The sequence below is a fragment of the Leptodactylus fuscus genome, chromosome 4, assembly GCF_031893055.1.
Source record: "Leptodactylus fuscus isolate aLepFus1 chromosome 4, aLepFus1.hap2, whole genome shotgun sequence".
Classification (NCBI taxonomy): domain Eukaryota; kingdom Metazoa; phylum Chordata; class Amphibia; order Anura; family Leptodactylidae; genus Leptodactylus; species Leptodactylus fuscus.
The window spans coordinates 101982249-102043196 of NC_134268.1; the positions used below are offsets into that span (position 1 = coordinate 101982249).

The 60948-nt window shown below is 42.6% G+C and overlaps 4 protein-coding genes across 8 annotated transcripts in view; 2 read left to right on the plus strand and 2 right to left on the minus strand.

Moving 5' to 3' along the window:
• LOC142201351 (glyoxylate/hydroxypyruvate reductase B-like) overlaps positions 1-12006 on the plus strand; it is a 12510-nt gene extending 504 nt beyond the window's left edge. Inside the window, exons 2-6 of the mRNA XM_075272193.1 lie at positions 1498-1876; positions 2767-2938; positions 4134-4312; positions 11480-11576; positions 11762-12006. Coding sequence (XP_075128294.1) covers positions 1498-1876; positions 2767-2938; positions 4134-4312; positions 11480-11576; positions 11762-11918 — 984 coding nt within the window. The 3' untranslated portion in view covers positions 11919-12006. The remainder of the gene's footprint in view (positions 1-1497; positions 1877-2766; positions 2939-4133; positions 4313-11479; positions 11577-11761) is intronic.
• Positions 12007-17979: 5973 nt separating this feature from the next.
• On the minus strand, positions 17980-43596 carry LOC142200527 (glyoxylate/hydroxypyruvate reductase B-like). 5 transcript variants are annotated; one of them, XM_075270955.1, is made up of 6 exons: positions 43562-43596; positions 38692-39087; positions 36777-36948; positions 31680-31855; positions 30923-31019; positions 17980-18380 (listed from the first exon to the last, which is right to left on the minus strand). In XM_075270955.1, the coding sequence occupies exons 2-6, from the start codon at positions 39074-39076 to the stop codon at positions 18224-18226; spliced, it is 987 nt and encodes a 328-aa protein (XP_075127056.1). In that variant the 5' UTR covers positions 39077-39087; positions 43562-43596; the 3' UTR covers positions 17980-18223. The 5 variants fall into 5 exon arrangements, with proteins under 5 accessions (XP_075127056.1, XP_075127054.1, XP_075127059.1 ...); XM_075270953.1 differs by lacking the exon at positions 43562-43596 and adding an exon at positions 40240-40316; XM_075270958.1 differs by lacking the exon at positions 43562-43596 and adding an exon at positions 40240-40262 and having other exon boundaries at positions 38692-39077.
• Positions 43597-44034: 438 nt separating this feature from the next.
• On the plus strand, positions 44035-51995 carry TXNL4A (thioredoxin like 4A). Its single transcript, XM_075272194.1, has 4 exons — positions 44035-44287; positions 46661-46833; positions 50428-50531; positions 51081-51995. The coding sequence occupies exons 2-4, from the start codon at positions 46681-46683 to the stop codon at positions 51250-51252; spliced, it is 429 nt and encodes a 142-aa protein (XP_075128295.1). The 5' UTR covers positions 44035-44287; positions 46661-46680; the 3' UTR covers positions 51253-51995.
• A 1241-nt stretch (positions 51996-53236) lies between these two features.
• HSBP1L1 (heat shock factor binding protein 1 like 1) lies at positions 53237-57789 on the minus strand. The gene is made up of 4 exons (XM_075272195.1): positions 57705-57789; positions 55389-55455; positions 54370-54461; positions 53237-53333 (listed from the first exon to the last, which is right to left on the minus strand). The coding sequence occupies exons 1-4, from the start codon at positions 57747-57749 to the stop codon at positions 53328-53330; spliced, it is 210 nt and encodes a 69-aa protein (XP_075128296.1). The 5' UTR covers positions 57750-57789; the 3' UTR covers positions 53237-53327.
• Positions 57790-60948: the final 3159 nt, after the last annotated feature.

The following is a 60948-nucleotide window of genomic DNA, read 5'->3' on the forward strand; positions in this document are numbered from 1 at the left end:
AGCATCTCAGCTTTGATATGACACCAGAACCAGAACATTTTCTAGTTAGTGTAAACCCAAAGATACAACTATCTTAGTTTACCATCTATATGACCAGAGAACCTTATCTAGATTGCTGTCATGTAATACTATATTTCTCAGGCAGGTATCAGCCTTATGTCTCCTATATGAAAGAGATGTATGTGACAAGACAACTATAATGCTATGAAACTATGGTAGCCATTCTAAATCTGATGGTTGAATAGTTAAAGGGGTTGTCCCAGGAGTATAGATAACATTACCTGATCTAGCAGACTCTTGATGATGGACCCGAGGGTTATGGCCTAGTTTCAATACCTGGGTCCCATGATCAGAACCAGCATTCTGACTCCAGGTCACTCCACTCCCTCCCCTGATCGTACAGTCCTAACTGCCTGTGCTGTAGGGGCTGGAATAGTCATATATCATCATCAGTATTATCCAGGATGAGGATGTCAATTGGGGCTGTAAAACAGAGCAGACAGCCACACTGAATTACAGGTCTTTTGAATGGGTTCATTCAATACTACATTTCCCTTGTAAGGGTACATTCACATGGAGTTTTGTGGCGCTATTTTTAGCACAAAACTCGTATCAAGAAGCAGCGCTGTAAAACAGAATCCAATTGAGTTCAATGTGTAGTGCGCGTAAGATGGAACCCATTGAACTCAATGGGATTCTGTTTTACAGCGCTGATACTTCACACGAGTTTTGTGGCAAAAACAGCACTACAAAACTCCATGTGAATGCACCCTAATAATGGTTGTAGAGCAGGCAATGAAGAAGTCGGACTGGCCACAGGTGAAGTCTCTGAGTTAAATTGGCCTCCTGTCAGTTGGCAGGCTACAGATTAAGGCTCCGTTCCCACCGAGTAACGCGACGCTCATTCTGACACGTAAACATGTGTCTGAGTGAGTGCAGTAAAATAGAATCCCATTGACTTTGTGCGTATCACATTGAAAGCAATAGGTAAAAAAGCCTCCCATTGAGTTCAATGGGTAGGGCGCATTAGCCGGCACCCATTGAAGTTAATGGGATCTGTTTTGAAGTGCCTCACTATGACACGTGTTTATGTGTCAAAATGAGCGGCGCATTACTCGGTGGAAACGGAGCCTTACATGACAGACGGGACTGAAGCAGTCTAAGGCAAAGACTAGGCAGGACAAAAAAATATATATATTTACATGTAGCTGTATAATGGGATCTCAGATTGGAGTTTACTGGTGGGTCTTAGGCACCCCAGTTTGAAACTGACTGGAGCCTCCTAGAATTTAAGAGCTAATTTTCGCTTATATGATATATTATAATTATAAAGTTTAATGTGTTTATATTTATAAAAAGGAAATTAAACCCTCGGTCTCTAGAACCTTCCACACTATCTTCATATATCCTGGATTCTGCAAAGATGAGAAGGTAGAAATTGACCTTGAATGGACTTTGTGTTTCATTGTGCCAACACTTTATTAAATTATTTTGTAGAAAATGGAGGAACTTCCTTGCGCTCTGATGTCATACAGTGGAGGGTCCAGGGGATTTCCAAAACAATATGAAACTATTGTTAATAAGCACTTCCAAATCCTCTACATGGAAGAATTCAAGAAGAATAAGAATATGTTTGCTCCAAAGATACAAGCTCTCTTGTTGTGGTGGCATCTGCCTGTAGTTGACAAGGAACTTCTTGATTCTCTTCCCAATCTTAAAGTCATAGCAAGCTCTGGAGCAGGGGTAGATCATCTGGACCTAAAGTTGATCACAAGTTATGGTATAATAGTCAGTAATACACCAGGTGTTGGAGATGATGCCACTGCAGATATGGGAATGGCGTTAATGTTCGCATCTGCCAAGAATGTAGTAGAAGGTAAGTTCTTGCACTTATGGCAGGATATATTTTGATCTTTTATCTAAAGGTGTCCAGGGTTAATGGGGTTGTCCAGTAGAATGATTTTGATGGACCTAAGGGTCATGTGATTGGAGGCAGGGTTCGGCTCCCTGGATTGCTCTGCTCACTCCTTCCTCATTCTTTAACTGTGCTATGGGGGCTGAGTTCAGCCATAGTCAGCTAGCCCCCATACCATAGATAATTAATTATCTGTGAGGTGGGGGAAGGAAGGGAAGACAGAATGACCCATGGAGCTGAACACTGCTTCTGATCACATTACCCAGAGTCCTGACATTGCTGGAACCCCCGAATAGTGAATAAATACTCCCTGGACAATCAGTCAGTGGAATCTATCAGCTCATAGTGATCCCCAATAACTCTCAGCATTAGGTATGGCATGATTAAATATTTTCACACACCTTTTATATTACTCTTGGCATCTAACTTACATACACTTTATCTCTGTATGTAAATGAGGCCACAAATGCCCCAAGCCTCAGCAATTGCACTGGGTTTCTGTTGCCAGACCCACTTACCCCATCTGCTTTGCCGATTATAAACATTAGCAGCACCAAGATACAAGTGAGGACAAAAATAGTAGCACTGTCAATAAAAGCAAAAGGCAAGGGGTGGAAGGGGTAAGCAAGTGAGATTCGATGCATTTGTCAGGCTTTGGGATATTTGCATACAGAAATATATTCTGTGTAATTAAGATATTTGATCAAAGGTATGGGTAAAAATATTGACCAGTGCCCCCCTATTCAGAGTCATTTGCTAAGGCAAAATGTATGATACTTTAAGTGAGTAGTGCGGATGATGTAAGACCCTAAATAAGCTATAGTTATTCTAAGTAAACCTTTTTCCTGCAGGGGACAAAATAACACATTCACCAGATACTAAAGAATTTGACTTCAACTGGGTGGGCAATGATATCACAGAGGCCACATTGGGCATCATTGGAATGGGAAGCATTGGCTACTGCATAGCTCAACGTGCTAAAGCTTTCAGGATGAGAATTCTATACCACAATAGAAACAGGAGGTAAGGTCACTGCGGCTACCTATTTAGTGTAATTTTCCATACAGTATAACTAAACAACCATTACGTTTATTAAACAGCATGTAAAAAAGCAGAAATAAAGAACTCAAACATTGATACTTAAAAGGAGTCTGTCTGGTCTAAAATGCCCAAACTAATAATAGTGATATGCAGGGGTCTTTAATAGCAGCAGTAGTCTTTTATGTCACAGTCACTGACCAGTCAACTGCAGGAGCAGAGCTTGTTGTACAATAGATCCCTGTATGGTAGATTCTGTGCAGGGCAGCCTGTAGGGGAAGAACACAAAGGTAGCAGAGCTGAGTGTAGGGTGAAGGGTGGGGGTAACAGAGCTGAGTGTGTTGGGGGGAAAAGTAGAAGTAGCAGAGCTGAATGTGTGAAGGAAAGGTGGCGGTGGTAGAATAGATTGTGTGTGGGGGAGAAGTATGAAGAATGCTGAGCTGAATATGTAGGGCATGGGTGAAGGTAGTACAGCTGAGTAAGGAGGAAAATGTAGAGGTAGTATGGCCATGTGGAGGACATCAAGGTAGCAGAATAGACCATGTAGAGGTGGAAGGCTGTATGTAGGAAGGAAACATTAAAATAGCAGGTGATTGCAGGTGTAGGGGGAAATTGTGGAAGCAACAGAACTATGTGTGTGAAGGAAGTAAGACATGGGCAGCGATGTTGCTTATGGAGGGGAAAAAGGTTGAAGTAGCAGAGGTGTGGGTGTATAGAACATGATAGTGTATCCAGCTGAATAGTAGAACAGGGGTTGAATATAGCTGAATTTTAGGACCAAGCATAGTGGTAGAGGGGTCCCGCTTTCAGAAAGTTTGGTAATCACTGAAGTAGAATATCAGCAATTTAAAAAATTCTGCTACGCAAAGGCAAATGCTACCATTTTGGGTTTTTTTTGTTTTTTTAGAACCTGGAGAACTAATTTTAGGAGACAAAACAATTAGACATAGCATTCATGTTACTAACACTACTCTTAAAGCTGATGTCCTTGAGATCTCAGTTTGGGAATTGAATTTAGGATTATGTTGTGTGCATGAAACTAAATGTTATGTCTATGTAGCTGATATAGGTATGTTCTCCGTTACCAATATGAAACTCCATGGTACTCAGGCGTTGAATTGCTTATTACTTACTGACATATTTTATCCATAACATAATGAACTATTATGACTTTCCACAGAACTCTGGAAGATGAAAGAGCAGTAGGTGCTGAATACTGTAGTAACATGGCGGATTTGCTTCACCAGTCTGATTATGTAATGGTAGTTGTCAAGCTGACACCCGACACACACGGTTTCATTGGAAAAGAGGAGCTTCAACTAATGAAGCCTACCGCAACTCTTATTAACATTAGCAGAGGTATGAACGTCTATTTTACAAATATGTATGCAAAATGCTATTTCAAAGCTAATGTCAAGCTCTGCCATGTGTTACAGATTTACCTAAACCATGAGGTGGATGCAACCTTTCAGCTATACAATAGTAAAGTAAAACAAGAAAAGTGAAGAATATGGTGTATATTCTCCTCTCAATCTCACTTCTGGTTGTAAGACAACTGGCTGCAGAAGGAGAATGTTCTGTCTGTAATAGGAGACCAACGCCAAACTTCCCAGCTATTTGCCAACCAAAACTGGAAGAGACCAGAAACAACTTAAAACCTGTTTAATTTGCAAGGTTTCTACAAGACTGTGTAAGCGGCCATTTTTTCTTGTGGCCACGGGCATGCGCAGTCGGCTCTGCTCGAGGCCTAGAAGTTTGACCCCCAGCGCCGGAAGAAGACGTGTGAAGAGACCTTTCCTGAAGAAGATGGAAGCGGCGCTGGAGAGTTCTCTCGCAGCATTGGGGACGCCCCAGTGCTGTTTGAGCGCTAGGGCCTGCTCCCAGTGCTGCGAGAGAACTCATTTACATACCGACAAAAACTGGGATTTCTACCGAACGGTGGCGCGGAGAAGACATCTAAAGGTAGGAGAAGAATAGCCTTTTTTAAGGCCATTCCAACGTGTTAGTCACAAAAAATTGCGCTTTAATGATAGAATACCTTTAAATAATGATCTTTATTTTTCCACTTATCAGGCTGTTTTTCTTATCCTTCACTTCATTCAGAGTCTTATCTCTGAAAGCAGCCATATTTGTATCCAAACTAACAGATAAGTCTATGATGGGGGAGAAGGACGCTGCTGCTGACAGTGCAGAGCATTATCTTACTAGATATAGCAGAGTCACTATTTATAGCAGAGCTTAGAAGCTGCAGTATGTGTGTCTTTTCTAGCATCCTCCTTCCCCTCCATTGACTTCTATGTTAGAAGTGAATAGTCCTGATAAAAGGAGAATGAAATATTTAAAAGGAAAAAAGACATATTTCAACATTTTCTGTATTCACCTGTGCAGTTTATTTATTTTTTAATAATCGGAAGTACCCTTGAAAGGAAAGAGTATATCACAAAGTAAAATTAGCTTCAGACTATTATCTAAAATATCCCTTTTTGTTTATTTTTTCTAATACCAATATTAATATCAAAATTAAAGGTGCTCTATCAGCAAAATTATGCTGATAGAGCCCCACATATGTGTAAATAGCCTTTAAAAAGGCTATTCAGGCACTGATAAAGTTACCGTATTTTTCGGACTATAAGATGCACTTTTTCCCCCAAAATTTGGGGGGAAAAGAAGGGTGCGTCTTATAGTCCGAATGTGGCATCCGCTCTAATAAAAGAGGCGGATGCAAGCAAGAGATAGACGTCGGGGCCTGAGACATCGCTGCGCTCCTCTGCCCTGCATGAAGCCAGCAGCGGGAGGAGTGATGCTATTCCGCTCCTCCGTCCCCCTGCCGCTGGCTTCATGCAGGGCAGAGGAGCGATGTCTCAGGCCCCGGCACCTGTGCCGGCGGCGTCTATCCCTCGCCCGGCATCCGCCTCTCTAGTACAGCGGATGCTGGGTCAGTATCGGTGGCCCCTTCTCCCCCGGGGCCGGTCCCCACCTACCCCCCATACCTGTGAAGTTGCAGGCCGGCTCCTGCGCGGCGATATCGCAGGAGCCGACCTGTTCGGGTGACAGCCGGGAGCCTAATGAGGCTCCCAGGCCTGTCACTGCTATATTAGTATTGCGGCTGGTCTCTATGACCAGCCGTAATACTAATAGACAGAATGTCCCATAGACGGCAATACAGTTGTATTGCCGTCTATGGGACTTGCAATCAAGTGACCGCAGGTTCAAGCCCCCGGGGGGGAATAAAATAGTAAAAAAAAAAAGCTTTAAAAATATGAAATAAATAAAAGTTCTAAATCACCTCCTGTCCCTAGAATATATTTATAAAAGTAGAAAATCATATATCATAAACCACCAGGTTTTTTTTCAATACAAGGTGATCTAAGCAATAGATATTCCCCAAAATGGTAAACTAAAAAGTACATCTGGCCCCGCAAAAAAAAAAAACACTCTATGCGTCCACGTACAGCTGCAGGGTCACCTGTCAATGTGGCCTTGCAGCTGTTGCAAAACTACAACTCCCATATATTAAATATTTTACCATTTTTTTGCTTCAAAATTTTTTTTTCCTATTTTCCTCCTCTAAAACCTAGGTGCGTCTTATAGTCCAGTGCGTCTTATAGTCCGAAAAATACGGTAAATAAAAAAAAATATTAAATAAATTTTTTTTTAAAAACAACTCTCAAAACACTATTTGCAACATTTGACACCAAAATTCTGGAATGCAGGAATTGAATTAATATTAAACTGCCCCCCGTTTTAACCTTTTCGCTGCCATGGGTCTCTGGAAATTTTGCACCTCCAGTAGCCAGAGCAATTTTCACAGTTTTGACATGTCTGAATAAAACGCATATTTCTAAATTAAATGTTTGTCAAAGACCCTCGTACCAATATATTTTCTGAAAGCAGGGAGCCAGGGGAATATAGTTTGAACAGTTCTATCTTAGAATGCTACATTATACTTGTGTACATTTGAGTTGAAGTTTTTTTTCTAAAAAAAATCCAAAATTCCAAATTTCTGACCTAAACTCTACCACATGCAGGGATATACTGACATAATTTCTTTAATATACTAAAGTCTAAGGTGCCTTTAATTCATTAATACTACATATATGTGACTAAACTCCCTTTAAGACCCTAAAAAAGTGCACCTCAAAATCTTGATTTTGGCCTTAAATGTGAAAAAAATAGTAGCAAGAATAAAACATATCATAGAGATTAGACTCAATGACTAAACCCCATAAATCTATATATTTCCAAACAGCAGATACCCTGGCGATCATAAAAATACCATCTAGCTTCTTATACTCACAGCCACCTTCATGCAACTATTTATCAAACATTGATTTTTTTGCAAAAATTACACAAAAGTTCAGGTTTGAGACTAAATCTCTGAGACAGTTTGAACTATATATACAGAAAACTTTCAAAGCTGAGTTCTTTGTGCACTAAGCAATACTAACTTTTAACAGTATATAATTGCTTAAATTAAAAGAAGAATCCCTTAACTTAAAGACGTTATAGGAAATAGGGGGTTTGGATAATAGAAGGGGAGTGGGGTCAGTATATCAGGGACACGGGTAAGGTGCTAAGAATTTTAAAGGGGCTCTATCTGCAAAATCATGCTGATAGAGCCCCACATATGCGTGAATAGCCTTTAAAAAGGCTATTCAGGCACCGTAAATGTTATATTAAACTACCCCCCGTTTTAAAATAAAACCCTAAAACAGAATGTGATAAACTTACCGAACATGCACGGGGGGGCGGGCATTCAGGGTGCGCCTTCTTCTTCATCCACGCCTCCTCTTCCTGCGATGTCTTCGGGTCCCGTCTTCCTCCGGCGCTCGCGAACTGACGTTTGCTAAAAAAAAATGGCCTGGGCGCATGCTGCTTCTACTACGGCTACTGTGCATTTTTTTTTTTAGCAAATGTCAGTAAAAAACGGGGGGGGGGGGGGGGGTAGTTTAATATAACATTTACGGTGCCTGAATAGCCTTCACGCATATTCACGCATATGTGGGGCTCTATCAGCATGATTTTGCTGATAGAGCCTTTATAAAAAGGGGTATGTACGTGTATAAATTTTATTCTGTTAGTGTAACTGAATGGATATGTACGTGTATAAATGTTATTCTGTTAGTGTAAGTGAATGTGGTGGAAGTGCTTAGTTCTTAGTGACACTGCTTCCTGGGCTTCTCACTTTAGACAGGTAAGGACAGTTTCTATGCAGATAGGAACGATCTGATGACCTCAGTGACCTTTTGGTCAGCTTATCACTGGCTTATCTGAAACCTAGGAACATGGACTATAAAATAAGCCAGTGATAAGCTGACATTCCAGTGAGCGCCCTCTATTGGTTTGCAATACTGAGGCAGCAAACTGTCTTCCTAATTACATCATGGAAGGCAGATTTGCATATTCTTCCCATAGTTCCTTGCAAAGTGGAGTGCTAAAGGCTTAACAAATCTCCACACACCTATATGGTGGTCTCTCCCTAAGGAGTGACAATATCCCCTTAACCCTGTCTAAGCCTCTCACCTCTACCAGGTTATAGTCCTCTCTACATCGGGCTGAAGAGATCCAAGTAGATCGAAACAGCTGTCCTCGATTGAGAGACTATACCTGGTAATAATCCCAGCGTCATTGCAAAACAAAGGCCTCTTGGAAGGTCGGGCATGATGCTAAAGGGAGCAGCCATTATTGGGTTATTTCACTGGAATCCTGTCATATGACAGGCTTGCAAATTCCAGTGAGCGCCCTCTATTGGTTTGCAATACTGAGGCAGCAAACTGTCTTCCTAATTACATCATGGAAGGCAGATTTGCATATTCTTCCCATAATTCCTTGCAAAGTGGAGTGCTAAAGGCTTAACAAGTCTCCACACACCTATATGGTGGTCTCTCCCTAAGGAGTGACAATATCCCCTTAACAAAAGGTCACTGATCACAGCTATCAGATAAAAAAGACGCAGTACACTCCCTCTGTCCCTTTTATCTATGGTGCTGAGATCGTGCAGCAATTGTATTCAGTGCAACTGTGATATGAATCTTGTGTCATAATTTTCACTTTATTTGGAAGCCATGAACATGGGCTATATAAAATAAGCCAGTGATCAGCTGTCCAAGGGGTTGCTGATCACAGCTGTCAACTAAAGAAGTCAGCAGTACCGCACAGTGTCGGCACTATTGAAGGGGATGAGGAAGAGCTCACCTAAAGTGTTACAGTTAGATGAAAACTGCAAGTAGATTTACAATTTTTAACTCATTTTATAGCCCATGTTCCTATCTGTCAGATGAGATGGAAACTGCGAATCTACTTGCAGTTTTCATCTAACTGTAACACTTTATGTGAGCTCTCCATCATCCCCTTCAATAGTGCCGACACTGTGCGGTACTGCTGACTTCTTTAGTTGACAGCTGCGATCAGCAAGCCCTTGGACAGCTGATCATTGGCTTATTTTATAGCCCATGTTCATAGCTTCCAAATGATATTAAAATTGTGACACTATTCACAATATTCATCTCACAGTATTAGTATGTACGAGCGCTGCCCGTTCTTCAGCAGTACAGACAAGCAAGGGACAGATGGAGCAATATCACCGTCTTTTTTATGTGATAGCTGCGATCAGCGACCTTTTGGACAGCTGATCGCTGGCTTATTTTGTAGCCCATGTTCCTAGCTTTCATAAAAGATGAAAATTGCAACGCTGCTTGCAATTTTCATCTCACTGTAAAGCTTTATGTGAGCGCTCCCCCTCCCCTTCTACTGTCGCGTCACGGAGCGGTACCGCCGTGTTTTTTAGTTGACAGCTGCGATCAGCGACCCCCTGGTCAACTGATCGCTAGCTTATTTTAAAGGGCAGACTCTTGGCTTTCATATAAGCTGAAAACGGCAGGGCTCGCTGCCATTTTCAGCTCACTGTACTACTTTTTATAGCGCCTCCCCTACATTTCTATAGAAAAAACAGGGAGCAGAATCTGCCTATATTAACAGTTTTGGGAGCGATCGGTGACCTCTAGGTCATCAGATCGTTATGCCATTTTAAAGTCAAGATTCTTGGCTTTAAAATTACACCAAAACTGTCAAGATAACCCAATTTTTCACAGAGTTATGGGCTTTAGTAGCAAGGACGAAGTAGCTACGTCCTCCGCTACTGAAGTGCCACCTTGGGAGCACGTATAGCTACGTGCTTGGCAGCAGAAAGGGTTAAGGAAGCAATAGGATAGGATAAATACTTTTCCAGTGGCAGATTAACACATTTGAGGTTATTCAATATAGAAAATGACAGCCAAGGGGAGATTTAATGTACAAGTACATTGAGGGACAGTACAAAGACATTACAGTACAATGATCTTTTTACTCATAGGCCGGTGACAGTGACAAGGGGGCACCTCTACACCTAGAGGAGATTGTACACCAGCAACAAAGACAGGGAGCAGTGAGGCTCTTGATGTTGTGATGGCGGATTCATTTTGCAAATTTAAGATGTACTTGGATGCCGTACTTGAATGAAAAAGTATTACAAGCTCCGGGTTTTAAACAAGTTGATGCAGGGTTTAATATTGATTGCCGCATTTGGAGTTGGGAATTATTTTTTTCCCCCCGACATGGGGCAATTGGCATCAGTCTCATGGGATTTTTGCTTTCCTCTGAATTAATGGACTATGTGATTATTGTGGTATCGTGTAGCTTTATAAAACAATTTAGTCTGCATTAGGTACATCATATGCATGTACATACATGAATAGGGTGTACTATCTCACTACTACTGTTAAATAATGCCTCCAACTATGAAACAACTTTGCATAAAAATGACACAGGTGAAACACTGTTTTTAAAGGGATTCTATCATTAAAACACAATTTTTTGTGGCTAACACGTAGGAATAGCCTTAAGAAAGGCTATTCTTCTCCTACCTTTAGATGTCTTCTCTGTGCCACCATTCGGTAGAAATCTCGGTTTTCGTCGGTATGTAAATGAGTTCTCCCGCAGCACTGGGGGCAGGCCCCAGCGCTCAAACAGCACTGGGGGTGACCCCAATGCTGCGAGAGAACTCTCTAGTGCCGCCTCCGTCTTCTTCAGGAACGGCCTCTTCACACGTTTTCTTCTGGCGCTGGGGGTCAAGCTTCTAGGCTTGACCCCCAGGGGGGGGGGCAGGCATTCAGGGTCCGACGTCATATTCAGCCACTGACGAATGTCAGTTTGCGAGTTAGACGGGACCCGAGGACATCGCTGGAAGAGGAGGCGTGGCTGAAGATGACGTCGGACCCTGAATGCCGCCCACCATGCACGATGGGTAAGATGAACATATTCTGTTTTAGGGTTTTATTTTAAAGGTGGGGGTAGTTTAATATAACTTTAGCAGTGCCTGAATAGCCTTTTTAAGGCTATTCACGCATATGTGGGGCTCTATCAGCATAATTCTGCTAATAGAGCCCCTTTAAACATTACTAATTTCATTTTTTCAGTTGTGAGCCAGATACATTTAGCTAACTCAATATCTATAGTAACCAGACCATATATTCTACAACTATTTTACAGGACAGGTAATTGACCAAGATGCCCTGGTAGATGCCTTGAACAAAGGAATAATTAGGTCTGCTGCTTTAGATGTCACACACCCAGAACCTCTGCCAAGGTAAGACTTAACCCATCCGAATATACATTGATCATGTGTACAATATTATTATACAATAATGAGGACTCTTTTTTGCCACTCTGTACATACATGGCTACTATTTTCTTTGTGCATTTACAGTTATATCAATGACACAGTTTGATACATGTCATAAATGATCACTATTTATTTTTTTTTTCCTCCAGAAATCATCCTTTGCTAACGGCAAAGAATATTATTATCACTCCACATATTGGAAATGCAACAGACAAGACAAGAAGGAGAGTTGCTGAAAGAATTGTGCAAAATGCATCTGGCATCCTTAATGGTCTATCAGTAACAGACATAGTAGCAGCTCCATAACATGTCATCAGTGTGCACAGTACCTGTAATGTATTGTGATTGTATGATTACAGCTGGACAATTACAACATGTGTATAATTTCTATTAAAAGTGGATCATCTAGTAGTTATGCTTCCTCAATTTGCACATTTGAATTAAAAGGATTTTCCCATCTTTGCCATAGGATATTTTATAACTTGCAGATTGGTGGGGGACCAACCACTCATTCCCCCAATCAGGAGCACGGATGTTTTTGCCCCCCATTCTGAATGAAGTGGTGGTTGAGCGATCTGCGCACCGCTCCATTAACTTCAGTGGGAATTGCAGAGATAGCCGAGAGTTGTACTTTGACTACATCCGGCACTTCCATTGACATGAATGGAGCACAGCTCACACTGCCCAACCACCATTCAATTTAGAAGGGGGACAAAACCTGTTTACTTCATTAGTGGGATTCTGAACAGTTGGACCACACCAATCTTCAAGGTACAATATTTTTTCCAAATTTTTCTTGTCTATACCTGGGGTACATCCTATAGTCAGACATACCTGTTTGTCTGAAAAATACCATAAATACCAGATGTGTTCAGCTCAGACCTTTACTTGATGGTGAACTAAAAGGTCCAAGTTTAACACATCCAGTATTTGTCAGGCACAAACGCACGTCAGTCTATAGGAAGCCCCTTAGACATAGATAAGAAATATTAGGAAAAGAGATTTCCTAGTGCAGCATAGAAATTGGAGGGGGCGGACTAACGTGGCATTATATTGAGGGTAGGGGCACTAAAGAGCATTATACTTCGGGGATACTAATGGAACATTAGTGCCCTCACACTGTATAATGTGCCATTAATGTGCCTCCTCACAGTAGCCTCCTTAGTAAACCCTACATATACAGAATAATTCCCCATTTGTGCCCACACACATATTTAACATTAACAGAGACCAGGAGATTTTCATCACCCTCCGCTTGTCCCCAAGTCCTCATATCTTACACTAAGTGGCCGCAGGGATAGGCAGTCATTCTTGATATATGTGCAATTCATGTGTGAATGCAGCAGGGAAGAGTACTAATCCCTGCTGTCACTAGTTCAAGGAATCAGGATTTCAGGACATCGGGTGGAAGATGAAGGTTTTTCCCGGCTATTGTCATAATGAAAGAAGGCAAGGGTCTGGGCACCAGGAGGCCCTCTGCTCAGGTACAGTAGTGAAGCTGGCAACCCTATAAATAGATGGACGAACCGATGTGGGTCACTGTTCCAAAGAATGGCGGGTACTACCACATCCATCTTCAGGCAGCACCTGGCACTGCATGAATTTTATGTGAGCCTGATAGAAAAATGATGTAGGAAGTATTATTCTATCCAGCTGAGGCACAGGTCCAGTTCCATACGACGCCAGAACTGATGCCTCTTGTGCCTGAAGTGATACCTTAGAAAACTATGGGTTCTATTTTGGCATCAGTTTCCCACCCGTTTGTGTGCACCATGGTGAAGGGAAACTGATACTATAGACTGCATATGTGAAAGCACCTTATATGTACCTTCTTCTATTCTTACATGCTCATCAATAAAAGCTTGACTATGTTCTTAAATCCAACTTTTCTATTCTATCTGTGCTGCAGACATCTGCTTTCAGTCTCTTCTAAATAGAGCAGTCAGATTAGCATTCGCATGACTGCATTTTATCAGTTCTTACACTCCCTCTTATTGTGCAGTGAAGTGACAGACTGATTCTAAGCCTAGAGTGTGAATCACCTAGTGTCAGACATTACTTTTTTTCTCTAATTTCAGGTAGGTTCATATCTGCTCTGGGTTTCCATCCTTCTGGTCTGTAGTCTGTTGGAGGGCCAAAAGAATGGAAAAACGGATCACAGAAATAGCCAACATAAACAGAGCCCTTTGGCTATTAAGGGGTCTGTTGGATGTCTGTTATTTTTAACTGAAATTCACAGGCAAAGAAGTCAGACTTGCAGGACATTTTCATCACATGATATCTGACCTATGTGAACCAGGTGAACACCCGCTGCAGATGTAATTCCAGTGTGTCCGGTATCTTTTAAAAACAAAGCCAGTTAATAATATTGTGCAGCAGTAGATTTGTTTCCTAATGTCACTCCATTTCACAATTCTTTCGAGCTTCCCAGTACACTGTTTGGAATATGAAATGGTGTCATTAAAAAGTACGATTTATTCAACATTTAAATAAGATATGTGAATGGGAAAAGGTTGTGACTTTCAGAAGGTGGGGACTAAAACAGGAAAACACAAAATGGAAAATGCCTGGCAAGAAGGGGTTAATATACACTTACCTATGGACCTCAGGTCTTGTAATTGACTCTAAATATAGAAATCCACTGTAGGCATGCAGTTAATGGGAGAAGAGGCACAGCACATGACAGGATTAGGGAGAGGACTCAAGTTCTGCTGATTTGTATAATTCTTGCCATTTTGCAGGCAGACACTAAATGAATCAGACAACTCCCCCTAAACCAGATAGCAGAAGAAAGCTACTGGACAGCTGGCAAGATAATATGACTACAATAATTAATAAGCTTTAGGGTGAAGCCAGGTAATGTACCTTATGTGACTATAGCTGCATTCATCCTGCGAGCCACCTATCTGTGAAACACAGATTAATTTCAGATGGTTTTTCCAGCAACCAGTAATGCTATCCATCTGAAAGGAGTTGTGTTCACTTACTGAGAAGTGGAAACAACAGCACCCCAGGGAGAGAATGTGGCTATAGCCGCATGTAGTACATTGTGTTGAACCAACCTTATAAATTTTACTGTTCATAAATTGATACGGGTTACAAAAATTAGAGAAAAATGATCAACTGTAAAGTTCATGAAAGTCGCTCATTCTCCTGGTCACAGCAGCCCAAGGGAGCAAAGGGACTAAAGTGAGTGAAATTAAGAAACAATGAATAATTGCTATAGCCGCATCCAGTCCCCAGACTGCTGTTGCTTTCACTTCCCTATAAGTGAAACGTGAATTCATTTCAGCTGGATTTCACTGTCAGCTTTCCCGGTATGTGCCCCCTTGGAAGAGATATTGGTGCTGTTAATTTCGGCTCCGATATCTCCCCACTGTGAGAAGAAACACCCATCCCCCAGACAGTACTAGTCCATAGCCCTGTTGTAAGACACTGACCTGGATTGGTTACGGCTGGGTGCAAATCCAGGAATGTGGGAGGAAACAGATTGGGCAACTTTCCCTAACAGAACCCCTGACTGAACCTGCCTAACCTCAGAGTAACATCCTTACAAGGAAGCCCCTCACAGGAACCTAAAATAGATTGCCTATAGTTACCCTAACAGTGGGCTGAGATGTAAAAAGAAACAGAGTATTATTAGAAGTGGCAGGTAACAGAGAACAATAGCTATTAAGAGTAGTCAGGATAGACCAGTGGTAGATATAGGTAATGCTTGGTTCACACATCAGTATGCCATCCGTCCGTTTGAATTCAGTTTGAGACTTTAAAACGGACTGATACACATACTGATTGTATACTGACACCTTTTTATGCTGATAGCAAACGTTCTCCATCCCCTAGAGGACAGATAAGGGGATTAAAAGTAGTAATTGTAAACAGAGTAGAGATAAGGACATATAATAAATGTCCTTATCTCTACATATAATAAATGTCCTTATCTCTACATATAATAAATGTCCTTATCTATACTCCGTTTACGTGCGTATCACATTGAAAGCAATAGGGAAAACGTGTTTTACGTGCAAAATGAGTTAAGCGTATACTCAGTGTGAAAGCACCCTAATAAAGCTGCTTTACCCTTTGACTGCTTTGGAGTGTAGTGTATACATGAGTGGCAGTGCATATCCTGGGTGTGTAGATTGTGTTTGGGTGTGATTTATGTTCAACCTGAGTGGAAGTTGAGTGAAAGACTGAGTAAATATAAATAAATAAACTCCCTGCAATTGAATATGTGTAACATGCAGGGAATGTATATACATGACAAGCCCTATAATATTCTCTTTACAACCATGATTAGGATTAATACCGTTGTAAGCTGATGGCTGGTCAGGTAATGGAGGGGGTGTACATCTCACCCAGACTACTAAGGTGGGTGAGATGAGAAAACTCCAGAAAGAACGTTTCTCAGCAGATAACTATTGTCTGCTGAGGGTTATTTCAGAGTTCCAGTTACTGGGCTGAATTTTTAGGAATGACAGGTAGGTTGGTAGTGGGACCTGTCATTCCACCCCCCTCCTTCCAGTCCACACTTTGGGGATGTTCCGGCAGCTGCAGAGAGTCTCCTTGTCAAGGAGGCTTAAGAAGTCAGTTCCAGCAGCAGACCTTTGGTAGAGCTTGGCTGGAGAGCTGACAGAGAGGTCATATTTGTGGAGCTGTGTCCTGAATGATTCTATTGGCTTTTTGATTTCTGTTATTCTATGTGAGGTAACCTATTATAGGTTTAGTTAGTGCCTAGCCGGGCATTGTATGGAATAAAGTGCTGAAATGCTGCGGCAAGAAAAGCTGGATTTTACAGTACCTGCTAAGTGGATGGGATTCTGGCTAGTCCAACCACACATTGTTGTTAGGATCACATCCTCCATCTTGTATTTTGTCAGCCATCTTGTAAGCTTTTTCTTATATAAACTTTATAAGCATGTCTGTTTAGAGTCTAAGAGACCCCTATAGGGGATAAGGCGTGTGGAATGTAAATGAATGGGTTATAACTCCTTATCTGTTTGTGGTAAGGGTCTCATCTTTGAAGGTGTGTGTAGAAACAGGTTCTATAACCTGTTGATCGTTAGCCCAAGACCGGAATGGTCAGACAGCATGTGATCATTATCTCTCTTGCTGTGATATATACATCTAGAATTAGTGTAAGATGTTGGTTTACACATAAATATTTTAAATTCTTCTTTATTTTGTGAAAAAGGTCATCCCAGTTTGGATAGTAATAATGAGATGCAGATTACATTAGGCCTTATCCAATAGTCATGTGCCACACCTTATGTTATAACTCTTCAACCAATCATGTCATTAGAATAGTCCAACCTGCTTTTGTCTGTATTGTATTTAAACTACCTTTTTGCACCATTAAAATTAGAATCCATTTTGATACACCACCATCTGTGTCTTTGTGATTCTCCAGGCTAAAGGATGGCTGTAGTCTATCCAGGCCTGTTATTTAATTTGAAACTACAACAACATAAGCTCTGGGGGTCTTGTGCCCCTAACATTGTAGAAAAGAATCTACAGTAGAAAAGCTGTGTTTTTGAAAATAAGCAGCATGTCAATTATATCTGCAGAAACACCAGTATTTTCCATAGTATAAAGTATAAAGTCCGCAAAGGAAAGCTCTGCAAAAATGCAATGAAAAAAACGAGACAGAAAAAATCATGATGTGTTTCCGCCGCTGTTTTTTTCCGCATTATTTTTTGCTGCATTTCACTACGTGGGGCCTTAGCCTTAAAGAGGACCTTTCACCACTTTTGGGCACAGGCAGTTCTATATACTGCCAGAAAGCTGACAGTGCACTGAATTCAGCGCACTGTCGGCTTTCCCGATCTGTGCCTGGTGTGAAGAGCTTACGGCCCGGTACCGTAGCTCTTCTATGGTCAGAAGGGCGTTTCTGACCATTAGCCAGGAACGTCCTTCTGCCTCGCGGCGCCAATCGCGCTGTGCTGTGGAGCGGGGAGGAACTCCCCCCTCCCTCTGCTCACACAGCTTGTCCGTAGACGAGCATTATCAGGAGCGGGAGGGGGCGTTCCTCCCCGCTCCACAGCACAGCGCGATTGGCGCCGCGAGGCAGAAGGACGTTCCTGGCTAATGGTCAGAAACGCCCTTCTGACTGTAAAGCGCTACGGTATCGGGACCGATAGCGCTTTACACCGGGCACAGATCGGGAAAGCCGACAGTGCGCTGAATTCAGCGCACTGTCAGCTTTCTGGCAGTATATAACACTGCCTGTGCCCAGATATGGTGACAGGTCCTCTTTAAACGTATGGAAAAACACTATTAATCATACTCCTGCTTCTTTCTATAAACTGAATTATGTAGAGGTTCACTATAATGCCACACAATCTAAAGAAAAGGAATACAAAAACAATGTTTTTCATCACTCTGTTATTTCAGAAATATCACAAAGAGAATCTCTTGTCTGGGTTACAAACTAAATGTTTTACTGTTAAACAGTATGGAGTGTAGAAGATCAATCATAACAATAAGGAGTAATGTGAGTAAAATCAGCAATATAGTAAATGTGTCACATGTGCATAGGACTGAGGGTCTATGTTCACCACGCTGTTGTAATATAATGATGCATATCAGAGACCTTCAAAGGATCTCCATTGTTAATTCACAGTGACTTCATAGGAAATGGGCAGGTTGTTTATAGCATCGACCATACTTTGAACCATATCCTCCATCATAATACGCCTGGTTTGGAAGGTTGCACTGCCCATGTGGGGTGTTAAAATAACATTTCTGAGTTTTAGAAGTGGGTGATCTCTAGGAGAAATGTAAATGACATAAGTTATAAAACAAGCTTAAAAAATGCAATATAAAATGATAAAAAGTCTCCCGTAGAAGTCCAAAACCTTGTTGACTTGAGCAAAGTGATATATATTTGTTTTTATTAAATTTTATTATCTGTCTAAATACCAGATACAAGTAAAGCTATTCACCACAATGCAAACCATAAAATACATAAATATTAAACCCCTACCCCCACTACCAGTATCTCCTGGAGAAAAAATACAACTTACCGCTTACCCACTACTGTGGGGTGACCTCATACACACTATGTAGAGTGCATTCACAATACACACCAAAAGATTTCATATAATATTACATACTATAATGTATATGTCCATGCAGCAAACCACATAATAAAGAAAAAAAGAAGCAGCATCCAAATTTAATGAGGAAATCTTTAATTGAGCCTTTATTTATAAGTCACAAAGTCTTTCTCAAGGATTCATAACTGTTAAATTCTATGAAAAAACCACTCATATTTTAAGTATGTTTTAATTCTAGTATAGTTAAAGGAGTTATCCACTTTCTACAATTGATGGCCTAACCTTAGGGTAGGCCATAAATATTAGATTTGTGGTGGTTCAACACCCGGGATCCCTACAGATCACCTATACCGAGCTGGCACAGTTCTCACTGTGCTGCTTAATCAGCACAAACTGCATAAGGAAATGTAGCTACTGCAGCGCTATCCCATAGACTTCAATGGAACAGCGCTGAGTACCTACACTCACCGCTACAGATTGTACAATGAGTGAGCAGACCGGCAGGAGCGGTGCTGTCTTGGTACTGGTGATCTGTGGAGGTCCAAGGTTAATGATTGATTGATCTAATGATACGCTATCAACTGTAGAAAATGGATAACCCCTTTAACATTTTGTAAGTTATATGGGTTTGATAAATTTGGCATTTAGCTAAGGGGGCGTTCACACTACCATTGGTGACTGTCAGCAGTGTTCGTAGCTATTGTCCATTACAAGAGTTTAGCAATGTACACTAGTTGAAAGAGTTTGTACAGGAATACATAATATGGCTTCTCTTGGGTTTCTTTCTGCCCATGGGCAGTTCCTGGTATCGCAGTTCAGCTTCATTGAAGTAAACAAAGCAGAGCTGCAAAACGGCACATAATTTACAAAGCTGATGGGTTTTGGCACATCTTGGAATCTTAGTAATTTTAGCAAGTTTTGGGCCTGGAGGGGAATGAATAAAGACTGGTGTAAGAATCACCAGTCTTAATTCCCCTCAATTTGTTGATAGTTTTGGGAAGAAAGCAACCATTATTAACTAATCATGTACAATCTTTAGGGTCTAAGGTTCTATTCACATATTTCTTTTATACTAAACAGATCCACTGGGATCCATTCAACCAACATAAGCCATCAGACTGGTATAGCTCTGACCACCTCTATGGAATACATACAGAGGCATCCAGCTGGTAACCACTTGATATATATATATGTTAGGATATCCTCCATACAACTCTGATATAAATTCCAAACGCTGTGAGAATAGACCCATAACTAACCTATATAAATGATTAGAAAACTTATATTATTAAATGTGTTTTCGAAGATGATTAAAAAACTAACTGCGTGCCACAGATTGAGTAAAATAAAAAAGAAAATGATATGTACCCTCCATCCTAGGTTCTGGCGGTATTCTATTTTTTTATTTTAACCCAAACACCCGTTAGTTTTTCAATTATCCCAGGAAACCCCTTTAAAAAGAATCAGAAAAATAAATAATGCTAAATTTATTGTTAGTAGTCAGCCACTTCATTGGTCACTGGGAGGCCATTTACAGCATCCATCATACTTTGAACCATATCTTCCATCATTAAGCGTAGAGCGCCGAGTGTTGCAGTCCCCATGTGGGGAGCTAAAATAACATTGTTCATTTTAAGCAAGGGGTGATCTCTAGAAAAAAAAAAAGGTGAATTTAATTATAAAGAAATTAAACATGATGTACAATGTGTAACATTTTAGTCTGTGCATTTAAAGGGGTTGTCCAAGACTATGGTGGCATATGCTTAGGGTATGTCATCAATATGAAATCAGTGGGAGTCTGACACCCGGCCCCCTTATTCCCAAGTTACTGAAAAGGAAAAACTAAAATATTGCACTAACATAACTATTTATGCTTAAACGGGTTTTATTAAAGATTTTTCAATAAAATACAGAACGAACAGAAGAAATACAGTCGAGCAACAATGCAGGAGCATACAAATCAGCGGGCAGGGAAGCCAAAAGGGCCCCCCTCCGCACAAACCAAATACAGCCCAACAAGAGAAGGAAAAGGGAAACAAGAGAGGGACACAGAACAAACAAACAAGAACGAGACAAATACGGAGAAACAACAAGTAAGACAAGAAAAGCAAGGAAAAGAGGGAGAAAGAAAATAGACGGCCAAGTGACACTCAAGCGAAGGCAGAAGAGAAGGCAGATGATTCCTGGAACATAACCCAGGGACGCCATCGAAGTTCAAACTGGGGATAAGCGGGAGAGTCTTCCGCCACCAAAGTCTCCATCCGCTGAATAAGAAGGAACTCCTGGAGGAAGTCAAGCATGGAGGGGGGAGTAGGGCTGCGCCAGCGTCTAGGAATGACAGCCCTGGCGGCCATGAGAAAGTGCCCCAGAAGGTCCTTCTTAATCTCCGACAAACGGCCAGGGATGACCGACAGAAGTGCCAGCTGAGGAGAAACAGCCACCGAGCGCCCACTGACCCTGGAATACAAAGAAAACACCGCATCCCAGAAGGGGCGCAGAACGTCACAATCCCACCAAATGTGCAGCATAGTACCCCTAGCGGAACCACAGCGCCAACATGAGTCCGAAACAGAAGGAAAGATCCTATGAAGAAGCACTGGACACCTATACCACCGGGACAGAATCTTATAATTCCTTTCCTGAGCGCTACACGGGAGGGCCATCTTGTGAGAGAGCAGGAAGGACCGGTCCCAATCCGCAGACGACAGACTCACAGGAAGATCGGCATTCCAGGCGGCAACATATGAGGGGTGTTCCGCAGTGACATCCGAGAGGAGCACGTCGTACAACAGTGAAAGGGCTCGAGGAGGGGAGAACCGACGCCCGACATAGGATTCCAAAGCCAAGGCAGGAGAAGAGAGGCGAGAAGTGAGCGAGAACCGCTGCAGAAAGGATTGAAGCTGGGCATACTCCAACCATGAGAGGCGCAAGTCGGGGGGAGAACTACACAGCTGGGCAAAAGGAAGGAGCGGAGAATCGCCCGCCACCTCCTGAAGACAAGTACAATCCAATCTGTCCCAACAAAGGAACCGATCAACCGAACAGCCAGGGGGGAACATAGGATTGTCAAAGAGGGGAGTCAGCGGGCCCGGAACACGGGCCAAACGGCCAGAGGAACAAACCGAATCCCACACTTTCAGGAAATGCGAAGGGAGGATGTAAAGGCCAGGGGATTTGGGATGAAAGTGCGGTGGACCAAGAGGACAGCGAGGACGAAATCAGGTCAAATTCAATGGAGACCCACTGCTTATCACGGCGACGGAACTGCCAATCAAACAAACGAAGCAAGACCGAGGCCCGATAGTAAAGGCGCACATCCGGGAGGCCAACGCCTCCCCTGTACTTGCGCCGGACAAGGGTACTAAACCCAAGTCTGCTCCGGGAGGAACCCCACACAAACTTCCCAAACAGAGACTGTACCCGAGCTAAGAAAGCACGTGGGAGAGGGATGGGAAGGGACTGGAATAAGTACAGGAACCGAGGGAGGACATCCATCTTAAGGGCATGAATTCGGCTAAACCAGGAGGGGAGACGGGCGCCATAAGAACGTAGATCAGCAGCAATGGAGTCCAGAAGCGGGATATAGTTAAGCTGGAACAGGGAAGAAGGATCAGGGGAAATGTGAATCCCCAAGTATGTGAAGGAGGAAGGTTGCCACCTAAAAGGGAAAGACTGCGCCAGGAATTCAGCCTCGGGAGAGGGAAGCGAAACATTAAGGGCCTCACTCTTGGACAAGTTGACCTTAAAGTTACTAAGGGCACCGAATCGGGAAAATTCACGCAAGACCGCCGGAAACGATACCCGCGGTTCCGAGACGTACAGTAAAAGGTCATCCGCATATAGAGCCGCCTTGACCATACGGGATCCTAATTGAATACCATGAACATCGGGGCAACAACACAGAGCAACCGCCAGATGTTCCATCACCAAAGCAAAAAGCAACGGCGAGAGGGGGCAACCTTGGCGGGTACCGTTCCGGACCGGAAAAGGATCTGAAATTACGCCATTCACCCGAACACGCGCCGACGCAGCCCCATAGAGAGCCAAGATCTTGCCCAAAAATCCCGAGCCAACCCCGATCTGTGCGAGAGTCTCCCTAAGAAATCCCCAGTGAATGCGATCGAACGCCTTTTCGGCGTCAAGCGAAAGCAAACAAAGAGGAACCCCAGAGGAGCGGGCAACCGAGACGGCCAGAACAGTTTTGCAAACATTATCTCGCGCCTCCCGACCCGGGATAAATCCAACCTGATCACTGTGAACCAAAGCGGGCATAAAAGGAGAAAGACGGTTAGCCAACAATTTCGCATACAATTTCACATCAATGTTGATTAAGGAGATAGGCCGGTAACTCCCCGGACATACACGATCTTTACCAGGCTTAGGAATCACAGTGATCAGAGCAGACAGGGATTGCGCGGAGAACGGAGACGATTCCCCCACACTATTAAACACCCGCGCCAAATCCGGGGAAAGGAGAGAACTGAAACATTTAAAAAAACGAACAGTGAACCCGTCGGGACCCGGCGCCTTACCCGCAGGCGTGGACTGGATTACCGCGGCAACTTCCTCTAACGAGAACGGCGTCTCAAGAGTTTCCGCGTCGTCACAAGAGAGGGAAGGGAGAGCAGTGTCAGAGACATACTGACGGATCTTATCTCTAAGCACGGACGGATCCAAATCCGCGTATTGACCGTGAATATTGTACAAGTCTGAGTAGAACGAGCGGAACCCCGCGGCAATGTCAGAGGGATTGTGAACGAGACCACCCGAATCCGCACGCAGACGCGGAACGTACGCAGGGGAATCGCGCGGATGAAGACGACGAGCCAACGACCGACCACATTTATCAGCAAACTCATAATAATGTTTTTTAACGCGGTCCCGGAAGCGCAAATATTTCCCATCTAAGAGGGCGCGAAGTTCCTCCCTAGCATTAAGAAGCTCCGTATAGGTTGAGCGGGAGCCGGACTGTTTATGAGATAACTCCAGATCATGGATCCGGGTCAAAAGGGTGGCAACCCCAACGGCTCGCTCTCTCTTGAGACGAGCGCCATGCTGGATAAGGACCCCCCTTACCACGCACTTCAAAGCCTCCCATTGCATAGGGAGGGAAGTAGGATCAGCAGCGTGATCCAGCCAAAAATTCCGGATGGTCTCCCCGACAGCCTCCTTACAGGGGATATCTTTCAACAGGCCCTCGTTCAAGCGCCAGTTGAAAGGGCGCCGCAGTAAACCAGGGATGTCCAATGTTAAATGGACAGGGGCATGGTCCGACCAAAGAGCCGAGTCAATACGGACTGCCGGGGACCAAGACAGGGCGTGATGGCTGGTCAAAAAAAAGTCGATGCGACTATGCGAATTATGAGCCGGGGAAAAGTAAGTATAATCCCTACCCTGAGGATGTAGGATACGCCAAACATCAACCAGTTGGGAATTGTGAAGGGCCGACAATAAACGGCGCAATTGTGAGGGAGCATGGGAAGGGCACGGGGGGGAGGAGTCAACCTGAGGGTCCAGGACGAAGTTAAAATCACCACCCAAAACCACAACCCCTTCGCTGAAGTCTGCCAATCTGCGGAGAAGGGATCTACAGAATGCCAGCTGACCCTGATTCGGGAGATAACAACCGGCCACGGTGAGAACCGTACCGCCCGTACGCAATTTCAAGAAGAGGAACCTCGTGCTGTAAGGAACGGTGGATAGTAATCGAGACTCCCTTGGACTTAGCAACTGGATTGACGCTGTGGAACCACTTAGGGAAGTGACGGCTGCGAATATCCGGGACGTGATCCTTCTTAAAATGGGTCTCCTGCAAAATAAGGACATGTGAGCGCTGTTTATGCAACTGATACAAAATTTGGTTACGCTTCTGGGGGACATTTAGGCCCCTAGCATTGAGGGTGCAAAAGTTGACTGAGGACATGGCCAAGAAAGAAGAGAAGAAAGAAGAGAGAGACGAGACAACCAGAAGACAAACAAAAAACAGTCAGGGGGTACAAACAAGAGAGGAAAAGGGGGAGAAGAAACAAACCGAAGGGAGACACAAAAGGAAGAAAAGTAAGGAAGACAAAACCAACTAAGTGGGGTGGAGGGAAGAACTCCACACAATAAGGTGGGGAGACGGCAAAGAAAGAGTTGCCAAAGACCACGCAAACAGAAAGCGTGGAGACCCCGGTGGGAAACGGGCTTTTCCAAATAAAGAAGCCGGTACCCCATCCCGGGCCCCCAGGCGAAAACGCCAAAACCATGAATACTCTAACACAAAATAAAATGCTGACCAACCAGAATATCACAACAGAGGTCCGCACAACGCCCCCTAGGGCATTCTAACAAAAAAAATAAAGAGAATGATGCAGTCGGACCAAACAAAACCACCTAGGCTTTAGAGAGGGTGGGAACCCACAAGCAAAATATGTCCCAAAACCCTCCCACAAATGTCCCAAAAAAAGAAGAGAGTCCACTTCGGGCAAACAGGAATAACAGCGGGATTTTAAGCCATCCGCCCCCTCCGGGGAGCGGGTTTTACAATGCCTCCTAGAGCGCCTCTGAGGACGAGCAGGAGGAGCCGACAGAAGATCACCAGGGAACGGGGGCCAGGAGAGGGCGGGAACCGACGGGAGACCCAAGGTAGAAGCAAAATCGTAAAGTTCATCCGGATGAGACATGGAGACGACACGACCACCATGACGGACCTGTAGGCGGAAAGGGAAGCCCCATGTATACGGAACTTGGTGCTGGTTGAGAACTTCCAGGAGGGGTTTCAGTGCCCTCCGTTTAGCAAGGGTGAGGCGAGACAAATCTGGAAGCAGTAGCAACTCAGAGTCCTGAAACAGAACCTTCGGGGCTTCCCGGACTTTGCGCATAATCGCCTCCTTCAGCTGATAACGGTGAACCCTGCAAATGACATCACGAGGCCTATTGTCACCAGGAGGGCGCACACCCAGAGAGCGGTGCGCGCGGTCAAGTTCAATAGACGAATCCAAGGGGGCCCCCAGGATGGAATTGAAGATGGTGCGCAAAGTAGCATCCAAATTTTGCGGTTCGACGGATTCAGGAAGACCCCGCACTCTAATGTTATTACGCCGGTTGCGATTCTCCAGGTCATCCAACATATCGGACAGAAATCGCAGTTGTTGGGTGTGGGAAGCAATGGTAGGAGGAGAGCTGAGACTCGTGGGAGGCAGAGGCCACCTCAAGGGAATCCACTTTGGTTTCTAATTGTTGTACAGAGGAACGAACAGCGGAGAGTTCCGATTTGTAAGACTGCTCAAGTCGCACCACATAATCTTCCATATCAGTCTTGGTGGGGACTGCCGCCAGGTGGGCGCTAAGGCGGCGCAATTCCACAAGAGTATCAGCAATGAAGGCAGGGGAAGCACCAGAACCAGCACCAGAACCAGAGTCATTAGCAATACAAAAACTAGGCCCACAATCCATAGGAGCTGAAGGCAATCCAGGAGGGACCGGCAGGGAAGCAGACACAGTTGGACGGCCCTGGAGAGGCCGGGAGGGAGCAACAGGGAGGGGGCCAGAACCCCTGGGAGCAGCAGACAAGGGGGATAGGCCACAGTCCACAGGCTGGTCACAGTCCAGGGCCAAGGAATGCAGAGGATCCTGCATAGGATCCAGGGACATACAGGCAGAACCTGGAAGGGTAGCAGGGGCCGACTGCGAGGGAGAGGACATGTTAGGGAGCCAGGCAGATCTGTCCTTACCCCAGACAAGGTCCATGGGGGCAGCAGGCATAAGTTCCAGGGAAGGGGACGACAGAGGGGCTGCAGGAGAGGGCGGCAGAGACGGCCAGGAGCTGTCCGGACCACATGCAGGCAGGAGGGAGGGCACAGGGGAATCACGGCCTACCTGTCCGGCATCACCCACTCCAGGGGATAAGAGAGCGGGGCTGCAGAGGAGACGTGCTGGAGGACAGGGATCCCCAGGCGGCGAGGTATCCGGGCTATCGCTGGGGACGGGAGAGCGGCTTCCTGCAGCATCAGAGACAGCCGGAGAGCGAGTCGGCGATGCGGCGGGCCGGCCGCGTGGAGAAGCTGCAGCGGCGGGCGCCATCTTGGATCCGGCCTGAGAAGGAGCCTCTTCACAGCGCGGCACCCGGAGGAAGCGGGCAATGGAGGAGGATCCAGACGGTCCCGGAGGGGTTGAAGAGGAGCGCTGGGAAGCCTTGCGGTTCTTCCCCATCTCTAGGTAGGTATGGAGCCGGGTCGGTCAGCAGAATAAGGCGCTTCACCTAGGGCCAGAGACGGAGCAGAGGCAACACACGTCCTCACTCCTCCATGGCCAAGCCACGCCCCTCTAACATAACTATTTAGACCCTTTTCTCAGGACTTAGTTGAGGCATGTCTGGCAACAATTATAGCAACCAGCCTTCTTTGGTATTATACCCCAAGGTATCTTCTGCCATTCTTCTCAAGCCAAATTCTGTTGGGTTGGATGGAGATGGTCAGTGGACAGACATTTTCAGGTTCATGTTCAAATGGATTTAAAGGGATTATCCATTACATGACCTGTATATCACATGAGCATGGATTGATGTTTTATCCACAGGAATTAAGCAGAATGAATGGCAGCAAGCAAATCGTGAGGAATTGATAAAGAAGGTATACTGGAAAATTGTATAACTTTTTACTATACAAAGAATAGCATTTGTCTCTTAATATTGGTATGAAACTAGACAACCCCTTCAAGTCAGTGCTCTGGCTGGGCCGCTCAACGGCATTAACAGAGTTGCCCCTAAGCCACTCCTGCTTTGTCTTGACTATTTTTAGGATCAATGTCTTGTTGGAAGGTAAATCTTCGGCCCGGTCTGAGATCCAGAGACTCTGGATCAGGTCTTCGTTAAGAATTTCTCTGTATATTGTTCCATTTAGCTTCTCTTCAACCCTGACCAGTCTCAGTGTAGCTGCCACTGAAAAACACCCCGCAGCATAATGCTGCCACCACTGTGCTTCATTGTAATGATGGTACGGGGCATTTGATGAGCAGTGTATGGTTTCCTCCAGGCATGATTTGTAGACTCGAGGCCCAAATATTTAATCTTGGTTTCATCAGACCACATAAACTTATTTTGCACAGTCTAAGAGGCCTTTAGGTGCTTTTTTTGCAAACTCCAGACAAGCTTTCATGTATCTTTTATTGAAGAAAGGCTTCTTTCTGGCCACTCTGCCATAAAGATAAGATTGGTGGCGTGCAATGATGGTTGACCTTATGGAAGTTTCTCTCATCCACACACAATACCATTGGAGTAGCCAGCTCTAGGAACAGTCCAGTTTGTTCCAACCTTCTTTCACTTAAGAAATACGGAGGTCTCAACGTTCTTGGGAAATATTAGAGCAGCAGAAATTTCTGCACCTTGTTCCAGATCTATTCTTCCACACAATCCTGTCTCCGAGAATTACAGGCAGTTATTTCCACCTCATGGGTTGTTTTTTGCTCTGATACGCATTGCCAGTTGTGAGACCTTATATAGGCAGTGCAGTATATTTCAAAATCATGTTCTATGAACTGAATTTACCACAGGTGAACTGCAAACAAGGTGCAGAAACATCTGAAAGATGAGCAAGAGAAATGGGAGGCCCTCAGAGCTAAATTGCAGTATGATAGAAAGGTTCTGAATACTGACGTCAGGACTTCCAACTAACATTTTTCTGAAGGATAATGCTAACCCACGCACAGAGCAAGGGTTTCCAAGGAATGTTCAGACTAAACTGCAACATTTCCTTAGTCTGCCTGGACAGCAGTTGCCAATCTGAGTGTGCAAGAGCTACACGCCTAACATATGTGGGCAAATGTGCCACAGAATATAATATAATATGCACACCAATGTTAGGCACCGAGCAATCGTCTGTTATCCGCTTAGATAGTCCTCTAGAGCACTGGATAACGTAGATGGTCAAGGAATGGAGAAATGTACAGCAGCTGGAGCCCTCAATATCCACGAGGGATGACAAAATTTCAGAAGGAAGACTTGAACAAAAAGGCACCGCGCTTACTCCAAATTATTAAATCACAAGCAGCTTTATTCCAATAAAAACAAAAACACAGTTTTTTTGGTTTTTCTTGGAATAACGCTGCGTGTGATTTAAGAATTTGGAATAAGTGCAGTGCCTTTTCATTCTGGTCTTCCTTCTACAGGATATAATATGGAACCTGTATGCCTCCATGCCCAACTGTATCTCATCTTGTAAGAAGGGTAGAAATGGCCTAACAAGGAACTAGAGCCTCCTTTTAACTGTACATTTTTCCCCAATAAAGTTATTCTTTCACCCTAATATTGTAATCACTTACATATATTATCATTACGTTTACATATATAAAGTTTTATTCAATTTCCATAATTCCTACTTGGTAGGATGAGTATAAATGAGCGTTTATAGAATTCTTCTAAATGTAACCCTCTTACATATGTTGCGATATGCTTCATATACTTCTGCTTTAACCCCTTCTTGCCTAGGCAGATTTTGACTTTTATTTTTGACTGTCCGCCTTCCAATTTTTTCTTATTGTTCCATTCACAGAGCCTAATGAGGGCACAATTTAATATTCTGTATAATCTACTGGGAAGCTGGAAAAAACTGGTGAGGTGACTATAGGAGAAGCAGCCATCACAAAAAGCAATGCCTGTGATCATAGTGAACTCTGTTCGCGGGCCACTCTACTTCAGATGTTGGGAAGGGATTAACTGGCCACTGACTTTTCAAACAACAGAGTATGTGATTCTTATCCAAAATGTTATGCATTGCATTAATAAATATTGGTGTTTGCTGCCTGAAAAACCTCTCTAAAATGAAAGACTCAAGACTGACCACAGGAAGTGGAGGGGCGGGCCTCTCTGCACTAGCTGGCTCCTCCCAGAAGCCTCTGCATGCTTCAACACACAGCTTCACTGCTGTTACAATCCCAGCAGCTCTACAGAAGTGACTATAAGAATGACTACATTCACATCACGTTTTTATTATACAGTTCATGCTTCTGTTTAAGAAAAAAGTATGCCAAAAAAGTACGCAAACGGATGCCAAGGAAAGGGAATCTGTTGTATATAGACTCAGGAATCCTTTAAGGCAACTACAAGAAGAAAAAGCCTCCTACTGTTCTGTCTTCAATAATCAACAAGAAATGCTAAGCCCCAACTTTTGACAATTTTCCCCCTCAACCAGCTGAAAATGTAGGGGAGCAAGAAAAAATTAACACAAACGTTCTCTTAAAGATCTTTACAAGATGGTTTCTGCAGTTACAGAAATGTCTACATACTGACAAAAATTGTGGGCATGATATTCTTCTATTTATTTATATTTATTATTAGTATCTAGGACCGTGGTGGCGAACCTATGGCACGCAAGCCAGAGGTGGCAATCAGAGCCCTCTCCTAGGGCACCCATGTGTGGAACAGATCACACTGTGTGAGGGCATCTTTGCAGTAGATTGTACTGTGTGGGGGCCACTGTGGAACAGATTATACTGTGTGGGGCTCACTGTGGAGCAAATTGTACTGTGTGGGGGCCACTGTGGAGCAGATGGTACTGTGTGGGGGCCACTGTGGAGCAGATGGTACTGTGTGGGGGCCCCTAATTATTTATATCACACAGTATCTATTTTATAGTAGACATGAGATATTATTGCAGGCTGTAATAACATTGCACGGTCACTATAAAACAGATCCTATGCAATTTAAATAGTGAACATTAATTGTCCAAAAGTATGCCAAATTCAAACTTTTACCTTTCAGTACAAAGTTGTTTTGTATCATGGAAAGCTCTATAAAGCCCCATTCATCCCAATTTTTCGGATCCGTAATTGTCTTAAATTGTGGATCCGCACAGTATTAAGGTTAAATTGCAGTGTTGCACTTTGTGACAATTTAGTATGTTATGGGTTGCAGATTGGGCACTCAGTCTGTAAAAGGTTCACCAGTCTAGGACAAGTGTTCCTTCAAAAGCATACTCTTTTCATGTATGAAGCACTTATATTACTACAACCCAACTTCTTATCAGCTGGAGAATTGACACCTTTTTGAATATATCTCATGTCACATGACCTTACTGAGGAGAAGGATTCAGAAAAAGGTGTAACTACATGAGGTAATAATAGCTGAATTATATACACTGGGGGAATAGGTACGTAATATGCGAATAAAGAAATCATGAGGGTTCTTCTTTAAGCTTATAGTGGTTAACCCAACATATTAGGAAAGGACTTCAAATGCAAAGTGTAACATGAACAAAGTAAATTTATAATGTTTACCTTGGCAGTGGTTCAGGGTAAGTAACATCTAATGCCGCTGATTTTATCTGACCTGTCTGTAAAGCTTCTACCAAAGCTTCTTGGTCGACAACTAGTCCTAAATACAAAAATATATTACATTACAATGTGCTTGATTTATCAATAATAATACCGGTAGATTATTTTCAGGCTAAATGATGCTACAGTCCTAAAAAGGGTTATCCAGCTTACAAAAATGATCTGAAAGTACATCTACAACAGTGCTAAATACTCACTGTCCCCTTGTGCAGCCTTTTCTTGGCTTTATTTTAGTTGAGGCTCCCTGTATCATTGTTATTTGCATGCAATGAATCTGTGAAGAAACTACATTTCCAATGATGCATCTCCCTGCTCTCAACATCATGTGAGCTCAGATGTGGGAGTGATTTATTACCTGTGATTTCATTGAATGAGAGAGCATTATGGGAAATGTAGTTTGTTCACAGATTTACTGCATGTAAATAATAAGATTCTCAAGTAAAATAAAGGCAAGAAAAGGCTGTACACTGAGTATTTAGGACTTTTTGGAAGCTGGAAAGCCCCGTCATGACTAGCTTATAGACCTTCATTTTCAGTCACTAATTGACCTTATTCTACAGGGTTGCTCGCACTAACACTTTCTAATGCCCAGGATCTGTAAATGGTCAATTCTGCGCATTTAACCAAGCTCTTAAAAACATTTAAAAAAACAGCTCTTTGGATTTTACGAGTACCATAGTTACTGTCACCAGCTACACACCTCTGCTTATATTGATCAATGTAGCTGAGGTTTTCATCATATGAAATTCATGTTTTCCAATCAGCTTTTCAGTTTCTGGACTCAGGTTGACGGCAAGCATCACATAATCCGACTGCTGTAGTAAATCGTCCAGTTGTGCACAAAATGAGGCTCCCAAAGATTTTTCCTCCTCTGGTCTGTAAAACAAAATGCATCACATCTGTAAGGCTCATAAACACAGGCCTCAATAAATGCCAAGTACAAATATCAATGAGTTCACCAAGTTCACATTTTCTGCTGAAACCCCACTAAAGTCTTATGGGTTGGGTATACATATAGATTATTAACTTGCTGCATGGTTTTGCCAGTAAAACTGTGCAGTCAGTAACAAGCACGTTAGCAGCCTCATTGATTTAACAGAACAGCAGGATTTTGGCAAAACTGTATTTCAGCCACAAGTTATCCACAGGATATGAATTCACTTGCTGATCAGAACCTGACTGATCAGGAGAACGAGAATATTCTTACAGCCTTTGGATAGGAGATAACTTGTAGCTGGAAACCCCACAACATGTAGGTATAGGTTACAGTGCATATGCTGGCTCATGTAAAACCAGTCTGCTACATGTCCAAAGGCAATGAATGCATTACTAAGCAATGAAACATAGTCATGAAAAAAAAATGGTTTGTGCATCAGGGCAAAACAAAAAAAACACCCCTTCTGATCTATAAAAGGATTTAAAGACCTAAGATGAACAACACATGCAACAGGTTCCAACATTTCATTATCTATTTAACAAAAATAAAGTCACAATGTACACAAGTCCACCCCAAGAACCATTAATGTATAAAACCACTTTGTCATTCTTTCACATTGTTCTGGAGGAATTTGAGTCTCTGTTCTCTACAACATTGCTTGAGTTCATTGAGCTTTGTGGGCATTTGTACATTATGTACAGGTCTGTCAAGCATTTGAATTTGGTCGAGGCCCCTCGATATGGAAATGCAATGTTTTTGGCTGCAGAGACGCAATGGAGAATAAAGACTGCGTTTTACAGTACCAGCAAAGTGAAGGAGATTTAAAGGGATCCTATCAGTCAGACACAATTTTTTATAGGTATCACGTTGGAATAGCCTTAAGAAAGGCTATTCGTTTCCTACCTTTCGTCGTCTTCTCCGTGCCGCCGTTCACCTACAATCCCGGTTTTTCTCGGTATGTAAATTAGCTATCTCGCAGCACTGGGGGCGGGCCCCAGCGCTCAAACAGCACTGGGGGCTCTCTCCAGCACCGCCTCCTCTTCTTCAGCAGCGTCATCTTCAGACTCTTCTTTTGGCGGTGGCTTGTAACTTCTAAGACCTTGGGCAGAGCAGACTACGCATGCCCACAGGCCACAAGAAAATGGCCACTTACAATACTGTGCAAGCGGCCATTTTCTCGTGGCCTGTGGGCATGCGCAGTCTGCTCTGCCCAAGGCCTCAAAAGTTACAACCCATTTCCTTACTAGAGGGCATATTAGAGGGTATATTACAGCAGGGTGTAGGGCATAGCAGTTTGGAGAAATGGAGCTGCCGACACTGCTTCAGACTATTCATTTGCATATTGTAAAATAAATATCTTGGCAACAAAGTCAGAAATTTTCATGAGGAAAAAATTGTAAGGCCTCTTGCACATAACTGTAGCAGATTTACGGTCTGCACATACTGAACAGCAGTATGCACAAAAACATGTCCATCTTTCCTATATATATATATATATATATATATATATATATATATATATATATATACTAGAGGGAGGACCCGGCTTCGCACGGGTATATTACATTTTATGTTTGTGTAGTGGCCCCATAAGAATTGTCCAGTTTTGCACTGATGTATTTTGTATGTGGTTTGTGTGTATGTCCATAAGCGTCATATGATTATGTGTATCTCATTTTGGATATCAGTGAAAAACCTGTCATTAGTTGTTATGGATATCTGGAGTAAAGCTGTATCTAATCCTTCCCTGTGTAATACTGTGTTTAGATGCAAGTATCCAATCCTTGTTGGTGTGGCACTTTGTGCAGATGCACATATCTAATCCTCCGGCGTGTGGTACTGTGTGCAGATGCGTGTATCTAATCCTCCCCGTGTGGTATTGTGCGAAGAGGCGCGTATCTAATGCTCCAGTAAGTGAAACTGTGTTCAGATGCATGTATCTAATGACTCTGGCGTTTACAACTGTGTGAAGACACGTGTATCTAATCCTCCCCTGTGTGGTATTGTGTGAAGAGGCGCGTATCTAATCCTACGGTGTGTGGAACTGTGTGTAGACGCGCGTATCTAATCCTCCCCTGTGTGGTACTGTGTGCTGAGACGCGTATCTAATTCTCTGGCTTGTGGTACTGTGTGCAGAGGCATGTATCTAATCCTCCAAAGTGTGACACTTTGTGCACACACACACGTATCTAATCCTCCTCTGTGTGGTATTGTGTGAATCTAATCCTTTGGCGTGTGGAACTATGTGTAGACGCGCGTATCTAATCCTACTGCATGTGGTACTGTGTGTAGACACGTGTATCTAATCCTATGGCGTGTACAACTGTGTGCAGACACGCATATCTAATCCTCTGGAGTGTGGAACTGTGTGTAGACGCGTGTATCTAATCCTAAGGCATGTGGAACCCTGTGCAGATGCACGTATCAAATCCTTCAGTGTGTGGAACTGTGTGCAGAAGTGCGTATTTAATCCTCTGGTGTGTGGGACTGTGTGCAGACCCGTGTATCTAATTCTACGGCATGTGGTACTGTGTGCAGACGCGTGTATCTAATGCTATGGCGTGTACAACTATGTGAAGACACGTGTATCTAATCCTCCCCTGTGTGGTATTGTGTGAAGAGGCGCATATCTAATCCTACGGCGTGTGGAACTGTGTGTAGACGCGCGTATCTAATCCTATGGCATGTGGTACTGTGTGTAGATGCACGTATCTAATCCTCCCCCGTGTGGTACTGTGTGCGGACGTGCGTATCTAATCCTCTGGAGTGTGGAACTGTGTGTAGACGCGTGTATCTAATCCTATGGCATGTGGTACTCTGTGCAGACGCGTGTATCTAATCCTATGGCGTGTACAAATGTGTGCAGATGCGCGTATCTAATCCTCTGGAGTGTGGGCCTGTGTGTAGACGCCTGTATCTAATCCTTCGGCATGTGGAACCGTGTGCAGATGCATGTATCAAATCCTTCAGTGTGTGGAACTGTGTGCAGAAGTGCGTATTTAATCCTCTGGTTTGTGGGACTGTGTGCAGACGCGTGTATCTAATCCTGTGGCGTGTGATACTGTGTGCTGATCTGTGTATCTAATCCTCTGATGCGTGTATCTCAGTTTGGATATCAGTGTTGTATTGTGCATGTGGAGTGACTGTGTGTATTGCAGTTGAAATATGAGTGAAAGACTTGCAGGTTTGTATTGGCTAAGGGGGGGGCACTGTGTTTGAAATGCTGTATCTCAGCAACGGTACGTCCGAGTGAGTTGGAGTCTCGTCTTAAACCTTCCCGGATACCTGAAGTATCTCTGTACCAAATTTGGTGAAGATCGGTCCAGTCGTTTGGTTCGCATTAGAGCACAGACAGACAGACAGACAGACAGACAGAAATTCATTTTTATAATATAGGGAGATATACACTCACCGGCCACTTTATTAGGTACACCTGTCCAACTGCTCGTTAACACTTAATTTCTAATCAGCCAATCACATGGCGGCAACTCAGTGCATTTAGGCATGTAGACATGGTCAAGACAATCTCCTGCAGTTCAAACCGAGCATCAGTATGGGGAAGAAAGGTGATTTGAGTGCCTTTGAACGTGGCATGGTTGTTGGTGCCAGAAGGGCTGGTCTGAGTATTTCAGAAACTGCTGATCTACTGGGATTTTCACGCACAACCATCTCTAGGGTTTACAGAGAATGGTCCGAAAAAGAAAAAACATCCAGTGAGCGGCAGTTCTGTGGGCGGAAATGCGTTGTTGATGCCAGAGGTCAGAGGAGAATGGCCAGACTGGTTCGAGCTGATAGAAAGGCAACAGTGACTCAAATAGCCACCCGTTACAACCAAGGTAGCCAGAAGAGCATCTCTGAACGCACAGTACGTCGAACTTTGAGGCAGATGGGCTACAGCAGCAGAAGACCACACCGGGTGCCACTCCTTTCAGCTAAGAACAAGAAACTGAGGCTACAATTTGCACAAGCTCATCGAAATTGGACAATTGAAGATTGGAAAAACGTTGCCTGGTCTGATGAGTCTCGATTTCTGCTGTGACATTCGGATGGTAGGGTCAGAATTTGGCGTCAACAACATGAAAGCATGGATCCATCCTGCCTTGTATCAACGGTTCAGGCTGGTGGTGGTGGTGTCATGGTGTGGGGAATATTTTCTTGGCACTCTTTGGGCCCCTTGGTACCAATTGAGCATCGTTGCAACGCCAAAGCCTACCTGAGTATTGTTGCTGACCATGTCCATCCCTTTATGACCACAATGTACCCAACATCTGATGGCTACTTTCAGCAGGATAATGCGCCATGTCATAAAGCTGGAATCATCTCAGACTGGTTTCTTGAACATGACAATGAGTTCACTGTACTCCAATGGCCTCCACAGTCACCAGATCTCAATCCAATAGAGCATCTTTGGGATGTGGTGGAACGGGAGATTCGCATCATGGATGTGCAGCCGACAAATCTGCGGCAACTGTGTGATGCCATCATGTCAATATGGACCAAAATCTCTGAGGAATGCTTCCAGCACCTTGTTGAATCTATGCCACGAAGAATTGAGGCAGTTCTGAAGGCAAAAGGGGGTCCAACACGTTACTAGCATGGTGTACCTAATAAAGTGGCCGGTGAGTGTGTATATATATATATATATATATATATATATATTCTGTATGATTCCCTACACTGGTCTGTGCTGCAAACGTGGCGACAAATAGGACATGTTTCAAAATTTGTGGTCCTTTATATCCCCCATCTCAAATATAAAACAGACTTGATTTGTTTCCATCGTCATAGTAAAATCATGAATTGCCTGTGCGTTGTCATCACCCCTGTGTGGAACATAAACTGTCAGCCATGCGGTCATACCTGCGGTGCCTGTTGTGATACAGAATCTTCATTTCAAATGCTTTAGCTCGCAGAGCAATCTTATATCCAATCCTCCCCATTCCAACAATTCCTAGCGTCATGCCAGTTATATCTCCTCCAACCCAGTTAGCGTGGAATCTGTCTGTGTCGGGGGACACAGCAATCTGGTGAGCTGAATAGAGGAAAAATGAAATTCATAATTCTTAGAACCGGAAACAAAAATACTAAATGATTACTTTACTATATCTATACAATGGCAGGTATTGCAGCCTTCTTTTGGAGGAGTATATTGGGAGCTCAAACAGAGGGCTAAAGCATTATGTGAACATGCCATTAGGTAGCTGCTGTAAACAGAAATCTGCTGTTATGATCTAACTTCCTATTGATAATATTTATAAATCTTACTCCTGAATGCTACAGTAATATGTAACCATTTGTAATGAGTTGAGGCCATACATGGCTTAATGTTTGTGCTATAGACTTGTTATTGTATATGCTACATGCATGCGATTTGGTACATTTGCATGTGCTACATACATGTGATTTGGCCGTGGCAGAAACACTGCAGCCAAAAACCAATGCATTTTACAGTACCTGCAAAGTGGTTGGGATTCTGGCTAACCTTATACCACACATCGGCGAAAAATATCCACAGTGGACATGCTACGAATTCAAAAACCATGGCATTTTTGTAATTCACAGCATATCAATTATACATATGGAAATGATGGCGGTTTCCATATAGGTATAATAGAAACAGAAAGGCGATGTAGAAAAAAATGCAATGCATTTCCACCACGGTCTCTTTCATAGCACTCTTTGGCTGTGGCATGCTATGTAGGGCTTTAGCCTGAAAGGGTTAAATTTGTGGTAGAAAATCTATTCCTGCCTAAAAATAAGCCTGCTTCAGAGCTAAAATCTAGTGCAGATTTTGTTTCTGTGACACATGTATGTCTTTTTCTTATGCTAGGTTCACACTAGTGCCATGGTGTACGTCATTCAGGTCCACAGAGGGACCCAAACAACGGAGAGCCAGACCCCTAAAGCAGAGGCTACACACAGACACCAGAGGACCCTATTGAGTACCATGGGGTCCGCTGTTTTAAAACTGAAAGTGGAGAAGAAAAAAGTCCAGTGACTCCATTGCAGTTGTGAACTCAGCCTTAACCCACAATCCACATGTATTGTACTGTAGCTGGCTGCAGATTTGCAGTGCAGATCAGACTCACTGAACAGTTCTAATCTTTGTGGAAATCTGCAGGCATGTCTGCAAGACATCAATGGCAAAAATCTAAGTGTCAATTTAAGTGGCAAATCCTGTGATACTTATCAATCTGAACATTCCCCTAGACACAACCCAGTCATCATGGACACCGTTTTCTACTTCACGGCTGCACTATAACTAATCTAAGCCTTCCTCTCAATACAAAGAGAACATCTATCTTAAAATCTTTACTGCCCTTGCTTTTATCTGGAGACATCATATTTTTATTATCTGAGTGGAAGGGACTTAATACAATGTACTGTTATCTCAAAGAAGAATTCCCACGCCCCACTTGTAACTGCGAATCAGGCAAGATTCACATCTGCGTTTCTGATCCGCATAAAAAAAGTGGTTACTTTAGAAAACCTGCACACCCCATAGACTATAATATGGTCCATGTGGTTTTCGTCCAAAAAATGCGGAGAGAAAAGTGCTGATTGCAGCTCTTTTAACTCTGTGTTTTTCATACGGAGAGGGGAACAGAATTTACGAATGTAGTACAAGCGCTAGTGTGAACCCAGCGTAAGGAGAAAATAGTCAACTGTACACCAAGCGTTATTATATGAACTTACACATCCTGTTACTAGGAGCTCTAGGAAATGAATTTACTACCACTTACATGCAGAAAGGCTGTGTATAAGTTTACATTACCTTCCATAAAATTCCTGGCTGCTACCAATAGCAACATCATTGCCGTGTCTGCAGTAGAAGTGGTGACCGCATGAGGCGTGTTGGCCACTTTTACACCATAGCTTGAAATCATCTTTATATCTAAGTGGTCAACTCCTGCTCCAGCACTTGCTATTACTTTAAGCCTAGGCAGGCAATTCAGGAGATCTCTGGTAACATCTGGTTTGTTTGCCCAGTTAAAGATGCACACAATCTTTTCAGCTAACTGTTCCTTATTTTCCTTTAACTCTTTCATGGTAACCAAAGTAAAGCGCTCCTTCAGAAAGTCCACATGTTCTTCCATGACTCCACTAGGTCCTCCGATCTCCTCAACTAATACCCTGGGAAGCTCCTTGTCTTTATTCATCCTGTAAAAGTCTTAAAGGAGAAATGAGTTAGTTAAGTACCGTATATACTCAAGTATAAGCCGACCCGAATATAAGCCGACCCCCCTAATTTTACCACAAAAAACTGGGAAAACTTATTGACTCGAGTATAAGCCTGGGGGGAAATGCAGCAGCTACTGGAACATTTCAAAAATTAAAATAGTCGGAGTTTTTGGGTGCAGTAGATGCTGGGTGCTGGGGAAGGGGTGTTTTGGTTGTCTGTCTGCACCTTGAGAATTGTTTTTTCTTCCCCCACTTGGCATTCAGTCTGGCTGAATATAGGGTATCTGCAGGGCTCCTATTAACCCCTTCCCGACAGAACAGGAGCACTACAGATCCCCTATATTCAGTAGACCGGGCAGTTCAGACACAGGGATACCTAATGTGTATGTATTTCACAGTAATTTTCTACTTTTGTATGTATTCTAGGGAAAGGAGTGATTTAGAAGTTTTATTTTTTTTAATCTTTTCTTTTTTTTGCACTATTTTATGGGAGATTCTATAAATTGATATTGTGACTGGTCATAGACCCCCCCCCCCCCAAAAAAAAAATATATATATTTTTTTGCTGACTCGAGTATAAGCCGAGGGAGGCTTTTTCAGCACAAAAACTTGGCTGAAAAATTCAGCTTATACTCGAGTATATTTGCTAAGTAGGAATTCTGCAATAGCCAGTAAGTCATTTGGCCAGCGCAAAATGTGCCTTGTTAAAAGGGGTTGTCTCACATTATGTCCTGTTAAAAATCTGCAGCAATCTGATCTCTATGGGACGACTTCTAAATCTAAAAATATCTTTAACAACGCTCACTAGTTAGGGTTTACGGATAATGTATTAATTTCCATCTTACCTCCAATATTCACTTGTCTTTCAATAACGTAGCTCACTCAAACAGAACTATTTTCATCCACACTTTATATATCCCTTTAATGTTCATTATTGTATCGTCATCATATAGTCCATGATATTTACATTTTTTCAGTAGTGACTACAATTGATTCCTGGTACATCTCATAGCACAAAGAAACAGAAGGGCTGCTTATGTAAACACCCCAGCACATCTAGCATACTTGTGCTCTCCACTACCATCCTTATATACGCTTACATTTCATCCCTCCAAAACCAGAATGATATAAAGTATTTTACCTGTAGAGTTTAGACCTCTGTCTTTGCTGCTGAAACAACTTTCACATGAAACATCTGCTTACTCAGCACACTGCAAGGGTCACTTCAATCCGCCAGTCCAATAGTTTAAATTCCGGGTAATTGTGTAACATCTAGACGCTCACATGCCTCAATAAAAGAACTCGTGCACATAACAGAGCCCCGGGCATGAACCTATACAGCAATGCACACAGGGAGCTACACAGCTGTACAGTTTTAGTGGGTGTATATGCATCTACAGGATAAAACAGCTGTACACACTAGGTACAAAGAAACATGACAATTTTCCACTGATTTATACAGCTAAAAAATACAACTTTAGGCTGCAGCCTCACATTGCCAAAAAATGTTGTGTTTTACAGTACCTGCAAAATGAATGGGATTCTGGCTAATACCATCCACACATTGTATAAAAAGACGGACAAGCTGCGTGTTCAAAAATGCCTGTTATTGAAAATTGAAGCATATAAATTACATACCTCCCAACTTTTGAAGAACTGAAAGAGGGACAAAATGTGCGGCACGCGTAGCGCGCCGCGGCAAATTTAGCTCCACCCACTATTATGTAGACTCATCCCATTCTCATTTATTTTTCATTTGCCCCCACACAATATAATCCTTCTACAGTCACCCGTAAATTATATGTCCCCCCTCTATCTCTCCCCCAGTTTCATATACACCCTTCATCTGCCCCCAGTTTCATGTCCCCCCATCTCTGCCCCCAGATTCATGTCCCCCCCATCTCTGCCCCCAGATTCATGTCCCCCATCTCTGCCCCCAGATTCATGTCCCCCATCTCTGCCCCCAGATTCATGTCCACCATCTCTGCCCCCATATTCATGTCCACCATCTCTGCGCCCAGAATCATGTCCCCCCAACTCTGCCCCCAGTGTCATGCCGTCCCCTCCTTCATCTGTCCCCAGTTTCACGTTCCACCTCAATGTCTACACACAAAAACCACTTAAACTCACCTTTTCCTTGCTCCCCCGCCGCTCTCTCCGCAGTCTCGCTAACACAGTTGTTGGTGCGATGTGACATCATCACATCGCGTCTACACAGCTCCTAGCCGGAGTGCAGCGGCAAAGCAAGGCGCTGAGCTCTGACAGCTCCTTGCTTTAGTTGCGTATATATTCAACTCAGATCTGCGTCCTCCAGACGCAGATCTGAGTTGAAATTGGGACATACTTCCCTCCAACAGGGACCGCGGGACACGTCACCAAAATCGTGAATGTCCCGCGGAAATCGGGACGGTTGGGAGGTATGAAATTATACCTACGGAAACGCTGGCATTATCCCTATTGGTATATAAGGGAAGAATATCAGCAAAGAAAACTCAACAAAAAAGGGGATGAAGGAAAATATGGAAAAAAAACGCAAGAAGAAAAAAAAGTGATGTGTTTCGCTATGTAGGCCAAGGCCACATCTAGGAAATTTCAGCTAATAAAAGCTACAGAACAAAAATGCAGCAGAAGCTCTTGTGTTTTTACTGTTTTGTTTTGTATTTTTGCATCACTCATATAAATCTATGGACAAAACACACCTTTTTGCAGGTAAAATTAGCATATGTATTTCAAAAATGTTTTTGGAAATACAGCATTTTCTGCATTTTTTTCCCCACAATGTTTCGAATGAGATTCCTGCAGGTGAAATTTTACGATCTTCGTTTTTGACTCCCCACCTCCCAAGCCCAATAACTTTTTTATTTTTTCGTGCACAGAGCCACATTCGGGCTTAACCCCTTTCAGCCGATGGCATTTTTTGATTTTTGTTTTTAACTCCCCTCCTTCTAAACCCCATAGACCAGCCTGGAAAAGAAAGAGGCTGCAGACCGGCCGGGAGCCTTTACAAGGCTCCCGGCTGTCATAGAAACGTGACGTCGGCCCTGGAGCTTGCTCCAGGCGCCGGCGATCACCGGCAAAATGGCGGCGCCCATGTGCCGCCGGGAAAATGGCGCCTCCGGGTTTAATGCCTTCAATCAGTCCGGGGACCGATCGGAGGCATTAGCGCTGTCTACTGTGTAACACAGTAGACAACCGGCGGCTATGGCGGCCGCCATAGTTAAACACCTGACATGCGCCGTACTAGTACGGCGCATGTCGGGAAAGGGTTAATGTTTGCGGGATATAATTGTATCATTTATTATTCTGTACAATGTACTGGGAAGCTGAAAAAATAATCAGAATGGGGAGAATTGGAGAAAAAGTGCATTTGTGCGACTTTTTTGTAGGCTTCATTTTTACGGTGTTCATTTGGCAGCCAAAACGAAATGTCACCTGTATTCTATGTTTAGGTACGATTCCAGGGATACCAAATTTATATAGTTTAAAATACTTTCTATAGGTAAAATGCTGCCTCGGTCAGCGTTGACCAAAACGGAGGGAGGAAAATGCAGCGGAGACCCAGCAGCCATATTTAAATACCCAACATCCACCATACTATTACGGCAGATGTTGGGAAAGGGTTAAAGGGAGTCTATCATTGACCCCAGCTTCTTTAAACTGCTCTCATAGTGCTGTAGTTGCTGTTAGCAGAATACAAATGATACCTTTCTTATGTTTCAGAGCCCCAGGGATGCATAGAAAAAGCACTTTTATTCTTTAGTCAAATTAGGATCTTGGAGCACAGGGGGGATTTTCTTCTATTACTGAGCACTGCTGCACTATCACTAAACACTAGGGGCAGTGATAGACTCTCTTTAAATAAAGTCTCATTCACTTTGCTAGGACTCTAAAATGTAGTGTTATTTTTCCAGTTTTGTGAGGAAACTAAAATGCAAAAAGCAGCAGTTTTCTGTTTCAAAGAATTTGATTTTTTTTAAAGGTGTTAAAGCATAACAAAAACTATAAGGCAAAGACCCCACAAAGCATCTCGCAGAAAAAAGTGCTTTCGGAATAAAACGTGTCAGCCACGCATCGCGGTTTTTCCTGCAACGCTTTCCACACAAAGTCTGCAGAGGTTTCTGCTGCAGACATTTTGTTTCAATTATACCTATAGGGAAACCACTGACATTTCCATATGTATAATTGACATACTGTGATTTCTATAACCGCAACAGTGTCAGATTTCACGTGTACATTATTATACGTTTGGGGCCCTGCTCCCCCTTTTCGGAATAGTGGCAAAGCAGAAGAGAGTTAAATGAATAGAAACCTGGTGTACAAGGCATAATAAATGCGAGCAATACACCCTCAGCAGAGGTAGTACATGACCTGACATGAGTACAGTATTATTATTATTACATTAGTGGGCCACAACCACAGCTTTTGTCTATAAAACAGTCAGCTCCTGCAGCTCTCCAACTCACCTCAAGCTGGACACTGCAGCTGCCCTGGAGAACCTCTAAAACTTGCACTGCGCATGCGCAGTGCCAGCCCCTGGGTTCTACAATCTACCCCCTCTGCCCTGGCACACTAGCTCTAGCTCTCTGTACACACCATGTTCACGCTGGGCTTCACTAAACCTTTAGTACATGTGTTTGCAGTTGCTAGGAATCTACACCCCAGTCCTCACCAGTGCAGTACATTGCCAAACTAGTATATAAGCCTGAATAAAATAGCAGAACACATAGGGTTAATGGCAACCACGATAATACAACAGACTGGAAGGTTCCGCTCGTATTACTGCACTCTATTAGTACTGTACACGGCATCTACATCGCGAGAGGGGCGGGGCCACGTATGTGACGTCACTCGCATAGTTCAGCAGCGCAGACTTTACGCCGGAGATTTCTGCCGCCATCTTTGTTTGGGGTATAGCTTATCATTCTTCTTACTAGTTACATCTACACTGAATTTTCAAATGTTGGAATCGAGAGAACTGCTATAATTGACAACAGCTCTGAGACGATATAGGTTTTATTGCTGATTCCTGTTTAACATTTCCCTTAGTAAACATGGCGAGATAGGCTTCAGGCGTGGAGATCTCTAGGAGGTTCCTGTGCATGAATGAGGGTCGATCGGTTGCAGTGCATGTGTAGTGGAGGACAGCAGAGTTATCGGTGGCTGTAGTGTTCCGTGTTTCTCTCTGTGTGGTGAGTGACTATAATGGCTGTTTCTCTATTCCCGCCTGTCCTCTGAGAATCCTTTCCTGCCTGCTGCGTGGCTGCCACTGTGACTGTTCGCCTGGTTCTCTCGGAGCCTATGGCGATCACTTGTGTCCAGGGGATTGTGGCCTCCTTGGCCAGTCTTGGTACCTGTTGTAATATGTGGCTGCAGTTGTGTGACTTCCTATGGGCAACTTGTTTTTGTTTGCCCCTTATATAGAAAGGCCCATGGTGATATCACTTATCTTCTGGCTAGTCCTGGCTAGTTTAAAAACAACGGACATCCAATGGATCCCATTATAGTGAGTGGCGTCCATCGGGCTCCATATGTGTATTCTGTTGTAGCTTCCATCTGTTGTTCTACAATGTCAGAGGACCAGAACAACAAGCGGCCTGATGTAGATGTGAATTTAGTCTTATTGTCATTTTTGCAGATGTGTAATTTTAATAGATGTCAAACTTTTATAAATCACTCTATACCCAGGGACCCCCATTTCACTTGTGTATGCCCTTTATAGTACAATAGATTATGGACTTTAGACAACCATGTACCGTAGTGAACAATTTGTCATTACTAGATATCTTCTAAATTCTACAACCTTTACGCCAAATATTATAAAAAATAAAATAAAATTGACTACAGCATGCTCATGTTCTCTGCCTTGTATTGGGATATGGTTGCTATAGTTATATTAGTCATACACCTTCAATAACTGTTAAGTTTTATGCACACGATTGTAGCGGTTTTTACTCACAACAAAAAAGAATCCGTATTCTGCAAAAAAAAAAAAAAAAACATGTCCACATTTTATCAATCATCCATAATCTCAGGTCCACAAAGCATTTGTATGATCCCATAAACTTATATTGGTGAGTGAGGCTGTTCTGCAAATACAGACAGAAATAGGACCTGCCTCGTATTTTGAGCATGGTTTCTATGGGCTAGACACTGATCTGTAAAAACGACAAACGTGTATGGGACTGCTGAAAATAAAATGGGTCCATGTAATCTCCGAATTTGCAGACAATGTACTGAAAGCAACTACTGTTTTGTGCATGTGACCTTAGACAAATGCTCGACTGGCCGACCACTATTTACAAACACCCCCATTATACCCGTGCATGTTCTAATTGGGGAGAAACCACTACACAGAACATGACATCAGGAAAGTAACATTTAGGCTAGGGCCCTACCTTGTGGAGATTTGCAGATTTTTTTTTGAGGTTTATTGAGCCATAGTCAGGGAGTTGATTAAACAGAAAGTAAACATCTAAGTCCGTCCTTTATATTTTCCATGCTTTTTCAAACCTCTTCTGGCTTTGGCTCAAATAACCACAGCAAAATCTGCAATAAAAATGCTATGCATTTCCACAACGTGGGGCCTTAGCCTTACGGCCAGGGTCCCACGTGGCAAATCCCATCCGTACATTGCAGAAAAAAATATGCTGCAGACACACTGCAGTTTTGGAAATGGCAGCATATCAATTATCCCTATGAAACGTGGTTTTCCCTATATGTATAACGGAAACAGAGACCGCATAGGAAACCTCTGCGGACTTTCTGTGAAAAGCGCTGTGGGAAAAGCCGCAATCCATTTTTCCCGGAGCATTTTTTTTTTTTTTGCAATGGCCCACTACATGGTGCCTTAGCCTTTGGCAGTTTTCTGGCCCTTGTCAATTCTTTTAAGTAGCACTGGCAGTCCCTCAACATTGCTTTGCTCTTCACAGGCCATGTGATGTAACATACGAGTGAATGGACTGAGCTATGATATCATGCACGGCCCCAGTGCACTGTATGACTCTATGGTTGATTTTCTGTGAATAGGCTGCAGTTCACACGTAGTTTTTTGGTCCAGATTTTGACGCGAATTCTGCATCAAAATCCATGTAAAAAAACTGTCTCCCATTGAATTCAATGGGAGCCGGTCATTTCCTTTTTTTGCGAGCAGTATTTTACCGCTCACGGGAAAAAGAAGCGACCTGCCCTATCTTGACACGGTTTCAGTGTCAAGACAATCTCTCCGGACTAGGCTCATTGATTTGGGCCTAATCCAGAGAGGAAAGCAGCCACAGTGGCAGCTAGCCGTGGCAGGCGCATTTTAGTACAGATTCTGATGTGACTTTCCACATCAAAATTCGGACCAAAAAACTACGTGTGAACTAGCCCTATCATTACAGACTTCAACCAGCTGACCAGTGTCAGACCCCCCTAGATCCCCGCCGATGTTCCTCAGGATAGGTCATTAATTAATAACCCCAGAAAACATTTTTATTCTGTATTGCAACTGTACAAACTAGTGTTTTTCTGACAGTGTTTCTGAAGTTTGTGTTCTTAATACTTCATTGTATTTCTCTTGTAAGGATAAAATAAACTTGTCAGGATGTCTTATATGCTCCCACATTTACACAATGGTTGGCAAGTTGACCAGGCCATCCTTTCTGAGGAAGACCGTGTGCTGGTTATCCGCTTTGGTCATGACTGGGATCCAACATGTATGAAGATGGATGAAGTTTTGTACTGCATAGCTGAGAAGGTCAGTATGAGGATATACAGTAACTGCTGGGCTACTGTATATTAAGCCATCAACTGTATATGAGGAAATTAAATATTAATATACTCTGATGCAAAGCATAACAATTTTTCAACTGGTATACAGTATAAAGATAATGCCATTACATCGTGGTTATGGCACATCCTGGTATTTTCTTGATTTCCTCTCAGACTATCCTTTTATGTGAGCAGTCAAGTGATTCCCGATATTGTGCAGTTCAGGCAGTCCAAACCATCACACTAGAAGCGACAACTTTGCTGCCATGAATAGACTAGCTAGCTGGATGTTCTAAGAGGGAATCACCGAACACTAGGGAGCACCATAATAATTGATAACAGTAGTATGTAGACACAAGGAAAAAGAGCCAAAAATAAAAATCCAGCAGTCCAGGAGTGTTCCAATAAACAATAAAGAGAAAAAATAGTAGGCTGTAGCTTACCACGTTCGTAGGGTTTCAAGTTTTTTCGAGGTGCTAGACCATGCCTTTGGACCTCAAGGCTATTCGGCTTGGAGAAGTATCAAAAAAAGGAAAAGGTCTGCAACACTCTTCTTCTGTATAAAACTACATGTTTAATTCATCATTTTAAAAAATACGAAGAGATAAGATAATCCTTTAATAGTCCCACATTGGGGAAATTTCAGCATGTTACAGCAGCATAGTAATACAGATACAGGATAATACACAGTAATATTACAGAAGTAGACACACATAAGCTGAGAGGAGAAGATATACTAGGAGTCCATAGTAGCTAAGGAAAAACGGAAGAGAAAGAGGAAGACCTCATAATCATTAGTTCTCTGTGCGAAGTGATCTTCGCTTGGTCTGATGTAGATTATACAGCCTGGTCGCGGTTGGAAGGAAGGACCTGCGATAGCGCTCCTTCTCACACTTGGGGTGAAGCAGACGGTCACTTACAGTGCTGCCAAGTCCCATACATGGGATGGGATTTGTTCTCCCGCATGGAGGTCACCACGGACAGTATCCTTCTGTCTGAAGAGTACACACATAGTAGTGATAAGCAGGAAAAAACATAACGAATGTGATGAGTGTTCCAATAAATTAGTTAAACTTAACTTTTATTGTTCCCATACAAAGCTGAAGTGATGAACTCCTCTGATTTTTGAGCGATGTGCCTATTTTTTGTATGGGAACAAAAAAAAGTTAAGTTTTAACAAATTTATTGGAACACTTGTGGACTGCTGGATTTCTATTTCTGGCTCTTTTTCCTTTTGTACATTGTCCTTCACCGAAGGGTGGAGATCCGTGCAATGGAGTAGGACCTTGGATTCTGGACATTAACGGACTATGTGAGTTGGGCTGTGTCCACACTTTTTTTTGTAGTCACAACTAAAAACCTATATGTAATTATGTTTTACATTTTCTAACAGAATCTTGAATTGTGAAGCAACCTCTTTAAAGTGGGGTAGAGGGTTACATTTTTTTAATGTATTTTTTGCTTATTTTTATAAAAAACTGATTCTAAAATTCTCACTACCAATCATCTAACTACTGAGTGGTCCCCAACTTTTTTTTGTACCAGGGATTGGCTTCAAGCAAGACCATTTTTCCATGGCCCGGCGGGTCTTTGGTCATAGGAGGGCAGGGTTATAGGCGGGTTCCACCATGTAGATGGGAGGGCTCGCCACTGGAATGCTCTGTGAGGCAGGCGGGCATGAAATGAGCATCTGAGCGGACATGGCGAATCGCTAGGCACTGACTCTGGATACGTTGCACTAGGCCATGTTGCTATGGCAACTTGTAAACTATCAGGTAATGCAGTGTCTTTAGCAGCTACAGGACACCGCACTACCTGATAGTTTACACGTTACCATAGCAATGTGGCCTAGCGCAAAGTATCCAGCTAAGACTGAGGCCAGTCTGCCGCCCTGCCCTGCGGACCAGTAAAAAGAAACTCCAATGTCCTGGTCTGCAGACCGGTGGTTGGGGACCCCTACTCTAACTGAGCTGTTGCTAGGGGAAATCTGTACACATTTTTGTTGCCAGTATGTAGAGTTGTAGTATTTGCCAAAGGAGGATGATCACTTCAAGTGGCGGTATCTCAGGTTTTATACAACCTAACTTTCACATGCTACTAAGATTGCAGTTCTCGAAAAATGGACATATCACTAGTTATAAATGCAGTGATCACACCCCCTTTGGCAAATGCTACAGCTCTACATACTGGCAATACAAATGTGTACAGATTTTCCATGGCAACAGCTCAGTTACCAGGTTGCTAGGGAGGAGTTTTCTGAACAAAAAAAATATTTATTAAAAAAAAAGGTCTTAGTATATTAATGGGTTAAAAGTACACCGATATACTTTTAGCAGTGTTTTGAGTGATTTTTGTCTTTTTCTGGGAGCTCCTGGCATCTTCTGCATTTGTTTATGTGATGTACCTTGTTTGCTTATCCTACAACTACCATGATTCATTGCTCTTCACTCAGAGCTGACTCACACTATTTCCCCATCTCACTCCCTCCGTTTTCCTAGCTAGCCCATCTACTACTAGCCCTTCCAACTAACTAACCCAGCCCACCCCATCATACTTGGCTGTCTTCCAGTCTGGATCTTCTGGGCACGGGAGATCACTACCTTCTGTGCAGTTGGCTCCTTCTCCTCTTGATGTCTGCTGATGCCTGCACAATAGAGCCAGCAATCTGGCTTTATTGCGCAGGTGTGGGAGGCCGTATCCTTCTCCTCTTGCAGTCAAAGAAGAAGAGGAGCTGGCACCCCTGAAGGAAGTGACACTGCGTAGCCAGTGGAACGGTCACATGACCAATCCAGCGATCAGTGTAAATATACATTTTTGGTAAAGGAAGCAAGTTAGAAGTGAGGCGGGGGAGGAGGAGATTTAGACTACATGCTGGTAATAGTTTAAATAATAATAGTAAAAATAACAAACCCTCACTTATTAGAGTTACTTCCATTCCATTGGTGGAAGCCTGATCCCACTATTACCAGTCCTTGATGTTGTCAGGTGACCGCAGCAGCCAAACACAAGAACTGGGCATTCACCTATCTGTTGCTGAAAAGTTGAAATCACACATATAACACACAAATCGAGTGCCAACATATTCCACAGTCAAGGATGGAACTCGCAGTCCAATTTCCATTTATTATCTCATCATGCTTAACATTTGGACATATTTCATAGAAAGTTAGTTCAGCAAGCAGCATATTTTTGCACAATCATTAATAGGTCATAGTGATGTGGCATTAGGTTTATTGTTCTATCAGGGCACTTTGCACATGGTCATCTCAGAATTGTGCTGGTACTTGCTCATGTTTGATGTTATGTACCTGTTGTAGCAGTGAGTTAGGTCGAAACAGGAGATCTCACTGAAAGGGTTGTAAACATACTTGGCCATAAAGCTGTGAACTACTGTATATCCTATAGCTCTGTAAATGAGGTTGTCCATGACCCAAAATCAATGACCAATTTTTAGGATAGATCATTAAATTGTCATCGGACACCCGGCCCACTCAAGCCATTTAAGTCTATATTGCTCTATATTTGTGCTTTCCTTATACCTTAAATGCTAACATTTCTTTTATCTTACACTTCTCTGCAGGTGAAGAATTTTGCTGTGATATATCTGGTGGATATAACAGAAGTACCCGATTTTAATAAAATGTACGAGTTATACGATCCCTGTACAGTCATGTTCTTCTTCCGGTGAGTTTTATAGGTTCATTTATTTTCCTGTCTCATAGCAAAGTGGGTAATGAAGAATCTTAATTAATTGTCACTACAGAAAAATATCCTTCTCGTCTCCTTCCTTTTTCTATTTGTCCCAACGATTTCTGTTTTCATCTTCATTGCCATAAACCCTTAAAACATAATCAAACTTATAATTCTGGTTGTTTGTGTCATTAATAAAGTTTATAGTATACTTTATTAGCACATTATTGCTTCTTTCTGTGTGATTCTGCATTTCGCTTATTTTTCCCTTGCCTTTCTATTAAAAGCTGTATGCTGCTTCTAACTGTGTATGGCTTGTGTGTGTAATGAAGAGGAAATTGGGTGTGGAAGGGACACTATAAAACGTAGAAGAGTTGTTTGAAAATTTAGTTGCGCTTTAGATACATAGCCAATGTACAGTAAACATAACTGGTGCCCTCCACTTGTAACAGCCGCTTTTTGCCTGTTAGCCTGAATGTGTCTGCAGAATGGCTGTTTGTTGCTCAAGATTAATATAGCATTTATTTTATGTCCTCACAACAGGAACAAGCACATTATGATTGATTTAGGCACCGGTAACAACAACAAGATAAACTGGGCCATGGAAGACAAACAGGAGATGATTGATATTGTGGAAACTGTGTATAGAGGTGCCAGAAAGGGCAGAGGTCTAGTGGTATCTCCTAAGGACTATTCCACCAAGTACAGATACTGAGGCGGTTCCAGCTTGTTCATATGGTGCTTTTTATATCCATGTATTTTTATTATGCCAAGGTCAACTTGGATAGTAAGAACTGTCATGACATCATCGACTTATGAGTTCAGAAGGAGTGAGCAATTCTACTGTTTGTACCTTTTGACAACATTATGAGCTTTACAAGCTTCCTAATCTGAGAGCTCAAGCCTTAAACATTGTATTTATGTTAAACATCCTTTATCCTTTTATTGTGTTGAATAAATCGGACATTTGTAGGTTTTGTTTCAGAAAACATGTCTGTTATATGGTCATACAATTCTCATTTCAGATGCTTAGAGCTACATCTAGATTCAGAGTTTAAAGAGGTCATCCACTTTCTAATAGTAATGGCTTATCCTTAGGATAGGTCTTCAATATTAGATCTGTGAGGGTCTAACAACTGAGACAGTACAGATCTAATTTTCAAGGAGAGCACAGCTCCAAGTAATGTTTACATGCTCACTAGCTGTACAATTTGTAGCTGTGGGTTTTGGCATTGCAGCGCTGCTACATTGAAGTTAACCTAGCAAAAGGGATCTTGGCTGTCAAACCCTTGATGATCTAATATGAATGACCTAGCCTAAGGATAGGCCACCAATATTAGAAACTGGATATCCCCTCTAATCCTGAATTCAAGTACTGTAGATATTGGAACACTATAGGTGTAAGATGTTGAAGAAATCAGTAGTTATTGAGTTCAAGATTAAGTCCAGATCATGACATAGGTTGCGCTCAATAAAGTAGTGCAAACTGCAAACATATCCGTTGTGGTTTCTTACAACATTCCTGCCAGTCCCCAACATTATACTGCAATTCTATTAAATGATCTTTCTTTTCACCAGGATAACACACAGTGCTTGCAAAGCAATTGTATACTACCCTGTTTCCCCGAAAATAAGACACCCCCCCCCCCCCCCCTCACCTTCTGGATCACATACAACCGGCAGTCATGCCGACACTCCGCTAATTGTTCCCCGCTTTGTTCCCTGCTCCAGCCGCTGCATAAAACGTCCCCCGAAAATAAGAAAGGTCATATATTTTGTTAGATAATTAATTATAAGAACATGCCTTATTTTCGGGGAAACAGGGTAGTTTTCTTTGTCAAGCAAGGATCAAAGACTACATTAAGACTGTCTTTATATTCTATTATGTATTTAAGCTAGAGCTACACAATGACTTTGGTCTATTTCATATAGCCTACAACTCCTTTACTAATGTAAGTAAATGCAGTTGACCTAGAGGGGTCTTGTGACCACAATTTGTAGTTGCAAAATAAATTAAGCAATGTTTGAGTTTATTTTTTTGCAACAAAAACTTGAGGTTGCAGCATCCCCTGGCTCTAAATACAACTTCATTCACCTAAATTAATGAAATAATGTTTGGTTGTGTGACACTATTTGCAGCCAAAGTTGCTGTGTCAGGATCAGATCCCATCAAACAGCTGAATTATGACCTGAATGCAGTCAATGGCCATAGTACGGATGTATGCTGCATAGATCCATGGACTTCTACAGAAGAAGATCGGTGGTCAGTACTGTTAACATGCTTTTAACAGTCTCTCTTGCAGAGTTCCTTCAAAAACAGTGTACATGCGTGCCAAAAAGAATTGATGTTGTTTTGACGGAAAAAGGTGGTCACACCAAATATTGATTTGCTATAGATTTTTATTTTGCTTATTCACTTTAGCAAGAAAAATATTAATAGTTAACACTTCAATTTTTGAAAGCATTCCTTCTTAGCAGCATTTTCCCATACCCACTCAAAACTTTTTCACAGCATTATATAGATTTAATTTCAGTTCTGTAACAATAGTGCCACCTAGTGAGTCATAAATAAAACACATCTGGTTTTCCACATCAAGAACAAGAGTCCCCTTTCAATTAGTAACAGCTCATAAAAGTGAGGAGGAATAAAACATGAGTAATAGTTGAAAACATACTGATGATATCTATATAGAACATATTGGTGAAATAGCATTCATTACAAAATAAAGTAGTATAAAACTCTATTAAACACAATAAAAAAATATATTATAGGAATTCTTCTGATCTGAGTCAATGCTAGGAAAAAAAAGAAAGACAATTATAAGTTAATTTAGTTTTAATGACAAGCCAAATCTCAATGCAGTTCATTTGAATTACAGCATTTTGTTCGGTTTGAAGATTCTTTTTAAAGTGATTTTTCCCAAGACTAAGATATTGATGACCTGAACATGCATTTGGTGTATTTGTTCTGTGTAATACCTTAATAAATGTGAGCTGATAAAACTAATTCACTACTTGGCAAGCACAATGTTGTACACTGTATAGCGGCTGTGCATGGTACCACAACCCCATTCTCTTGGACTCAGCTGCATACATGCTATGTGGAGTGGTGAACGTGATGCTATAAGACCTATGAAGTGGCTGCTGCTTCAATCAGCTGATTTGTGGGGGTTCCAACTGTGAACCCTGGTAATGTGACAAAAACACAAGTGCAGGTGTAACTGTGTGTCCATCACACAGGTTCAGGAGAAGACTGAAGCTAGGTTTACACTTTCACTGGGCTCTCTATTGTTTGGGTTCCACCAGGAGACCCAAATGATGGACAGCGTGTCCACTAAAACACCAGATACCCGCGGACCCCATAGACTAAAGTCCATGCAGGACTTGTTTTTTGTTTTTTTTTTCTTTTTTTTTTAAAATGTAGATTGTGAGCCCCACATAGAGCTCACAATGTACATTTTTCCCTATCAGTATGTCTTTTTTGGAATATGGGATGGAAATCCATGCAAACACGGGGAGAACATACAAACTCCTTGCAGATGGTTTTTTTTGCTCATGGCGGGATTTGAACACCAGGACGGACTTGTTTTCTCTGTTGGCGGACTCTGGCACTGATGTGAATCTAGTCTGACACTAGATTCACACTACAGAGTTTCACCTGTGAAACTCGGCCCGTGTGCTCACCAGATTTACCAAGCTAAACTTCGGGAGCAGAACTCCTACCATCAAAGTTATCTACCGATTACAGTATGGGATAGTATGTCACTAGGAGGTAGGGTTGTGGGAATCTAGGATCCAGCACATTATTTTACAAGATATAAAAGATAGTTACCGCTACTTCTTCTGTGTTTTCTACGCCTGCTTGAGTCATAAGGTCATTGACGTCCTTCTGTAGTTTTTCGATATTAGAACCCATATCGTCCAGTAAGATGTTCAGGAAAATAACATGACAATGCATAGATTGTAATTTATAATACACATCAAAGATAAACTGAGAAAGGAAAATATATTAAATAGGTCAAATATTTAAAGTGTAACTAAACCTTCGGGCAACTTTTGATTTTCTGGTAGTATGCGTCATTGATAAATTTTGTAATATACTTTATCAACAAATTTTGGATAATTTCTGTGACAGTCAGCATTTTTTTTTTTTTTAACTCTTCCCCTTGTTGCTGTATTGAGAGCTGTATGTAGAGTACAGGGCGGTGTAACATGTAAACAAAATGAGGGGTAGAGGAAGGGTCACTTCAAACAGTTATATCTCAGACATTATAAAACATACAAACGCTTCGTGTCATATGAAAGAAAAGATTCTCTTGTTTCATCTGACACTAAGGCTGCAGTGCTATCTAAATTATTTCCAGAGATATCACCGATTGAAAACATAGTCAAGATCAACTGCAAGTACCAGATGAGGTCTAAGGCTGGTTTGACAAAGTATCCTGGTGTCAGGGATATCAGACAAGCTAGAGCAGGCATGTTTTGGGTATGGGCACGGTGACTATTCATGTAAATGGATTCACCTCTGAGGTTACTGGTAGGTAATTCACCTACAGCATGTGCAGGGATAAAGCATCTCATTGTTCAGAATACAGATAAACTTCAGTATATGCAACAATACGAACTTAGTATGGATCCGCAACACTGAGGTAAGTATAAAATCTTGTTTATTCCATCAAATTAAAACAGGTCGAAGGGACCTCCAGACAAAACATGAATCCATTAAAAAGTGCAACAAAAGGAAGAAAAAGTGAGAAAAAACTTCAGTATATATCCAGTGGTTTAGGGATGTCAATGTTGTATTGGATATAGCAACAGTAAAAAAATACAACATATTCCAAAAAAGGATATTTCTCTGTGTTAGTTGATCTGACATTGTCTGGAATCGATCCTGGAGGTTTTTCAAAAGGCTCTCAGCCTGAAAGGTAAAAAAAAAAAAAATATATATATATATATATATATATATATATATGTATGTTACCATAAAGCTTATCTTACAGCAGGACATTCTTCTTAACACAAAATTATAGGCTATGTAGATGTGATGATATTTTGTAGTCTTTTATATACACATGCCTAATGGTCCAACTTACTATCTGTGTTCATTTGGAGTCGGCCCCTGTTCATGTCAATTAAATATGCCAAGTACAGATAGTGCCACTTACAGAGGTGCAGAATTATTTGTGGCCGAGGATCAGTGGCAGGCACAAAAAAAAAAAACAAAAAACACTCAGGAACAAATCTTCATATATTAAGTACCTTGCAAATAGCAATTTGTGTTAGTGTGTTGTCCAGTGCACTTCTAGGGGAGTTGTCCAGGTATACTCTCCTGCCAAATCGGATATCATACATGGAGAGAGACAACTGCACACTGCGCTGTCTGGTTGCTGGGATAATGATCCCCAGCAAGTATTGTACACATGCGTTTTATGAGAGTGCTTGTGGAAGAGAGCATTGTGTGAACCCAGCCTAATACAGCCTCCAATTGTAAAAATGATCTTGATCAAATGACCAGAAAAACACCACTCTGTATATATTTAAAAAAATAAATAAAAATAGAATGAGCCCTGTATTTTGGATCTATTTACAATAAATGACTTCTCCCCTTTGATCATTTTGTACTTGAGATTATGGCAAATACTACTGACTCCTGCAATATCCCAATATTCCATGGATATTACTTTTAGCCACTTTGAGTCATAGTGACATCATTCACTATTATTTAGTGTGACATCACCGTGTACAAATCCCTATTTTATACCACTACTATGACATCACTATGTGTATTAGGAATATAAACTAATTGAAAACTGTCAGGTGAAGGTGGTCATGGTATAGTGCGGCCATAAGGTTATGCTAGGTCCGCACTAATGCTGTGTCTACGTTGTTCTGATCCGTCTGAGGACCAAAATAACAGAGAGGCAGGCTGCTTAGGCCTGGTTCACATCTGCGTTCGGTAATCCGTTCGGGAAGTCTGTATGGGAACCTCCCCCGAACGGTATACCAAACGCATTGACAAGTGGTGAGCAGTGAAAGCACACGGACCCCATAGACTATAATGGGGTCCGTGTGTTTTCTGTGCGGTATCCACACGATTCATGCAAACAGGAAAGTAGATCATGAAGTACTTTTGTGTCCGCATGTTCCGTGCGGAAAGCACACGGACCCCATTATAGTCTATTGGGTCCGTGTGCTTTCATAAACTCACGGATTGCCAATGCGTTCGGTATTCCGGTCTGGGGGGGTCCCCATGTGGACTTCCGAATGCAGATGTGAACCAGGCCTAAAATAGCAGTTACGCCTTGTTCACGTATGCACCTGGTCTTCGTATGGGGATTCCGTTCCCATCACCGCATCAAAAATGCAGAGAGAAAAGTGCTGCAAGCAGCGCTTTTCGCTCTACATTTTTCACTCTTTTTAGGACCCAATTATAGTCTATGGGATCCACAGGTTTCTTAAGGTAACCACTTTTTTATGCGAATTGGGTTTTAGTTAAGGGAGTCCCCAAGAGGCCCCCTGAATGGAAACCCATGCGCAGATGTGAACCGGGCCTTATACATGGAGTCCAACAGACCCTGTAGACTATAATGGGTTCCATTCTTTTAGAACTGAAACTGGCCTCAGTGCAGGACTTTTTCTTCTGGCGATTTTCAAGCAGTCACCAGAGCCTACTGTTGTAGTACAATAAAAGTACACTGGTATTTTGCTGTATTTGTGAGCATAGTGTTACATCTAGCGCAGTCCTTATTTTCCTATTTTCGGATAGGCGGTATGTTAGTACAATGGCAGTATACTGATATGTTAATATAATGTAAGCAGTGTCCCATCAAGGTCATTGCACAATGTTTCTAGTACACTGATATGTTACTGTAATGTGAGTATAGTGTTACATGTAGTCAGTCCATATTAGTTCAGCTAGGCAGTCTGTTAGTACAATGATAGTACACTGTAGTGTTATTACAGATTATATTCTGATCTCATCATTACACACAATTATCAAGATTACAAGCCCACTCCTGTAGCTGGATCACTAACCACATACAGTGTGTATTCACCAGCACAATACACTCTCATACCCTAGTATTAGGTATTAATCCCTCTGCACTGCTACAGTAATGCAAAGTTTAACAAACTCTTTGCATTGTATCACAGGATAAACATACTTACAAATTCTGAGAGGTCTTGAGGAGTCTTGGGGTCGTTGTCAGCCATGCTGTGGGCACTGAGTGACACTGGCTGACCCCGGCTCGGCCCTTCCTTATCAGCTGTGAGCAGCGTCTACAAACAACATGAACAATAGGCGAGCAACTGCCATGGAAACTTCAGCACCAATGAGGAGTGCGCAGGGGACACGCCCCCACCTGGCAGGAGTGAGGCCACGCCCTCATTCTGTGACCTGGTGCTCAGTGTGGAATGTGACTAACCGCCTGTGAGGGTTTCCAAGGGAATCCTGAGGCCTCAGTGTAACCTGCTGCTGCTGACAGTAATACAATGGCATCCTGAAGAGTGTGTAGTCAGAGAATGTAACACTGTGTCAGGGCTTGTCCACATGCCGACCTCAATAGTCAGGAAATACAGTTTAACCCCTTAAGGACCAGGCCATTTTTTGGTTTCGCATTTTCGTTTTTCCCTCCTCACATTTCAAGAGCCATAACTTTTTCATTTTTCAGTTCACAGAGTCACATGATGGCTTATTGTTTGCGGGACAAATTGTGCTTTGTAATGGCATCATTCAATATGCTGTGCAATGTACTGGGAAGCTGGAAAAAATTTCAAAATGAGGTGCAATTGGAGAAAAAATGCATTTGCACCATTTTCATACGGGTTTAATTTTTACAGCGTTCACTGTTTGGTACAAATGACATGTTACCTGTGTTCTATGTGTCATTACGAACACGGTGATACCAAATTTATATAGTATTTGAAATGTTTTGATACTTTTTAAAAAATGAAAAACTTTGCAAAATAGAAAAAAAATGTTGTGTCATCATGTTCTGACACCTGTAACTTTTTCATATTTACATGTATGGAGCTGGTTGGGGTTTCTTTTTATGCGGGACAAGATGACGTTTGTATTGATACCATTTGGGGAAAGATCTGATGGTTTGATCACTTTTAATTCAATTTTTTATAGGAAGCAAAGTGTTGAAAAAAACGCTTTTTGGCTGTTTTTATTTTTTTTGCCGCTACACCGTTCGCAGTATGGGATAAATGTCTTAACCCCTTAGCGACCTTTGACGTACTATTACATCATGGACGCGAGGTACTTCGCGCACCATGAAGTAATATTACGTCATGGTGATTCCGCCTGCTCACTAGCTGAGCGGGCGGAATCGGAACTGAGTGATAGCTGTTACTGACAGCTATCACCCTTTTCCATAACCTCTGGTCGGTACTTTTACCGATCGGAGGTTTTAACCCTTTGATTGCGATGGTCAAACATGACCACCGCAAACAAAGGGTGCCGCGATCTCCCCCCCCCCCGCCGGCACCCCCCGGACCGAGATCGGGGGGTGCCGGTATCTGTAATACGTAGTCTGGGGTCTGGTTAGTGACCCCAGACAGCCCTGAGCACTCACTTACTTACCTGGTGCTCCCGGCGTCTTCTGGAAGTGAGCTGTCCCGTCCGCACAGCTCACTTCCTGTGTCTAGAGTGAGACACGTGCAGGCTGTCACTGCAGCCTGTGTCTCAGTCTAGAGTAGAGAATCAGTGATGCAATCTTCACTGATCCATGTGTCCCATAGGGACACAAGAACAAGTAAAAAAAAAAGTGTAAAAAAAAAATAAAGTATTTGAAAACAATTAATAAAGTTATAAAGTCCCAAAAATCCCTTTTTTCTATAAAAAATGAATTATGTAAAAAAAACACAAAAAATTAATAAAAACAATACATATTTGGTATTGTCGCGTCCGTAACAACCTGTACAACAAAACTGAAACAATATTTAATGTACACAGTGAACGGCGGTAAAAAATAACGGAAAAATCCCGCCGGAAGTAGTGATTTTTCGCCATCTCACCTTACAAAATGTGCTATAAAAAGTGATCAAAAAGTCATATGCACCCCAAAATAGTACCAATAAAATGCACAGGTTGTCCCGCAAAAAATAAGCCCTCAACCAACACTGTCAAGCGAAAAACAAAAATGTTACGCCTCTCAGAAGATGGCGATGCAAAAATCACTGATTTATGTCCCCAAATGTGTTTTTGTTCTGCAGACTTAGTATCGCATAAAAAAATAACATAAATGAGGTATCGCCGTAACCGTACCAACCCGCAGAATAAAGGTCACATGTTACTTATACTGTACACTGCATGGCGAAAAATGTAAAAGGTAAAACTCAATACCAGAATTGATTTTTTCTCTTTTAAATCCAGCAAAAAAAGAGTTAATAAAATGTAATCAGTAAGTTTTAGGCACCCCAAGATGGTGTCATTACAAAATACATCGCATCCCGCAAACAACAAGCCCTTATATGGCCACGTCAGCAGAAAAATAAAGAAAATATAGCCTCTACCAATGTGAAGACAAAATCACGCAAAATCGCCAAATCATTAGAACACAACTGGGTGCGGCAGGCAGGGAATGTATAAGCTGTGCAAGCGAATATCAGGGGACACCCTATATTTACAGCTTATGAGGGAAAATATACCAGAAGTGACCCCCAAAGTGACCCCAGTGTGACTCCCCCAATCATAGGAGCTACTGGGGGTACAGTAGGGAATTTAGTGTCTGCAATGTCCTCCGCACCGCTTATATATTCCCTCTTCGCCATCCGCTGTGCAGTCACGTCCGGGATACTAATACTACACTACACCCCCTGATAAATTCTTTTAGGGGTGCAGTTTTCAAACTGCGGTCACTCCTTTGGGGAATCCACTTTTCTGGTACCTTACAGGCTCTACAAACATGACATGGCGTCTAGATACCAAACATCTGAATCTGTACTCCAAAAGCCGCATCGCGCTCCTTCCCTTCTGCCCCCTGCTGTGTGCCCAAACTGCAGTTTATGCCACATGTATGACACTGGTGTAACCGGGGTAATGTCATATGTGAGTATAAACTGATATTAGGGCACATATATGACACTGGTGTACCCCGGATAACGTACGTAATGTCATATGTGGGTATAAACTGATATTAGGGCCCAGCCAGACACAGAAGGGAAGAAGGTTATTTGGTTTTTGGAGCACAGACTTAGACGGTTTGGTTTTTGGATGCCATGGCACTTTTGCAGAGACTCTAAAATTTCCCCTACAAAATGGGGTCACTTCTTGGGGAATTCCAGTTTACTGGCACCTCCAGGGCTCTGCAAAAACAACATGGCACCCAGAAAGTCCCTCTAAATCTGTACCCCAAAAGCTAAAAAGCGCAGTGCTCCTTCCCTTCTGAGCCCTGCTGTGCGCCCA

Bases quoted from the DNA above. Each gene is read 5' to 3' on its own strand.
- LOC142200527 (XM_075270955.1), bottom strand. From the start codon at position 39,076: ATGAATAAAGACAAGGAGCTTCCCAGGGTATTAGTTGAGGAGATCGGA. The intron at 31,856-36,776 runs GTATGACCGCAT...TTTGTTTTACAG, and splicing joins TATCACAACAGGCACCGCAG to ACCAGAGGAGGAAAAATCTT. The intron at 18,381-30,922 runs GTAAACATTATA...CATTTCTCCTAG, and splicing joins TACCCTGAACCACTGCCAAG to AGATCACCCACTTCTAAAAC.
- TXNL4A (XM_075272194.1), top strand. From the start codon at position 46,681: ATGTCTTATATGCTCCCACATTTACACAATGGTTGGCAAGTTGACCAG. The intron at 46,834-50,427 runs GTCAGTATGAGG...ACTTCTCTGCAG, and splicing joins TGTACTGCATAGCTGAGAAG to GTGAAGAATTTTGCTGTGAT. The intron at 50,532-51,080 runs GTGAGTTTTATA...TCCTCACAACAG, and splicing joins ACAGTCATGTTCTTCTTCCG to GAACAAGCACATTATGATTG.
- HSBP1L1 (XM_075272195.1), bottom strand. From the start codon at position 57,749: ATGGCTGACAACGACCCCAAGACTCCTCAAGACCTCTCAGAATTT. The intron at 55,456-57,704 runs GTAAGTATGTTT...TTTACCTTTCAG, and splicing joins CTCAAGACCTCTCAGAATTT to GCTGAGAGCCTTTTGAAAAA. The intron at 54,462-55,388 runs ATATCCTTTTTT...TGAACATCTTAC, and splicing joins AGATCAACTAACACAGAGAA to TGGACGATATGGGTTCTAAT.